This window comes from Pelobates fuscus, chromosome 5 (assembly GCF_036172605.1).
Source record: "Pelobates fuscus isolate aPelFus1 chromosome 5, aPelFus1.pri, whole genome shotgun sequence".
In the NCBI taxonomy this organism is placed as follows: domain Eukaryota; kingdom Metazoa; phylum Chordata; class Amphibia; order Anura; family Pelobatidae; genus Pelobates; species Pelobates fuscus.
In genome coordinates, this window is record NC_086321.1 from 258,734,461 (window position 1) to 258,795,408 (window position 60,948).

Consider the following 60,948-nt stretch of genomic DNA (forward strand, 5'->3'; position numbering starts at 1 on the left):
ACCCTTCTTGGACCTGGTGCTGAAGATTTTGATTGATCCATGTTAACTTGACACCACTCCTAAATGTGTCACCTGAACCACCTCCTGTACTCAAAATCATCATAAAAAAATAAATAAAATAGAAATATACTTCTGTGACACCTCACCTTTCAAACTTCCTCCTACAAAACTGAAACAAAGGAAAATGGTGGACAACTATAAGCCATCAAAATAGATTCCTTTCCATTTTAAGGCTTTTCATATTTGTGCTCTTTCAACTTTTTAGCAGGTGGCTCCCTAATTTGGTACCATTATGTATTTCCCTATTTTGGATACAAAATGATGGAGCTGTTTAGTTCCCTAAGTTGGTGCCCTTATTTTAGATTTTCCTAGTTATGGTATAAAACTAGGGAGCCATATACTCATTTGATATCCTAAAAAGAGCAATTCCACAAAAGGGTTCCAAATTAAGGAGCTATCTTCTAAACAGCACCTCATAGAGATTAATGGGGTCAGAATTTCAGATGTTTCTAAAAATCTTCTGGCAATTTTTTTTTTTGGTCCCTATTGATCATTTCCAGATTTTGTCCAAATCCAAATTTGGAATTTCTGAAACAAAACAAAACCGAACAAAGGTTTTGCCCACACATATGTCTAATATGAAGGAACTTGAAAAGAACAGTTGGTATAAAACTGAGTGATAGATGTCTCAAAATGATGGTTGACCTGTATCATAAGAGGGAGACCTAATTTGAATTAGGTTTAGATGTCATGAAGAGAAGAAAGAGATTGAAAGAATTAAAGGAGAGTTGTTGGCATGACATGACAGGCAGCTTACACCACAAATCAAACCACATAAGGAGGACTTTGGAACAAAATGAGAGCTAACATGAAATAAAGGGTAGCTTGCACGGAGGATTCAGGAATAACAAAGATGCATACTTCAGTAGAAAAGAGAGTATGTATAAATCAAAGTGATGGCATAACAATAGGAGGGAGGTAGTATGAAAGGAGGAGATCAGCTCCCATGTTCTGTCCCTCTAAGTTTTTTATTTTTACAGCGACTATCTGACCCTGATCAATAACAGAAACAATATTATCACAGAAAACCAAGAAATCCAATGGAACAAAGTGAATAGAAAAAACAAACCAAAAACCTTCCATGAAGAAAAGCACATCACATCTATATAGTTATCACACGAACAATGGATGCATCCTTGAACACCTCACTAGAGACCTCTCCATTACCTAGCTCTTGGGGAAACTGCCTTTCCTGAAAGCTCTTTCCCTTTATGTATACAACAGTAGGCAGAATGCACATCCCTGCAGCATGAGCATTCATGTCTAAATCGACACAAAACTGCCCATTGACATTAGGATTCTTTATAAAGACAGCATAACTCCTTCCCCTGTCATGCTGTTGGACCCTGGAAAGAAACTTGACACAGGCCACCTTGGCTTCAAAAGCCAGAGCCATAAATTGGCATCGTTGACATGAAAATGTAAACCAGGGTTGCCCGCCATCTTCTGGCAGAACAGTTGGCCATACTTGAACCAACATTGTGCACCATAGAACGAACTTGTAAGCTCACCATATGAAGTCTAATTATGCAAATAGAGAGACAATGCACTCTGGGAAATGTTCACAAAGAATGGGTGCAAAGATACCCTTTAAGCTAGTTCCCAAAAAGTCCTGGGAATGTTTCATGGCTTCTCTAGCTGAACCTCACCATTGCGTGGCCTATCCATTGTCTCCCTATCTGGGGAAACTGAGGTAAGCACTTGTACAAAAACCTCTTTGCAAATCCTAATTCTAAAACTTGGGAAACATGCATCTCTACTAGGGACAGTTTGCAAGCCAGATGTTCCAACCCCGCTGAGTACCCACTGCCTCAGATGGACAAGCCTCTGATGCTGCCATAACAAAGGTAGAGCATAGAGGTAGCCTGCACAGCCCTGTCAAGCACTTGCACAGCTGAGGAGAAGGGTGAGATAGCATTAGCTGTCTGCAATGCCACCAGTAACAATTGCAACACTGCTATATGTCCCTAGCTACCCACACTTACACACACACCCCTGCCCCACAACTCCTCAACCCTGTGAGTCCCTATTATCACACAAATTAGCAGCCAACAGTGGCCAGACCCCAGCAAGGGGAACCATGGTAGAAGAGAATCTTGGGAAGACATAATGTATAGTGGTTATAGTGTTTAGAGTGCCTCTATAAATGTATAAAGAGTTATCTAAAACAGGAAACCTTTTTTCTGCCAATATATTCAGCACTTATGTGAGTTGAACATTAAAAAGTTGTCCAAGTAGCCAATAGTAGCATTTAAATATTTATTACTAACTATTGGACTTTAAAGTCCAAGTCATTTGTTATGAAATTTTCTTCTAACTTAGGTCTCCATTTGTTATGTTTTAAAATCGAAAATGTAAATGAATCTAAAGTAGAACATTAACTCGTGGTAATATAAACATATCACAAAATGCCTAGTTAGGTTTTTCGTGTCCTACATCATTTCTAACAACCGGTGACCTTTCTTTTGATGAAGAACTTGGCTTGGTCCATTTAAAACATCTGTTCCCACTGCAGGTACATGAGAGAGGACCTTCGTCTCTGTTGGATTTGTTGCACAGCCTGTGAGCCCTTTTCTGTCAGGTCACACAATCCAGGCAACGTATAAAAGAACAAAAAACAAGTGCGCTGTGCAAAAAGGCACTTGTATTTAAATGAACGTATGGCCTGACAACAGCAGGTTCAAATTCTATCACCTTATCTGCGCCACCAGACCAGAGGACTGCTGTGAGGACCACTTCAATCATGTCATCAGCTGCGAGAATGTGGGTGAGGGGTCTGGAGGAGGCATCTGCACAATTCCCATAACTGAGTCACTTTAAAACATGGACAGATGCATCTGTCATATTACACCTTCAACTCACCTGATGTGCTTTGGCTTGACATGTTAAAGCTGTGCACAAGTGAAGCTCTTACATTTTTGTTACATCTATGTAAATATAGATATAACTTTAAAATATAAAGGCCTAGGTTACTTCACAATATTCAATATATTTATTAAGATTGTATGTGTAGTAAAACAAAGGTATTATAAATAGATAAAAAGTATTTTAGTTATGCAAAATTCTAAAATAGGACTATATGACATTATTTTTTCTTTTAGAGGTAATATTCTTTGCACAGAAAAAAACTCAAAATATAGTCATTCAGCTTGCAACTTGAAGTGCTTCAACAGAGTTCCCCCACTTTCTCACTTTATACAAGTGATGATTCTTAGAGAAATTTGTATTTTTATAGTTTCTAGGTGCACTTCCTTACTGATTTTAGCAACAGGTAAAGTGGAAGGTTTAACCCCTAAGTTGCCTCCAGCGCTGGTTTCCACTCCTCCCCTGGAGGCTTCCATATTTTCACTTGCAGGATGCGTGGAGTGCCGCTGGGCAGGGGCCTCACTGATTGGTTGAGAGAGGTCAGTTGACGCTCTCAGCCAATCAGTGACTCCCTATTCACAAAACTGACTTGAGAAAGGTACGTTTCTTTGAAAACCAGTTTTGTGAATGTAGAGTCACTGATTGGCTGTGAGCATCAGCTGACCGCTCTCAGCAAATCAACAGCGCCCCTGCCTGGTGGCACTTTGTGTTTCCTGAATCTGAAAATTCAGAAGCAAGATGCCACCAAGGGGTGGTGGAGACCAGCACTGGAGACAACTTTGGGGTTTAACTGTTCAAGAATGGTTTAACACTATGAGGTAAGACTGCCTCCAGTGTTCTCCTGGCACCAAAACAACTTAATTTAGATTAAGCTGTTTTGGTGCCTGGAAAGTTCCTTTAATTTTAGTGCTTTTCTGTGGAAGCTTAGCAAGAACAAAATGGTGATTCTGTCCATGTGCCCTACGTTCCAATGTTTGCTAGACAGGTATTGGAATGGCTGGTATCGGAACATCAGTACTGATGTTCCTCTTTGAGGCAGAGCATAGTAGCCCCTTTTTAGGGCACTGTGGAGGAAAAACCTATATGGAGTTTTAAACACTCTAGTGTTACAAATAAATATTTTTTTATTTTTAATGCTGAAGCACCGTTTCCCAAATGGCACGCCACAAAATATGATCATAGCACCAGGAACTGTGCCTCGCTCCCCCCTGCCAGCTCTGCAGGACCGGAAGGGAGATCAGAAATCTCCCTCACGGCCTACTAGCACTGTAATTCTGCAGCCAGCAAGGAAGAGAGGACCCGGGGGAGCTCTAACCTGCAACTCCGCCAGGTTCTCCTCTCTCGAGTTTGGAGCGTTGCCGCAGTTACCATGGCAACATTCCAAATCTCGCGAGAGTGAACTCTTGCCTCAGGAGTTGCAGGAGAGTTCACTCTCACCACTTGGACCACCAAGGCTTCTCCACCAGACCACCAGGGTTAAGTACTGTCCCCCCCTCCCAGACAAAGGTAAAAAGGGAGGGGGAATATGAAAATTATTATTTTTAATTTATTTATTTTTTTATAGATTTCTGAATTTGCCCTCCTACCCTCACATACCCATGAAAACCCACCCCATGCACACACACTACCCCCCCAACTATTCTTAAACAGTTTGACTACTTACCCTGGGAGGGCACTATGGCACTATTGACACCATAACTACTACAAAGTGTAGTAGTTATTGTGCTTGGATAGTTTATTTAGATAATTTTTTAACCCTCAGGGATTTATGTGCATGCATATAATTCAATGTAGGGTTCTGAAATTATGGGTGAGTAGTTGGGAAGGTTCTAACCATGCCTGGAAATAAAAATACATGGTTAACTATTTTACTTTTGCAAATGCTTATAAGGTACAGATTTGCTTATTGAGTCATTAAAATATCTAAAGCTGATTTGATCATCCTAAATTTGGAAGATTAGATGCTAAACTCTGAGACATATGTATAGATGTAAAAATATAAATATATATATATATATATATATATATATATATATATACACTTATAAGTGAGGGAAAATATATCTGAAAAGGGGACACTCTGTGCACATATTAAATGTAAGATACAACCTGATATTTTTGAGTTTATTGTATAGGGTGTGAGTGAGACACCTTTCTTTTATGGTAACTGTTTTATACTAAGTGATTTTCATGTTTACTTTATTCACGATATGTACAGATGTAATGTACATATTATTAGAAATGTACAGTATATGTGATTATTAAGAAAATACAGCAGAGGGCAGCATGTGGACATTAAAATGAAAAAGGCACATATGAATGATATTCATAAATTATGACTTACAGGCATCATTTAAACTTTATTCTCATATCATCAATATACATTTTCCAACATCCATCACTACATAATGATAAGCCTGTGGTCCTGCAGCTCCGCTGAATCATACCCACCTCCGCGGTTACATAACTCGGATTGGCTGCAGGGGGACTACCTGGGTTGCCAGGCTGATCCTCCAATATATAATTAATAATATATATTACACTCACAATTAAATTAAGTAGATATTATATTTAAATCATTCTAAATGTATTGTTATATTATTATGTTAACATCAATATATACTTGGAATGAAATTATATATATTTAATTTTAAGTGTAATTTTATATTTATTTACTGTATAAATAGGATTAGATAATAAAAAAAAAATCTGTAAGCTTTGAAGTTGCTGTTTAGTTGATTAATTGTTTTTGACATATAAATATATTTGGGAGTGTAGGCCATCTCCCTGGTTTTGCATCCCTCCATATCCCAGGTCATTCCAGGGCCCTATTTAGCCTTGTACTGCAGAGATCTGCAGATGATTATTATTATTATTATTATTTTATTATTTATATAGCGCCATCACATTCCATAGCGCTGTACAATGGGTGGACTAACAGACATGTAATTGTAAACAGACAACTGGACGTACAGGAACAAAGAGATGGAGGGCCCTGCTCAATGAGCTTACATTCTAGAGCAGTGTTCCCCAACCCCCGGGCCGCGGACCGGTACCGGTCCGTGGATCAAACGGTACCGGGCCGCCCAGGGGTGTGGGGTGTGCGAGCCTGCCGGCTAATGCAGGGCTGGCATTGCCCAAGTGCCAGCCCTGCAATGTGCCTGCGGACCGGAGGGGAGATCAGAGATCTCCCTCCCCGGTCTGCAGGCACATTGCTGGCAGCCGGCAGGGGAGTGAGAGAGGACCCGGAAGCTCTTACCTGCAGCTCCTCCGGGTCCTCCTCTCGCGAGATTTGGAGCGTTGCCGCGGTAACCACGGCAACGCTCCAAATCTCGCGAGAGTGAACTCTAGCCCTGTAACTGGGCTAGAGTTCACCTCACCACCACCGGACCACCAGGGAATCCCCACCGGACCACCAGGGACTAAGAAATGTCCCCCCTCCTCCCAGTAAAGGTAAGAAGGGAGGGGGGACATGAATATATTAATTTTAATTAAATAAATTTAAAAAAAGCCTCCTTACGCCCCATACACACACTGCCCACACACACACACTACACACACTGCCCCACAAACACTGCCCCATACACACTACAAACACTGCCCCATGCACACACTACACACATTGCCCCACAAACACTGCCCCCATGCACACACTACACACACTGCCCCATACACACACTACACACATTGCCCCACAAACACTGCCCCATACACACTACACACATTGCCCCACAAACACTGCCCCATACACACTACACACATTGCCCCACAAACACTGCCCCCATGCACACACTACACACACTGCCCCACAAACACTGCCCCATACACACTACACACATTGCCCCACAAACACTGCCCCCATGCACACACTACACACACTGCCCCACAAACACTGCCCCATACACACACTACACACATTGCCCCATACACACACTACATACACTGCCCCACAAACACTGTCCCCATACACACACTGCCCCACAAACACTGCCCCATACACACACTACACACATTGCCCCATACACACACTACAAACACTGCCCCATACACAGACTGCACACACTGCCCCACAAACACTGCCCCATAAACACACTACACACACTGCCCCATACACACACTGCCCCATACACACACTGCCCCATACACACACTACACACACTGCCCCATACACACACTACACACACTGCCCCACAAACACTGCCCCCATACACACACTGCCCCACAAACATTTCCCCCATACACACACTACACACACTGCCCCACAAACACTGCCCCATAAACACACTACACACATTGCCCCATACACACACTGCCCCATACACACACTGCCCCATACACACACTACACACACTGCCCCATACACACACTACACACACTGCCCCACAAACACTGCCCCCATACACACACTGCACACACTGCCCCACAAACATTTCCCCCATACACACACTACACACACTGCCCCACAAACACTGCCCCCCACACACACACTGCAACTCTCACACACACTGCCACCCTCACATACACACTGCACCGCTCACACACACATACACACAATTTTGAGTCTATGTCTTTATGTGACTGTGTTTGTGATTTTCTGACTATGTATGTGTCTGCGTGTTTTTTTTAATATATGTGACTTTGGTTTTTTTTTGTCTTATTAAATCAAAACAAGCGGGCCACGGAAAAATTATCAAATGTTTACCGGTCCGCGGCGATAAAAAGGTTGGGGAGCACTGTTCTAGAGGATGGAAGTTTTTTTCAAGTTTTCCAAGTCCTCCTTGCCTGTCCTCCCATCACTCTGTTCCCCCCTCCTAATATTCTTACTTCAGTCTTTTCCACCCCCGTGCTTCACATCACTACTATGTGCAGTGGCAATACCCATCTGACATTGGAGGCTTCTTTACAGTTGAGTGGGATATGGAGCGGCATATCAGGAGTGGGAAGTATGGGATTTAAAGGGAAAAAGGAGGTATAGTTTTAAATTGAAGAGTGTCAACACAGGGGAAAGTTGTGTGGTGGGGTGACGCCAGTCGTGGGAAGTGTATGAGAGAGGAGAAAACACATGTGCCCTGTATCTGTTTGTGCATGTGTGCGTGCGCATGGGTGTGTGTATAAACATCAAAATACAGTTGGAATTAAATTATTTTGATATAATACACTAATATATTTAAAATATATAAATATTTGATTCTAAGTGTATTTTGATATTAATATATATATATATATATATATATATATATATATATATATATTCTTTTTTTTTTCTCACCCCTCTTGTGTGATATATATTTTTGTGATTTCATCATTCTGGAGTCCTCTACCAGAGGCCTGGGAGTCCAAGGGTTCTGCATGGTATCTTCGCTGGTCCTAGAACTGCACTCTTCTGGGCAACAATCTCAGATGTTACACCTGGAATCTATTAAAGACCCATCCCCAGCTTGGGGGTCACAGCCCCAAGAGCTCATATCACAACTGGGACTACTACTGCCTTCACTTTCCACCCACATCCTTTCTAGCTCCTCTTTCTATCTTTGGTATGAGTCCATCTTCTCATACTCCTTCTTACTGATGTTATAGTTGCTGGGTATTACCACATTCACCACCAGTGCAGTCTTCTGTTTTTTGTTCACCACCACGTCAGGTTGGTTGACCAGTACTTGCTTGTCTGTCTGGATCTGAAAGTCCCACAGGATTTTAGCCCTGTAATTCTCAACCCTTTGTGATATCTCCTATATGAACATATTCAGTGCAGATATGGTGGTACACAATCACAGCAACTTTGTTGTGCCTCTCAGTGTATGCTGTCCCTGCTAATATCTTGCACATGGCTACTATGTGCTGGTAGACCCCTGCTTCTATTGATCTGGTACTGAGTGTCTGTTCCCGTGCTGCTTGGATTAGTCCCTCAGTGCTGTCATTCAGTCCTGCATTTTCCAACTACTGGTATGTATTTTTAATGTGAGCTACATCCACTACCTGCCAGTAGTACACCCAATGGACAGGTTTGTCTTGCCATGGAACCTCCTCTTTTTCTGCATCCTCCATCTGTTGTTTTCTCATGCATTTTCATAGCAGTTCATCTTTGGATGCCAACGTCATGAAGTAGTTGTGGGTGCTCTGTGTTTCATGCAGAAATGTGGCCTTGACACTCATCAAGCCCTTCCAGCTGTTGTACATCTCTGGGTGCTGGATTTTGGGTGCAATTCTCCATCCACAGTGAGTAGTTTTCAGTTTTGACATCCATGGTGATCAACTCTTCTCTTGGCCAGGTTATTATTCCAGCTGGATACTTGATGGCAGGTAGGGCTTGGATTGTACTAAAACTTCAGGAACTGTCTGACTCTCTGGAGGTACCTGGATGTTGCTATCTTTCTTGCCTCTTCCTCATGGATGCCATGTGTTTGTGGTACCCCCAGGTACTTAAAGCTGCTCTCTACATCTCTTATTTGGCCTTCTGGTACTTGAACTCTTTCTGTCCTGATCATCTTCCCATTTTTTTATTATCTGCACACACTTATCTAGTCTGCATGACATTCTGATGCCCTTGTTGTAAATCCTAGTTAGGTGAATCAGTAATATACTGCCTTGATTATTCTTGTTATGCAACTTGATGTCATTCATATATTTGTTTTTATTCATTTTGTACACCTCCTGATTTTATGAGTGAATAAATTGCCTTGGAAGTATTCATTTGGTCGGAGTTTTTTGGATCATCTCGCTGACCCTGATACCCCATTGGCTACCACTTGAGGAGGGACACTGACCAGTACCCCCCATCTACATCGTGGGGAGGCACCTTTAAAACGCTTTACCAATTTGGAACTTGTGAGTGCATATATACCAGTATATTACTTTGAGTACCAAACAATATTTGCACTATGTTTTATCCTCTATTTTAGGTACAACAGCAGAATCCCTAAAACATCCTATCACTTCTACAATTCTACCATACGGTTATCAGCTGGGAAATAACCTTGGGAAGCTGTGTACCTATAAGTTAAGTTTTTTAATCACTTTTGTTTCACGGGTGATTTTGTTTGAATTTTTATTATTTTTTGTCTGGTGCAGTATTTTTATTTGTTTTTATTCAAGCTGGTACACTAAATGTTATTATACTTTACTACCTACAACACTTGGCCTCTTTACTTCTTGTGAATAAGTTAGTAGATATCCTATCCGCCCTGGAGCATTTGTGGGTTGCTGGAACCTTACAGGAGGGAGCTTCGAGGAGAAAGCAGTGTACCCTGACAAAGGGCTTTTGTGACTGGGAGCTGTAATTGCTTCAGCATTGTTAAAGGGGTGAAGATATCTGCTAGCTCTAGCACAGTTTCTGAATTCTTCAAAACACGTTTTTTGGACATCTGAAAAACAGACGTATAAAAATAATGAAATTTACTTTGAAAAAGAAATTACAGTAATATGCGTATTAATCTTACATAAAACAAAAAAAAAATGCTGCATACCTTAAGAGATGATAAGTATTTAAATAAACCGACATCCAAAGAAAGACTTTTGTTTAGAGTCCCGCTTCCAAAGCTGAAATAAACATGGAAAGCAAGTAAAAGAAAATGTTACATTTGAAAAAAGTTGTAATAACGACTAGTTTGCTAAAATGCATGTCAGATATTAAAGGTTGCCAAGAAAATAAAGGAATTACTATTATGCTATATAAGCAACCATATTGAAAGTAATTGAGATAAGTGGTTTATATGTCATTGCCAGTGGAATACTCTATTTAGCCAGTTACCTTTGCACTGTCCAACACAAACAAATAGTCAACTAACAGGGCTTATTAGGTTACTATGCGCAGCAAAAAAACTTTGGCTTAATGAAGCTGTTTGGTTGTATAGAACATGCAGTCTTCCTACTCAATTCTCTACCATTTAGGAGTTAAATTGTTCAAGCAGCCAAAGCTACACCTCCCCTTGCTGTTACTCACACAGCCTGCATGAAAAAAAAATGATTTGATTTTTAATCAGATGTTAATTTGTTAACGTCTTTTTTATCTTTTGCTCTGTAAATTAAACTTTAATCACAAAGAGGAGGCTCATGCAGAGTGTAGAAGGCTATAAGCAGAGATATAAGAAATTCTAAATTAAACAATATCTGCTGTACAGGATGTATACACATTAGATATCACCTTACAGGAAATGTTTTGAAAGGCTGTGCAAGTCACATGCGGGGAGGTGTGACTAGGGCTGCATAAATAAAGTGATTTAACTCATAAATGGCATTGAATTGAAGAATGACACTACACAGGCATGATCTAGACACCAAAACTGCTTTATTAAGCTAAAGTTGTTTTGGTACCCATAGGGTCCCTTTAATTTCCACACAAACTATGAATAAATGAATCAAACATTCAAAAGAAGCAGACCCAGTAGAAGTCACCCACTCCATTGAGACATAGACACAGTTTATAGGGGGGCCTAGACTTTGTAGACCTTAACCCCTTAAGGACCGCTGACGGTTCAGGACCGCCAGCGGTAAAACGTGCGTTTGGACCGCTGACGGTCCTGAACCGTCATAACGGTTTTGGGCAACTTACCTGATCGCCGTCGGTCCCACGGCGGCGATCAGCTCTCCTCCCGGTCCAGGGGGACTGCCTGTCTGCCCGGGCAGTCCCCCCTCGGCAGATCAGGACCCCACGGCCATGTGATCACTCGATCACATGACCGCAATAGGGGTCTTTGTATCTGCCTGCAGGGGGACTGTCTGTGCTGACAGGCAGTCTCCCTGCAAGTGAAAAATCATAAAATAAAGTGTAAAACAAAAAAATCAGTGTAAAAAAAATTATAATATGTGTATATATATATGATATATATACATGTATTATATCTATATATACCTATATATAATATATGTATATATATCATATATATAATGTCACACTAAGTGTATTTTTATATTTATATATACGTATATTAATATAAAAATACACTTATATTTAAATTACACACGAATATATACAATATATATAATAACTATATATATGGTATATATATATTATTATAAAATACAAATAATATGTTAATAAAAATAAATAACAAAAAATAAAAATAATTTTTAATAATTAAAAAAAAATATATATATATATATTCAATTTTATTCTAACAGTATTTTGATATTGATATATATATATTTATATCAAAATACACTTAGAATGTAATGATATATATATCTATGTATAAATAAATAAATAAAAATAATACGAAATATACATATGTCCACATACAAAATCACATTAATAATTTCATAAATATACACGTAGACGTCAAATATATAAATATGTATATATATTAAAATTCTACGTGCATATTTATGTAATATTTTTACCTAATTAAGTAATTTTAATGATTGCAATTTGAGGGACCTGCCTGCCAACCCAGGCCAAAAGTCCAGATAATTTCATTTGCTAGCACTGTGCTTAACCCTGTAACTTTCTATGACACCCTAAATCCTGTACATGGGGGTACTGTTTTACTCGGGAGACTTCGCTGAACACAAATATTAGTGTTTCAAAACAGTAAAACATATCACAGCGATGATATTGTCAGTGAAAGTGAAGTTTTTTGCATTTTTCACACACAAACAGCTCTTTCACTGAGGATATTATTGCTGTGATATATTTTACTGTTCTGATACACTAATATTTGTGTTCAGCGAAGTCTCCTGAGTATAACAGTACCCCACATGTAGAGGTTTTATAGTGTTTGTGAAAGTTACAGGGTCAAATATAAGGCTTGATTTTACTTTTTTTTTTTTTATTGAAATTTGTCAGATTGGTTAGGTTGCCTTTGAGAGCGTATGGTAGCCAAGGAATGAGAATTAGCCCCATGATGGCATACCATTTACAAAAGAAGACAACCCAAGGTATTGCAAATGGGGTATGTTCAGCCTTTTTTAGTAGCCACTTAGTCACAAACACCGGCCAAAGTTAGCGTTTTTTGCATTTTTAACACACAAACAAATATAAATGCTAACTTTGGCCAGTGTTTGTGACTAGGTGGCTACTAAAAAAGACTGGACATACCCCATTTTGAATACACTGGGTTGTCTACTTTAAAAAATATGTACATGTTAGGTGTGTTTCGAGGATTTATGACAGATAACGGTGTAACAATGTCACTATTGATACATTTAAAATATATATATATTGAAACAGCAATTTCCTACTTGTATTTATAGGCCTATAACTTGCAAAAAAAAGCAATAAAGCATGTAAACACTGGGTGTTTTTAAACTCGGGACAAAATTTTGAATCTATTTAGCAGTTTTTTTCATTAGCTTTTGTAGATAAGTAAAAGATTTTTCAAGTAAAAGTCCAAAAACATGTTTTTTTTTTTTTTTTCACCATATTTCATTATTTTTTTTAAATACAATATATGACATAATATAAATACTGGTATGTAAAGAAAGCCCTTCTTGTCGTGAAAAAAACAATATATAACTTGTATGGGAACCGTAAATGAGAGAGCGGAAAATTACAGCTAAACACAAACACCACAAAAGTGTTAAAACTGCTCTGGTCCTTAACGTACAAACATCGCAAAAACAGGCCGGTCCTGAAGGGGTTAAGGGGAACCTAGTGACCTTGTAGTTTATTGTTCCCTCTACCCTGCTCACTGTATGGAGGATGATGGGTGACATTAGCTATGCTTTTTTTTATTATTATTATCTACCCAACATGCAGTATATTGTTTATTGTTTCTTACATTTGTTTCATTTTTAGGTACTATTGTATATCTGTTTTCACAATTTAAAAAGCTATGCTATTCATAACTATGTGCTACTGTATATTGTAATGCCTATTTACTTTGATTTCTTACTTAGTCAAGTTATCAGATTTAATTCTTGAGTCTTCAGGCTTCTCGGTAATATCAGCAGGGAGAAAAACTTTAGCAGAATGTGACAGCTGTAATACCCTTGGCTGTCCAAAATATCCAATGTAATGCCCATTTGATGCATGCCAAAGCCTAGAAATTATATTAAAATAGTATATGAATTTGCAGAGTTATTATTAAATATTAATAAAGTAAAAGGAGAACTACAATTCTATAAATTTTGGGCAGCAACATATATGTGAAAAGTGACTTACTATCTGAAATTCAAACCTGAAAAACTCCACACAAAAAAAAAATATATATATATATATAAATAGAAGTATAAAAATACACTTGATTTAGTTTAAACAAACTTTATATAAAAAATCTACTCAGGAATCAAATTCCAACAATGAACATAGGTTTAATAACAGCTGGTCTTTCTCTACAACTCAAACAAAATACAGACACTCCTTATTTACCGACCGGGTTCTGATCCTACAACATGGTCGGTAAGTGAGGGGAAAGTTCCCCCGAACATAGATTAGAAGGATTCTCTGTTCTAGTGAGTTTGTCTATGTTCGGGGAAGTTTCCCCAAACAAAGACGAACGCACCAGAGCAGGGAATCCCGATGACGGCTCGCATTGAGCCGTCGTAAAACAGGTAGGTCGCAAAACAAGGACCACCTGTATATCAAAATAAGATAATACAATGTTTAAAAAACCTCTCATAATTCTGACCACAAAGATACTAGTACAAACTTCCCAAAAAGTATCAAGTATAGTGAAGCAGCATGTAGGATCATACTAAAGTAAGAGGTACATAAAAATATATATTGGTAAATCACAGAGATATGAATAAAGTGCTCACACAATAATAAAAAGATGAACCCTATAAAACACTATCCCCAAGCGTATCTGTACGCGGGGGGCTACTCCACGGTATATGTGTCAGTGAACTCAATCCTAATGGCAAAAGGGACCGAAGGGTAGCCTGGTGTCAGGGTGTCAAACTTGTTCCTGTTTGTCGATGGCTCCGCCTGCAGCCACCGACAAACAGTAAGGCTGGCAGAGACACATGGGGTAGTGCAGGGTGAATGCCATAAAACCCAAGGATAATCAGTTTATATAAGACACTACTGATGGATGAGTCTGAACCAAGTCATGAACGAGGATATAATTGCAATATGACAGATAACTTTAAATATCTATAGGTATGTCATTAGTAAAAATTACATGATTTTCCAGGAGCTAGTTAAATTCCAGCAATAGAAAATTCAATAGATAAACTGTAACTAGTTATTAAAAGTAGATAAATATATATAAAAAAAACTTTACAAAGTTCCAAATTGTTCATGTAGAAAGTCTTGTGATGGAAATGAATAAGTCAATTATAAAATGGAAGATTTTATTTCTTCTATTTTATAATTGACTTATTCACACGGTTAGCTTACAAGCCAATCAATCAGAGCACTCATATTGCAAAATGTGGGACATTTTTCCACGCTTTGCCAAAGCTTACTTAGGCAATATAACGGCTATTCCCGCTATCTGAACTATGTTTGCACCACAGAGTGTTTGTGTGCTAGCATGTGTGCCAGTGAGTTTGTGCATATGTGAATCTAGTATAACCATGTAGATATGTATATTTTTTAATGTTTATAATACATACACAAATATAAATATAATATACATACACCTAAAATACACCAAAGAAAATGTTCACTTTTGGAGTATTATTTTACCTCTCAAGATGCCAGGTGCCCCCTCCAAATAAAAATAAAGTTTACTTACCCTTTTTTTCCCAGTAGCAAGTCTTCTCTCTTCTGCTCTGCTTTGCCTCCAGGACACTGTCAGGGACAGTCTCCTAGGGGCAACACAGGCTTCTTCTCTGTCTGAAATTGGGGCATGCGCTGCATCTGCAAAAAAAATTCACCAATCGGGGAAAGGGGAAGGGGGAGGGGAATTAAAGAGACACACAGTCCCATACAGGCTAAGACGCATTTATTTTGGGGAGGAGGGACTTTTTTCACACTTCACAAATACTCATTTCTTAAATACAAGGAAAGTAAACACAACATTACACATTCTGGGAAATGATTGTTCACCTGTAAAAGTAACCTATACTTTGTGTCAATCATTCTTATTCGAAGTATACATTTTGCTAGGGACACTATAGTCACCTGAACAACTTTAGCTTAATGAAGCAGTTGTGGTGTATAGAACCTGCCCCTGCAGCCCCACTGCTCAATCCTCTACCATTTAGGAGTTAAATCCCTTTGTTTATGAACCCTAGTCACACCTCCCTGCATGTGACTTGCACAGCCTTCCATAAACACTTCCTGTAAAGAGAGCCCTATTTAGGCTTTCTTTATTGCAAGTTCTGTTTAATTTTTTGAAGATTTTCTTATCCTCTTCTATGTTAATAGCTTGCTAGACCCTGCAAGAGCCTCCTGTATGTGATTAAAGTTCAATTTAGAGATTGAGATACAATTATTTAAGGTAAATTACATCTGTTTGAAAGTGAAACCAGTTTTTTTTCATGCAGGCTCTGTCAATCATAGCCAGGGGAGGTGTGGCTAGGGCTGCATAAACAGAAACAAAGTGATTTAACTCCTAAATGACAGTGAATTGAGCAGTGAAATTGCAGGGGCATGATCTATACACTAAAACTGCTTTATTTAGCTAAAGTAATTTAGGTGACTATAGTGTTCCTTTAACTACTGTGTCTCCTTCTGAGTAGCAAACACCAGTTACCTAACTGATCCATCAACAGAGGCAGATATAACAACATTTTTGAATTCTTCATAAATCAAACTGACGACCTTTACTGAATGGGCTCTCCAGTATATCAGCTGGTTGTACACCTAGAAAATATATGTAATTATTACTGAAATGTCTATTCTCCAATCTTCTAGATCATTTTACAAATCACCTTTAAAAAACAGCACATTTATAGACTTTCAGGGTTATTCACTAAACACGGATTATGTCCGGATACATTACATCTATTTAAAATGTCCCAAATCCAACCGGAATGGCTAATGCCAATTTCAACCAACCAAATCTGAACAGGTGTATTCAGTATTTAGGTTAAAATCTGTGGTTTTTGCGTCTAAACCTGATACAAATTATAGGATTCTGAATATGTACAAAGCACGGATTATAAACAATATTGTGACTCAATGTCTACAGCAAAATGCACATTCACAAATTATCTTTCTCTTGCTTTTAGGCAATCAAACAATAATTTAAAGTACTATTTGCCTACTGGCAGCTAGGTGACTGCCACATTAAAAAAGTGAAATTAAAAGAGCCTATGACGGTCCATATAAGTCCGCTGGGGGGGGCAAGGGGGGCACTTGTCCCCCCCTCCCCCCCCTTTCCCGGATTTTTCAGCTTGTTCTGCTATTTTTCGTGTGTATGGAGAGAGACAGGGATAGGAAGCTACATCTTATCCCTGCTTCTCTTTGACTCAATCCGCAGGGGAGCAGCACAGAGTTCAGCCAGCAGAGACAGACTACAGATCAGGTAAGTGGGGTGGGGAGAGATAGCATATAGATCAGGGAAGTGAGACGTGGGGGGGGGCAGCCTATAGATCAGCAAAGTGAGGCATGGGGGAGCACCCTATAGATCAGGGAAGTGAGGCATGGGGTGGCAGCCTATAGATCAGGAAAGTGAGGCATGGAGGGGCAGCCTATAGATCAGGGAAGTGAGGCATTGGAGGCAGCCTATAGATCAGGGAAGTGAGGCATGGGGGGGGCAGCCTATAGATTGGAGAAGTGAGGCATGGGGGGCAGCCAATAGATCAGGGAAGTGAGGCATGGGGGAGCAGCCTATAGATCAGGGAAGTGATGCATGGGGGGCAGCCTACAGATCAGGGAAGTGAGACATGGGGAGGCAGCCTACAGATCAGGGAAGTGAGGCATGGGGAGGCAGCCTACAGATCAGGAAAGTGAGGCATGGGGGCAGCCTACAGATCAGGTAAGTGAGGCATGGGGGGCAGCCTACAGATCAGGTAAGTGAGGCATGGGGGAGCAGCCTAGAGATCAGGGAAGTGAGGCATGGGGGGCAGCCTATAGATCAGGGAAGGTAGGCATGGGGTCAGCCTATAGATCAGGGACATTAGGCCTGGGGGCAGCCTATAGATCAGGAAAGTGAGGGATGGGGGGAGGCAGCCTACAGGAAGGGTCAGCAAGGAGCAGGAAGGTAAAGTAAGAGAAGGAGCAGAAAGGAGACGGAACAGAAATGAGCAGGGAGGGACATCAAGGAGCAGAGAGGAGCAGCAAGGAGCTGGAAGGGACAGCAAGGAGCACAAAAGGTAAAGTAGGAGAAGGAGCACAAAGGAACAGAAATGAGCAGGAAGGGGCAGAAAGAGCAGGAAGGGACAGCAAGGAGCTGGAAGGGTCTGCAGAGAGAAGGATGGGTATGCAAAGAGCAGAAAGGGACAGAAGGAGCACAAAGGTAAAGGAGCAGAAAGAAAAGAAGGAGCACAAAGGTAAAATCTGAAAAGGAGCATAAAAGGGTAGCAAGGAGCAGAAAGGGACAGAAAGGAGCACAAAGGTAAAGCAGGAGAATGAGCAGAAAGGGTCTGCAAGGAGCAGAAAGGGATCAGAAAGAGAAAGGAACAGAAGTGCGCAAAATAAGCAGAATGTACCAGAAAGGTAAAGGAGCAGAAGGAGCCAAGAATGAGAGAAGACAGTGTCAGAAGAAAAAGAAGACTGTGTCAAATGAAGGAGAAGAAAAGGAGATTGAAGCAGGAAGGACAAGTGAAGTGAACCCTCCACTTTATTCTGGACACCACATCATAAGACTTTGGTACCTGTGCCTGGCATTGAAACCTTGGACCTTCTCATCTCCCCAGGTAAAAAAAAATATCAGTGTAAATGTGTTCACTTTTATTTAGTGTCAGGAAGCACAGAGTGCCGCTGGGTAGGGGTGTCGCTGATTGGCTAGAGCGATCAGCTGGCACTCTAAGCCAATCAGTAGCTCCCCGTAAAACATTTTTATGAACCGGGAACTAGCAATTGGCTTAGAGCATCAACATACTACTCTAGCCAATCTGCAGCACCCATGCCTGACGTCAATCTGCCGAATACCACAAAGCGACCTGGAAATCTGGAGCTGGAGGAAGCCTTTGGGGTTTAACCATTTGAGAGCGGTTTAACCATTTAAAGAAAAGAGAGCACCCAGGGGCTTCCTGGCATCATAACATTTTCATTTAGATGAAGTTGTTATGGTGACCAGAATGTCCCTTTAATTTGCTTAAAGGAGCACTATAGTGTCAGGAATACAAACATGTATTCCTGACATCATAGTTGTTAAAACGCTATTCACTCTGGCTTTATGTGATAATGACTGCCCCTTCCATTTCATGACACTGTCAAAAAGGGACCAGGTATGGATGTAATTACAATTATGACCCCCCCCCCCCCCCCCCCCTCCAACTGGAAAAATTCCTGCGGACACCCATGCCCATATTACTGTAAACTAGGTTTTTAATCTAATGCCTTAACCTGCCATGTCTTGGGTGGGGACATATCTACTAAACAGTGAGCAGCCGTTGGCCTCATTCTGCATGGAGCCTTCACAGGGCTCATATGAATTTATTTTTGTTGAGGTGTGCTTTTTGTATTTCATCTGTGTGTTTGCAATTTGATTAATTTGTATTTTTTGGACTGAAGAACAGAAGTCATTAGAAGAAGAAATACTATTTCTGAAGGTGTCATTTTACAGGCCCCATGGGTGCGTTTTTAGTTACTATGTGTAACCACTGGCTGGTTAGCAGATATGTCTCCACAAGAAGCATGGCAGATGGGACAATAAAGTTACATCATGGGCTTTTTAAAAAATGTTTATTGTTTTTAATGTGGTGGTTGGCTAGCAAGTGCTGGCTAGAAGCCATATGATTAGCCCTTGCACTACCAAAGATTTTTTGCCAGCAACCTGCAACCACTGTCAGCAGGCAAATAGTTCAGATTTTTTTTTTTAAATCATGGCCCAGGTTTTAACAATCCAAGTCCAAATTCCAGCCATATGTCAGTACAATCCAAGTCCAAATTCCAGCCATATGTCAGCTTTTAATCCAACTGAAATCCAGACCAATTTCTTGCTCATTCGGAGCCTAGTTAGCAAAATCCTGACGTTGTTTCATACTGTAAACAATGTGTGGATTTTGCAGTCCAACTTGCCCCATACAGCAGCGAATAGTTTGACCCATTCAGTACAGGGTCATTGAGATTTTAGTGAATCGCTCTGTTATTTACAAAATGAGAAAGTGAAAATAGTCAGGAAATTAAAGTGAATTTTCCATTCAATACCTGCTGCTTCCAGGTAGCTTTGAACACATGTAACAGTATGCCATCAAATATGATTTTGCCTTCATTCTTTATTATTTTTAATTATCATCTACTATAGGCACAGCTATGGATAATATTAGGTTTGTTTAATTCGTTTTTTACGCTTTCTTTAAAGTATACTTGGTAATTCTGTACAATAAGTAGAGACAATATAAGAGCAGTTGGGGAATAACAATAAAACCAATCAAGGGTTTTGTTACTTAACAGTACCATTATCTAAAATGCTGCAATGGTCCATCCACATTTAGGAAAGGTTGTAGAAAAGTTTGTAATGTGAAGAGAGATAAATGGATAGATAAGAGCTAATATAGTTTGTTGTTGTCATACTAGATATAGGTAATTTTACGTATAAATTAAGTAAGTTCCTGTAATTTATTGAGACACGTTAAATACAGTCATCATCTATCTATAGGCACCATAACAACTACAGCTTAATGAAGTTGTTCTGGTGTCTACTCCCTTCCCTGCATGCTTTTTAAAGGAAACACTGCCTGCCTCTTAGAGAAAACAGCTCTTGGGGCAGTCACTCAGACGGCCATTAGAGTTGCTTCCTGGGTAGTGCATAAATGACATTCAGAGTCTCTACGTTCTGCGTGGAGGCGATGAACGTTCCTTATAGAGATGCATTTCCTATAGGAAAGCATTGGATTGGCTGAGATCATGAAGTTTGATGATCTCTGCCAAAGAGGCGGATCAGGTGAAAGCTGCGACAAGACCAGCACAGCACTGGAAAAAAACACTTTTTAATGGGGGACAATTGGGGCCTAAAAGGCACTATTAGAATTATAGTGTCAGGAATACATGTTTGTATTCCTGACACTATTGTGTTCCTTTTAATAGTATACAGTGTTAATGTCCATTATGTCTTTAAAAGAATAGTGCATCATGGTATAGTTCTGAGCCATAGACACCATATCCTTTTTCACAGTCCCAGTGGCTTTGCATTGTGTTCCCAATGTTTAGAATTCCCCATGTGATAACAGCACAGCGATCCATGTACGATCAGAGGGACTAGGGAGCATAAAGTGGATGTATTCCTTGAGAAGGAAGGGCTGTTCCAGATGAAATATTCAAATACATGTGGGATTTAGATTTCCCATAAGCCTGAACTACATACAAGTGACAGACATTTGAAAGTGCAAAAACATTCGCTCCATAATTCCCCTTCAATTTTTTATTTTTTCCATAATAAAAATACACAAATTAAATTATATAATGTATGTAATAGATTACACGGTCTACTTACTTTGGCATCATGTTTAGAGCTTTCTTCAAAAATGGAAACCTGCCACATAATAACATAACCTTCTGTGTAAGAAAAAAAGGATTTGTTACATTTTGAGGACAATTCAAATTAAATTGTTTCCCTCCCTTCCTAAAGTTTTAATTTTAATGTATGCAGTAATAAAAATAATATCATAATAGTAATTCAGATTTTGAAAAGTAAATAAATGACATCTGTTACAATCAAAACATATAACAAATAATACAATAAAAAACCTCACTGACTACCTAACAGTGACATTGATTCCCAAAATTCTTATTTATTAATTCAGTATGCACAAAGTAATGAGATGATGTTAGGCATGGTAACCCCCACCTAGTGATCAGCAGTTGACCAAATTGGAGTATCAACTGGACAATGTGTTAAATTTAAAAGGCTAAGAATAATCATGATTGGACAAGCAGTGAAACAGCTGGCCTGGAATGATTACAAATCTTGGTGAACTGTATACTCAAAATTGCAAAGATAAATGATAACTGGCTAATGAATCCATACCATCATTGATCTCCCTTTGGCATGAAACATTTACAGTCTTAAACATTCCTGCAATACTCAAACTGCTACATGAGAAAATGCCAAGAAAAGAATGGATGGACAAAGAGAAAGTGTAGGACCCCTGACAAAACTGAGGAAACCGACTGCCTAAAACTATGGGAGAACAACAGTGACACTACACAATAAATAGCTGAGGCATGAGGACTATAGAGCAAAAGGTTATCTGGTCTGAGGACTATAGAGCCTTCCACATTAACGAGCAGTATTACCAGCTGTATTCAAGTAGACGGTCACTTCTCTGTACTTTACACCATTTATATCACCTATATGGGTGTGTAAACCCTTTTCCATATGATGCTACATTTTCTTTGAAAATTATATTAAAGATTTAGCAACGGACATCACAATCCGGTTCAGACAGAGCAAGTTCAAAGATTGCAAAGTAGAGGCGAAATAGGGACATTGTTTTATTTCTCCTTTTGTCCATTTGCATTCTCAATGCTGATTGGACACCAGGTGCAAAGGGCAGATATTATAACCATGACTGACAGGGAACTAAGATAGAGGAACCCAGTTGCTAAATAAGAAGATATAGAATTTTATTATAAATACATATTTGTTAAATATAGGCGATAAAAAACATACTATAAAGAAACCTTTATAAGCATTATTACTATCTACCTGTCCAAGTCTGTTTTTTTGGGTTAACCGCAATTAAAATATGTAAACAGACAAAACAAACAAATATTAAAACTTTTATCAAAGAAAGGAACTTACCGTTATCGCCAGCTAGCATAATGTTCGCTTGTGCATTTGTACAAAGAGTTGTGAGAGGATTTAAAGGATGGTTTGTAACTGGCATAACGTCACTCAGTATGTTTCCCTGAAGGAAAGAAATGTGACTTCTGTGATAATTTTTAATAAACGAGCATATCAAGCTTGTTTAAATAAATTAGCATTACAAACAATTGGCACACTATAGTGATATATAGCGTGTTCGCGTTCGTGGCGGCAGGCGAACATATGCGATGTTCGGTCCGCCCCTATTCGTCATCATTGAGTAAACTTTGACCCTGTACCTCACATTCAGCAGACACATTCCAGCCAATCAGCAGCAGACCCTCCCTTCCAGACCCTCCCACCTCCTGGACAGCATCCATTTAAGATTCATTCGGAAGCTGCATTCATTTTTTTTTTTTTTCGATTTTATTATTTTTTTTTTTATTTTTTTTTTTCAGTGCATGTAAATGTTACAAGCAGATACTCCCCCAGACACTCTGTATTACTGCAGATACTCCCCCGAGACACTCTGTGTTACTGCAGATACTACCTTCAGACTCTCTGTGTTGCTGCAGATAATCACTCCGAGAAACTCTGTGTTACTGCAGATACTCCCTCCAGACACTCTGTGTTACTGCAGATACTCCCTCCAGACACTCTGTGTTACTGCAGATACTCCCCCCAGACACTCTGTGTTACTGCAGATACTCCCACCAGACACTCTGTGTTACTGCAGATACTCCCTCCAGACACTCTGTGTTACTGCAGATACTCCCTCCAGACACTCTGTGTTACTGCAGATACTCCCTCCAGACACTCTGTGTTACTGCAGATACTCCCCCCAGACACTCTGTGTTACTGCAGATACTGACTCCAGACACTCTGTGTTACTGCAGATACTCCCTCCAGACACTCTGTGTTACTGCAGATACTCCCTCCAGACACTCTGTGTTACTGCAGATACTCCCTCCAGACACTCTGTGTTACTGCAGATACTCCCTCCAGACACTCTGTGTTACTGCAGATACTCCCCCCAGACACTCTGTATTGCTGCAGATACTCCCCCCAGACACTCTGTGTTACTGCAGATACTCCCTCCAGACACTCTGTGTTACTGCAGATACTCCCTCCAGACACTCTGTGTTACTGCAGATACTCCCCCCAGACACTCTGTGTTACTGCAGATACTCCCCCCAGACACTCTGTGTTACTGCAGATACTTCCCCCAGACACTCTGTGTTACTGCAGATACTCCCCCCCAGACACTCTGTGTTACTGCAGATACTCCCCCCAGACACTCTGTGTTACTGCAGATACTCCCTCCAGACACTCTGTGTTACTGCAGATACTCCCTCCAGACACTCTGTGTTACTGCAGATACTCCCCCCAGACACTGTGTTACTGCAGATACTCCCTCCAGACACTCTGTGTTACTGCAGATACTCCCTCCAGACACTGTGTTACTGCAGATACTCCCTCCAGACACTCTGTGTTACTGCAGATACTCCCTCCAGACACTCTGTTACTGCAGATACTTCCCCCAGACACTCTGTGTTACTGCAGATACTCCTTCCAGACACTCTGTATTACTGCAGATACTCCCCCCAGGCACTGACACAGAGCAGAATAGGGACTGTTCCCCCTACATAGGGTCACTTGGCAGATATGGATTGACACCTATCCTAAGGATCCCTGATACACACTGACACAGAGCAGAATAGGGACTGTTCCCCCTACATAGGGTCACTTGGCAGATATGGATTGACACCTATCCTAAAAAATCCCTGATACACACTGACACAGAGCAGAATAGGGACTGTTCCCCCCTACATAGGGTCACTTGGCAGATATGGATTGACACCTGTCCTCAGGGACCCTGATACACACTGGGGGGGAGCTACTGTCCTGCCCCCGCCCCCACCCCTGCGTGGTGGGTGGGGGCCATAAAAATAATGAGGGGGGACCTACTGTCCTCCCCCCGGCCCCCACCCCTTCGCGGTGGGTGAGGGCCATAAATCACAATGGGGGGGGACCTACTGTCCTCCCCCTGCCCCCACCCCTGCGCGGTGGGTGGGGGCCATAAAAATAATGAGGGGGGGACCCACTGTCCACCCCCCGGCACCCACCCCTGCGCAGTGGGTGGGGGCCATAAAAATAATGAGGGGGGACCTACTGTCCCCCCCCGGCCCCCACCCCTGAGCGGTGGGTGGGGGCCATAAAAAAACAATAAAGGGGGGACATACTGTCCCCCCAGCCCCCACCCTTGAGTGGTGGGTGGGGGCCCTAAATAAAAATCCCCCCCAATCAAAGGTGACTAGGGGTCCCCAAGCCCCTAGTCACCCACCCCCCCACCACAAAACAAGTTACCCCCTACCTACCCCCCTGACCCCTAAAAAATAGTGAGGGGGGAATAAAATAACTAACCTGTAAAGAAAAATTCAAATCTAACCAATCAGAGTGCTCTGTGTCATTTTACACAGCGTGGGAAAGTTCTTTGGAATTTTCCCACATTGTGTAAAATGACAAATAGCACTCTGATTGGTGGACTTGGAATCTAACCAATCAGAGTGCTCTGTGTCATTTTACACAGCGTGGGAAAGTTCTTTAGAATTTTCCCACGCTGTGTAAAATGACAAAGAGCACTCTGATTGGCTTAAACCGGCCAATCAGAGTGTTCTTAGCCTAATTGCAGGGCGTGGCAAGGCTTTATAAGCCATCCCCCGCCCTGCAGAGCTCAGTCTGTGCGGAGCCCTCCTGTAGCGATACTTACCCTCTCCAGGGGCCGGCCGGGGTCCTCTGTTCTCGCCGCGCGCGGTCCTGCTTCTGCACGAGCCGCGCACGGCTCATCCGACGGCGAAATCAGGAAGGCGGGCAGTGACCGCGAGAAGCGGTCACGTGTCCCGCCTGACTCTAAGAGCGTGACGCGTGTCTCGGCGCGCTCTTAAAGGGACAGTGGGAGCCGAAATTTGAAACGGTCTCCCATTGGCCCCTGTCATGCCACATTCCCCATACACTCACGTTTTGGGGGCGTGGATATGACAGGGGCCAATCAAAGTGAACTCTAGGGTATTTATACTCACCTGTTCCTTAGTACCTTGCCCTATCGTGGTTTCTGTTCAGTTCCCTTTAGTGCTTGTATCGTTCAGTTGGTTTTTTGGTGCTTGACCTTGGCTTTGTTCCTGACTCTGCTTTTTCTTTATCCTTGCTTGTCTAGTCCGCCGGTTTGCTCTCCTGTGTACCAGTCCTTGGCTTGTTCTACTTTACACTGTCTCTCTGTTCCCTTGACCTCGGCTTGTTCTGGACACTGTCTTTTCTTGTACTCGTCTAAGTCCGGCCATTCTAAGGTCCGGTAAGACGTATCTTGTTTTCTTGCCTCTAGACTATCTGGACTATTCTTGCGTGTTGGGGTATATTACCGTGACACCTCCATGGGTGAAGATGGATTTTTTTTTTTTTTTTTTAATTGCGTTGGTTCTTATGGCTTTTTATTTGGCCTTTATTGGGGCTGAAAAAAGAAAATTTTAGAAAAAAGAAGACGTCAAATGGTAAGTTGAATTTTTCTTTACAGGTTACTTATTTTATTCCCCCCCTCCCTATTTTTTAGGGTGAGGGGTTAGGTAGGGGGTAACTTCTTTTGGGGTGGGGGGGGTGGGCGACTGGGGGCTTGGGGACCCCTAGTCACCTTTGATTGGGGGGGGATTTTTATTTAGTGCCCCCACCCACCACTCAGGGGTGGGGGCTGGGTGGGGGCCCTAAAAAAGCAGTCCCTATTCTGCTCTGTGTCTGTGTATCAGGGATCCTTAGGATAGGTGTCAATCCATATCTGCCAAGTGACCCTATGTAGGGGGAACAGTCCCTATTCTGCTCTGTGTCAGTGTGTATCAGGGATCCTTAGGATAGGTGTCAATCCATATCTGCCAAGTGACCCTATGTAGAAACATAGAAACATAGAAACATAGAATGTGACGGCAGATAAGAACCATTCGGCCCATCTAGTCTGCCCAGTTTTATAAATACTTTCATTAGTCCCTGGCCTTATCTTATAGTTAGGATAGCCTTATGCCTATCCCACGCATGCTTTAAACTCCTTTACTGTGTTAACCTCTACCACTTCAGCTGGAAGGCTATTCCATGCATCCACTACCCTCTCAGTAAAGTAATACTTCCTGATATAATTTTTAAACCTTTGTCCCTCTAATTTAAGACTATGTCCTCTTGTTGTGGTAGTTTTTCTTCTTTTAAATATAGTCTCCTCCTTTACTGTGTTGATTCCCTTTATGTATTTAAATGTTTCTATTATATCCCCCCTGTCTCGTCTTTCCTCCAAGCTATACATGTTAAGATCCTTTAACCTTTCCTGGTAAGTTTTATCCTGCAATCCATGAACCAGTTTAGTAGCCCTTCTTTGAACTCTCTCTAAGGTATCAATATCCTTCTGAAGATCGGGTCTCCAGTACTGTGTACAGTACTCCAAGTGAGGTCTCACCAGTGTTCTGTACAATGGCATGAGCACTTCCCTCTTTCTACTGCTAATATCTCTCCCTATACAACCAAGCATTCTGCTAGCATTTCTTGCTGCTCTATTACATTGTCTGCCTACCTTTAAGTCATCAGAAATAATCACCCCTAAATCCCTTTCCTCAGATGTTGAGGTTAGGACTCTATCAAATATTCTGTACTCTACCCTTGGGTTTTTACGTCCAATATGCATTATCTTGCACTTATCCACATTAAATGTCAGTTTCCACAACTCTGACCATTTTTCTAGTTTACCTAAATCATTTTCCATTTGGCTTATCCCTCCTGGAACATCAACCCTGTTACATATCTTAGTATCATCAGCAAAAAGACATACCTTACCATCAAGACCTTCTGCAATATCACTAATAAAAATATTAAAGAGAATGGGTCCAAGTACAGATCCCTGAGGTACCCCACTGGTGACAAGCCCAAGCTTCGAATATACTCCATTGACTACAACCCTCTGTTGCCTGTCACTCAGCCACTGCCTTACCCATTCAACAATATTGCAATCCAAACTCAAAGATTGTAGTTTATTGATAAGCCTTCTATGTGCAACAGTGTCAAAAGCCTTACTGAAATCTAGGTAATGTCTGCTTACCTAGATGCACCACCCTACTGCACCACCCTACTGCACCACCCTTATCTATAATTTTAGTTACCCAATCAAAAAAATCAATAAGATTAGTTTGGCATGATCTCCCTGAAGTAAACCCATGTTGTCTCTGATCTTGAAATCCATGTGTTTTTAGATGTTCAACAATCCTATCCTTTAACATGGTTTCCATCACTTTCCCCACTACTGTAGGGGGAACAGTCCCTATTCTGCTCTGTGTCAGTGTGTATCAGGGATCCTTAGGATAGGTGTCAATCCATATCTGCCAAGTGACCCTATGTAGGGGGAACAGTCCCTCTTCTGCTCTGTGTCAGTGTGTATCAGGGCCTCTGAGGACAGGTGTCAATTCATATGTCAAGGTGTCAATATGTCATATGTCAGGTGTCAATCCATATCCATTGTGATTTAGGAATGTTAGGTGATTTATGCCCTTTATGGATTAAAACCAGACTCTGCATCAACTGTGTAATTTTCCATGGGAGTTTTGCCATTGATCCACCTCCGGCATGCCACAGTCCAGGTGTTAGTCCCCTTGAAACAACTTTTCCATCACTATTGTGGCCAGAAAGAGTCCCTGTGGGTTTTAAAATTCACCTGCCCATTGAAGTCTATGGCGGTTCGCCCGGTTCGCCAGTTCGCGAACGTTTGCCGTTCGCGAACCGAAAACTTTATGTTCGCGACATTACTAGCACACTACAAGGTCGGCAGGCAAAGGGAGGGAAAGGGAGACAGTGACACATGGAGTGAAGGGGGTAACTGAGACACACGGAGGAGAGGGGGGCAGAGACACACAGAGGGAATGGGGGGAGGTAGGAATAAGTTGAGACACATGGAGTGGAGAGAAGGGAGGCATAGACGCTGCAAGAACTGACTGGCAAGAGGGCACCTCCCCTCCTGCTGGTCACCTGGCGATCACCCCTCCCCCTCCCCCCCCCTCCCCCCGGGCAGTTCTTGCAGTCAATATTTTAAGGCAGTACTACTTGCGTTAGCTTAGTGAACCTAATGGAAGTAGGAAGTGAATCTCCTGAGCTGTTTGACGGCAGGATAGACATTCCTATTTTAAAATATAAAAGTGCTAATTTCACAATGAAGCTGGCATTTTTATAAATGGGGATTTTAAAAGGATACTCCACAAACATATAGCAATTCAACAAGCTGAAGTGCTTTATGGGTGTAAAGTGCTCTTTTAAATGGAGATAACTTATACGACTGATTTGTTAATGTCCAAGGCTAACTCAGCAATGAATTCTAAATATCAAATCATGGCTAATCTCAAGAGACTATATTGATATAAATGTGCAGCAGAGCTTCTTTCACCCTTATTTTGCAGTGTCTAAATAAAATGTTATGCAGGAAGAGCCAACGCTACTGGAAGGCAGCACAGGCAGCAGATTGACGCAAAGTCCCAAATCCCTTAAGCCACGACTGGACTAAATAAAATAAAAAAAAGTGAATTTAGTTGTCAGTCTAAATATCAAAACCAGTTAGTTTGCTGGCGTGTTTATGGCGTAGGACCTTGGATTTCTAATCTTATAATGTTGTGAGATAATGAGCTTTGATTTGGAGTTTGTTGCTCAGTCCTCCAAGATGTCAGATAGCGGAGTGGTTGATCTCTCTGGTTCCGAAGATTAATTTTGTACAGTTTGTTTTTGCAGTGTGCATACCTTGCATGAACAACATGAATTGAGCATTTCCCCAGGAGAGATACAACCACAGACCACACATGTTTGGAACACAGCTGTACTAATTGGTGCGGTATGGCCAGGGCCAGATTTTTTATTAGGCAGAGTAGGACGTGTCAAAAAAGAAAAAAAGAGGGAACCCTAGGACAGAAAATCCAGGGTACCCGAGTAGGATATCTCAGTGTGAACTGATGCTGTTAAAAAGCCATAATTTTATTAATACATACTAGACATCAACAAAAAAATGAAAAAATATATATAATCCCAAACTATGGGGAAAAGAATGTTGGCATCTTACTAGGAAGGGACCCCAAATGAAATGGGAAACAAACACGTTTTGTTGCTCATGAACAGCAACGCTGCTAAAGGTAATAACACCTAGGGTAGAAATATCCTGTATTTTGTTCAGGACCCAAAGGGTTAACTACCTTTAGGAACACCTAGGGTAGAAATATCCTGTATTTTGACCAGGACCCAAAGGGTTAACTACCTTTAGAAAATATGTAAGAAACTTAGAATCCCATAAGTCACCCAGCTCAAAGAGTAGCAGGATATAGGTATCTAGGTATATGCAAATAGGCAAATATAAAGAACAAAAGTCTCTTTGCTGCAATTTTCTATATATAGGACAGCTATGCCTTGAGACTGCAAATCCCAGAATAACCCCCTTGCTAGTCCTTGCTCATGCTAAGGTACCTAAGTACAGGTCAATGTCCTTCCTAGTTTACATAGAGAAAGTGCCCTTTGTAACTAAAACTTCCCCATAAATAAAAAACACCCCAAATAAAGTGTAACAAAATAATAAAGTGAAGTGGTTAGAAACCCATCCTATGCCTAACGCGTTTCGGCGCTTAAACTAGCGCCTTTCTCAAAGGCTATCAAGCAGAGTAGGACGTGTCCTGTAGGGTGTGCATTTTTACAATACTTAAAATGTGCCTTTTTGGAGCTTAAGTGAACTGGTGAGGGCAAATACATACCAGCCTAATAGCCTGATAGCAGAGCTGCAGGAGCAGTTATATATGGTGTAAAATGTGGTGTTGTCTCAGTGCCTCCACTGTCTGTCAAGGTTGGACAGCAAGTGAAAGGGATCAATTCTCATCTGCCCACTAACGGCCTCGCACACAGGAAGTGCTTTACAGGAGGAGCAGGGACAGCACTGAGTGACTCACACTGTGTAAAAGCTCCTGCTGCACTGCTATCAATCAGAAGGTGAGGACTTTGCAAATAACTTCCTGTAGTCTTAACAACATCTTTTTCCCTAACCCTAAATTTAACATTTCACAAAACCTAAAGAAATTATTTATTTTCAAAGTCTAAATCTGGAACCAAAATAATTTACCTTAATCCTAGGTTTCAACTTACCTTTAAAGCAAACACACCATGCACCTCAATACAACATTTAACTCCATTTTAACCCTAAAACAAATAATTCTAAAGACATCTTATACCGAAACTATAACCCCTCTCAAGCTTTTAATCCTCTTAACACTAAACACTTTATGTAATCTAACTCTGACATTAATCTCTATATAATTGTACCCACCTTTACCCTGGCCATTTCTAACATGTTTAATCCTGCATGCATTTTAAACTAATTACATTACAAGTAGAAATATGCACATAAATATATATACATGCAGTTGGCAAATTTGAATACATATTTTTCAGATTTTTTTTTTTTTTATGCTTGCAATATCTAGTTAATAAATGCATTAAACTCACTTTATCTCCCTGTATTGATGTATGGTTTTTCTTTGGCTTAGATCTCTGTGCTTACAGGCATCTGACATGTAAATCCAGTCATAGGCATGGCTGCCATCAGTTTTATCAGTTTACAGATCCGATTTAATAAGAAGTAGCGCTCCTCGAGAAAAACTACTTGTCCCATAAATCTTGCTGGATATGGTTTATTAGATAAAAAAATAAACCCCAAATACCAGAATGAGACTCTCCAAATGTGAAATCTCATTCTGGTTAGGGAGGGATCTACCTATAGCTACAGACAGATCCTCTAAACAATGTGTCTGCAGGAATCTTCAAAGGTCACTGGCTTTGCTTTTATTTCAAATTTTTAATTTACATTTATTGCATTATTTTTATATTTATGATGCATTAAAAATATAGGCTATACCATATGCCCAAAATCTTTCCTTAAGCTCTTACCTTTAAATTCCACAAATAAATATGTCCGTCTTCATGACCAGAGGCAATGACTGGAGAGTGAGGCTGACCATCTGCAAAATAATATTTTATCAATTTTTACATCTGGATGATTTGTTATTGTATTCATGTATCCTAATTAATGCCTTCACTGCCAAGAGTTTTAATCTACACTTATATGAGACAAGATAGCAATTTTATGTACAGATTGCTTTTCAAGGATGCACAATACGAAGCGAAGTGTGTGTCTTGCTTGAGTAATTCACTGCTTTAATTTTTAGTTGGTGGGAATCCACAAGTCATGGCACATATAATAAAGTCCTTCGCAACCAGAGGTTGTAAAATACAGATGATGCAACACTTTAGCATTCTCCTTCTTCTCTGGTCCTTTTTCCTACGTATGACCAAGCAGAGGAGAAGTAAAAGCAGAATGAAAACACAACGTGAACTGGGCAGTTGAACATGAGCTAAGGCTCTGGCACCCAAAGAGGGCTTTGGTCTTGTAAATACATTTAAAAAATTCAAAACAATAAAATATAGGAAATGTATACTGGGATAACCAAGAGGTAGCCAACAACCTACCAGTATGATAAGTGCAGGGGAAGTTTGTTCAAACTTAAGCCAACTAGCAAGAATGATGGCTGTAGCATTTTGACTGAAATTGGGTCCAGAATAATAAAATAAATCACTTCCTTAGTCTGGTGACCTCAACATAATACTCGAGGGCACAATCAACATCCACATTATGCAACAGTCTTTTTTTGTCATTCACAGGACAAAGTGGAAACAACAATTTTCTAGTTAAAACTGTACTTTTGAGCTTTTTATAAAGATAAAAGCTTTATGAAATATTTTTCTGACTGTTGGAAATTATTTGAAATTTCAATGCAATCAACAGATATACACGAGACAAAGTAGGTACTACTTTATCTCACGTAACTACCAATATTTGGAAAAAGGTCAGCCATAATTTTGTGATGTTTGATAATAAAAGGCATCGTTTTGCACAATGCACAATATAAATCCCATGGTACCTGATTGCTCATGAAAGTTCATTTGCAGGATCCCATTTTGTACTCTTGCCATGAGCAATGAGCATTTTGTACTTTTGTAATGATGATGACTCCTGGCACATGAATTTGCCAGGAATAAAAGACTCATGACAAGAAGATGGCAATGCTGAGGTGGAACAGCTTAATGTAAATATATTTCCTTAACTCCTTCACCTTACAAACATTCCTCCATGAAAGCGGTCACCTTGTAGGGTATTTGCAAAGAAACACTTAACGTTTAGAGTTTAATTTGACATATATTTATTTTAATGTAAGAAGGTTCCTGTTACTGTTTAGAATCAGGTAACGTTTTTTGTTGTGGTTTTTTTTGTGTTGGTGCAGCTGCTCTGACACCAGTCAAGACTAAGGACAGAGGGCACATGTGCAACAATTACCATGCTTCTCGAGCATTGAATCAAATGTTTCTGTATGACAAGAATTAAAATCAGAAACACCTTTGAACCCTTCAAGGCACCCTTCACTTTTATTCCCATTGCCTTTTTCTTCTACTGCATGATTCTCCTTCCTCTCATAGGTCCCTTTTCCTGAGCCTTCATCATTTTTAATTTTCCCTACTGTTCTGCCTTCTACTGTCTCTTCTCCCTTCCTCACTTCTTTTTATTACCCTCTAAACTTCTGTCCAGAATGCCAAGCTCCCACAAAAGAGAAATCTCCACATCACATTGCACTATTTAACTGTGACTTATGAAAGTGATGCTGACAGTGCTCCCTCTACTCCACCCCACTACTTATCTACCAGGTTCTTGCAACTACTTGTATTACTTGCACCCTACGATGTCCTCATTGTTTCATCTGAAATGTTCAATAAACTATTTGAAACTAATTATGTAAATTTCTAACCTGAAGCCATTGCTGTAATGTTTGCATCTGTCTGTAAACAAAGAAGAAAATCAATTAGTCTTTAGTATTTAATGAGTCGGATATCTGTATCAGTCTTTTCTCAGATGCAGCAAAACTAGGCCTTGTTTTGTTACCATCAGACTTGGAACTCTAACAGGACAGTCTACAGTGTATTCACCCATTGTCGTAAGTGTAAAAAGGTTTTTTTGAAACAGAATTTGTAGCTACCTGTACTGTACCAAAACAGCAACGCAGTTCACAACTTTATCTCTGACTTAACTTTGCCAAGTAACATAAATTGGAACAGGTACACTTACAACAGAGAACATCAAAATGTTTACATATATTACTGGCAGAAAAAAAAATAGATTTTTCTGGACAAATGTTCAACAACACAAAAGAATGTTTATATGAACAAATTAATAGTAATATTTTATTTTAAATTATACATACCTTTATTCTGCTTGTATCTTGTTGTAATACAACAGAAGCATGTACTCTGTAATTAAAACATGGTAGGTACATGTTTCACCAGCTTATACACGTTATGCTCATTTCACTCCACATACAAACTAGGTAGATAGACAGGCAGGCATAGATAAGCAATATGCTAAATGACACTCATGATTTAGTAAATTGTCACATGCTTACCTTGACACAGTCACCACTTTTCTTGGATAGAGGAACAAAATAGTATTTACACTCTGTTTTTGAAAATCGTTCATTGTGGTCTGCATTTTGTCGTTCATAAAACAGCTATGGAATATAAAAATATGTGTCGTTTTTATATAGCAACATTATTTATTGATTTATTTAGTTATTTATTCATAAAATATTTTACCAGGAAGGATACATTGAGATTTCTCTCGTTTTCAAGTATGTGCTGAGTCCACAAAACATTGCATTGATACAACAGGGGTACAATAAAATACAAAAACAATATTAATACACAATATACACAAAATGTTACAGGTAAGAAATATATAATCAACTGTGACAGGTGCATTCTGTTTTGAGATATGTAGAGAGGAATTTCTTAAAGGATTTTAGGCTTTGGGAAGATTCCATAATTGTGGTGCTCTGTAGGAAAAGGAGGATCGAGACGCTTTCTTTTTGTATTGAGGTAGACTAAATAAAGTGCTGGTACTGGATCAGAGGTTATAGGAGGTGGGAACAGCCGGGGAGAGCATTCTTTTCAGGTTGGGTGGGAGCTTCCCAGAAAAACTCCTAAACACAATGCTGGAAAGATGAAGGGTGTGTCTGAATTCCAGTGACAGCCAGTCTAGTTCTTTTAGCATGTCACAATAGTGGGTCATGTAATAACATTGTAGCACAAAGCGGCAGAACAAGTTAAACAATGTATTAAGCTTATTGAGGTGAGTTTGTGGTGCAGGTGCATATACTACATCCCCATAATCAATGATTGGCATAAGCATTTGCTGTACAATCTTTTCCTTTACACTGGCTAATCTAATATTTTTTAATAAAAAAATATCTTTTGTCGTAACCCACTAAAACAGCAATTCTATTAAATTGCTTTAAAAAAAATGTCTTTCTGGAGGTTTGAAAAAGTAAAAAATAAAACTTAAAAGTCACCATCATATGTAGAAATAAAATAAATTAAAACCTACGTAATAGTTGGGCAATAAACAAAAAATCTAGTATTTTATAGAGAAATCGAGCATCTATCAAACTTCTGCACAGCCTATTATGAACTGTAGATTGAGAACTAGCACTTGGTTTCATCACATAACCTTGAAAAAAGTTAAAACTATGCTTAAAGATTTGTTTTTTATCAACTGCAATTCGTTTGATTTGGGCCTATCTGGTGATCATACCAATTCTCCAAGCCGAACATATCCAAATCATATCCAAAATTAATCGTGGATTTGGTAGTGCAATAATTGATTTGTGATCCAACGTTCCCCCCATGGTTCAGAACAAAAGAGATGATTGATGGATAAATAGATGATTAATTAAGAGAAAGCCAGTGAATGCTAATTTTATTCAGAGATAAAGTGAGAAGTGACCAGTAGAGGAAAAAAGGAGGATCAGTAAAAAAAAAATATATATGAACTAGCGAACAACCGGACCACCCATATGAGGAGTGTGCCACTCATTAACCCCTGTCACCTCATTAACACTCCTAAACCGCACGCGTTCTTAGCGGCCGGCTGGGTGGTCGCCTTTCGACATGCGAACACGTGGCAGTGGCCATCTTTAACCGCGAACACAAAAAGCGGTGTTTGATCGTTTGGCCGTTGAACATCCCTTCCATCGACGTTCGGCTAAACGGATGGGAATTGAAGGATGTTCAATGGGAGCAAGCTCCCGAACAAGAGACATAGACTAAACCTATCCACAAACTTGTATGTTCGGTACTATTGACTATATTGGGTATTCCCGAAAGAGACCGACGCACAGCCTGAATTTATGGAACTCTTTGGGCAGGAGCCTTGTGTTCGGTCATTTAAAATATAACTTCCATGGAAATTCCGAACCCCTGAACCGATCTGGGTGATTTTTGGATATGTTGGTTACCCAGATCAGGGCTATCAGGGGATGTAACTTTTGTGGGGTTTCCATGGGTTTTAGGGGTACTTTTGGGGTACTGCTGAAATGTGTGTTTTTGTGTCTGGAGATAATTAAGTTAGTACAGTTCCTGATCCAATTATCTCCCAGGCACAGGGGAGGGGTTGTCTCATTTTGTATAGGAGTGTCCTTGACCTGTGAGCCAATGTAATTGCATGAATGTTTTTACTGTAGTCTACTCTCAGGTCCAGGGGTGAGTGCCCCTTGCATGGGAATTGTCATAAAAGGTTGTGTGTGGCTCCATTAATACCAGTTGTCCCACAGCATAGAGCCTCGACGTATGTTTGTGGGAGAAAGCTATACCAGTTGTCTCCCTTCTGCTTGGAGTGCTTAATCACTAGCTCTTGTAAGAGCTGTTCCTGCTCTGCTTTTCAGAACCCCTCCCACTAGGGGGGAAAAGAACATCTCTGGCGGCAGAACCACTCTGCATATATACATATAGTTTGGGGTTGTTGTTTTTTTGCACTGCCCCTCCTCTTTTTGCCTCTATTATTACTTTTTCTCATTTGATCTGGGAACCAAATGGTAGGAAAATGCTCCTATCAGTTACCTTTAAAATATATACATACTATTTATATAGTCTATATATTTTGCAGTACCTTAACAGACACAGTTTCTTGCATTTTTGGTTTGCGGAATTCGTTTTTCCACGTCGAACCACCATATGACTAAAATTCAGTCGTCTCAAAAATGTGTTAGTTGTACCCAAATGTATTTGCCATGCACAAGTATAGTTAAAACTAAACAAAGATCTGATTATTCAATCTTAATGAGACCTTACGGAACTCGTAAAGCACGTCAGCTTACTGAAGGGAAATAGTGTGTAGATATATATAGTAGATGCAGAGAGAGAGAGAAAGTGTGTGTGTGTGTGTGTGTGTGTGTGTGTGTGTGTGTGTGTGTGTGTGTGTGTAAAATGTAATTAGAACATGTCAGACAACATTTTCAGTGCAAAGTATATTCAATATTTCAACGAATAATTATCGGCTTCTGATAAGTCCTTAACAGAGTATACAGTGAGGGAAAAAAGTATTTGATACCCTGCTTATTTTGAATGTTTGCCCACTGACAAAGAAATGATCAGTCTATAATTTTAATGGTAGGTGTATTTTAACAGTGAGAGACAGAATAACAAAAAAAAACAAGAAAAACGCATTTCAAAAAAGTTATAAATTGATTTGCATGTCAATGAGTGAAATAAGTATTTGACCCCTTCGACTTAGTACTTGGTGGCAAAACCCTTGTTGGCAATCACAGAGGTCAGACATTTCTAGTCGTTGCCCACTAGGTTTGCACACATCTCATGAGCTATTTTGTCCCACTCCTCTTTGCAGATCCTCTCCAAGTCATTAAGGTATCAACTGAAATATTGTAACTCACAAGCCTGGAGTCATACCCTCATATGACTCAGGTGGTATACGCCTCTGGACCATTCAAGGATGTCCCAATCCTTTTTCTCTCCTTGGGGACTAGGCGGTTCCTTTAAGGGTGCTTGGTGCTTTGTGCTTTCCCTTTAAATATGCTGCTAATAGAGATGCAAAATCCCAAAGGAATTCCAGAAAAAGGTGCTTTATTGTAGGTAAAAATTCAAATATAAAATCAAATATATATATATATATAAAATAAAAGATTAAAAGATAAGTTCCAGATATTAGTCTGGTTTGACTCAATAGTCTACAACAGTGTCCAAAACGCGTTTCGCCTTACAAAAGGCTTCCTCAGTTGGCTGTTATGTGGATCTTTTCCTCTCTTTCCTGTTTAAATATCCTCCACTGATCGGATTTTGTGCGCCTTTTTTTCACTTCCGGGTTCCGGGTTCCATCTTGTGGAACACAACGTGCGTTCCACCGTGCGTATCTATTTCCGCGTTCTTCATCTCGGTGGAACGCACGTGCGTTCCGGCGCTTAATTCAATGCGCATCCGCTTCAATATTCCTCACTGCGGTGGAACGCACGTGCGTTCCAGCGTTTCGCTCTATGTGTGTTCCTCTTTGTTAACTTCTTCTGGTGGAACGCACATGCGTTCCACCTCTTGGAACAACAAACTTTATTAGGGGCATGGTTTAAAACATGCAAGAATCTCATTTTTCTCATTTCAAATATATTATGTCAATCAGCCAAACAGCATATTGGCTTAATTCTTTCAATGAATGATTCATACAAAGTTTAACAGATAAATAGTGTCCCATGAGCACATATATAGATGAATATAAAAAATAACATAATGGTGACAATTTATAGATGTCTTTAAAAGGTATATAAAATGTCTTTAAAATGGAGGAAAAAATGTAATCAGTAAGAAATTTTATCCATGACTAAACAACGCCAGATCAGGATTTGGGAACCTCCAGGCAAAAGACAGAGATCGGTAACAAAAGAAAGAGAAGCAGAAAAAGAAGAAGAGAGACATACGGAGAAGAGAGGAAAGAGATAAATTCAGAAGGAATCTTCAACCTAACGGGGAATGAGTTACCCGTAGGGGAAGTGGCAATTTTACAAAAAGGTTTGAAATTCGCACCTACCTCTGATCTAAATAAGTTTGATTTTTTTATAGATATTAATAAGTTTATTAGGAATCTGAGCCTAAAGAAATTTTTCTATAACAAAGAAGAGAAACTGAATGATGAAGCACCATCAGAGTATATACACACAGAGCTTAAATTAAAATCAGATTTTTTCCCAAAGCATCTCATCTCAGATGAAATAAAAGCTTTTGAAATTATGGTAATGAAAGAAATAAAGAAAATTAAACCATTAAATAGATACCAGCAAAATATGTCAATTAAGGAGAAAAGAGTAATAAAAAAAAATTAAAACAGAACCAAGAAATTGTAATTAAACCGGCGGACAAAGGAGGGGGTATAGTGGTCATGCCGAATGACAAGTATTTACAAGAAGCGGAACGAATCCTTTCAGATCCAGGCACGTATAAGAAATTAGAGAATAATCCGATAGAGAACATAAAGAAAAAATTTGATGATTACATTGAAAAAGGTTTAGAAAAGGGTATTCTAACTATTAAAGAAGCCAAATACTTGTCAACCCCGCATCCAAAGACACCAGTATATTATCATCTCCCAAAAATACACAAAAACAAGGAAAACCCACCGGGGAGACCCATCATATCTGGGATAGATTCTATCTCAGCTAAGGTGTCAGAGTACCTCGACCATTTGCTACAGCCTCTCGTGATAAAGAATCCAGCGTATCTGAAGGATACCATTCACATACTACAATTAATGGATGAGATGACCTGGAAAGAAGGGAATTTTTTGGTCACGTGTGACATGACCTCACTTTATACTATTATACCGCACGAAAAAGGCCTTGAAGCAGTACAGTACTTTTTAAACAAACACAATTTTAAGGAGGAACAAATCTTATATATTTTAGAAGGTATTTACCTGATCTTAACAAATAACTTTTTCTGGTTCAATGAAACCTTTTACCTACAGGTTAGGGGAACGGCGATGGGCACCAAGTTCGCCCCCAGTTACGCAAACTTGTTCAAGGCCTATTGGGAGGAGCAGTTTGTGTATCAGGGACACCCACGGGGGGCGGACTTGGTGTGCTACCGCCGTTTCATAGACGATATATTTTTTATTTGGACAGGTACGAATACAGATTTGAATGATTTTATCTTGTACTTAAACAACAATCAGTGGAACATCGTTTTAACAGCACAGATTAGCCAGGACACAATTAATTTTTTAGATTTAGAGATCAACATTAAAGATAATAGGATTATAACACAAAACCATTTCAAAGAAGTTGATGCGAATGGGTACATTGACAAAAAAAGTTGTCATTATGCCCCCTGGTTAACAAATGCCCCCAAGGGCCAGTTCTTGAGGATTACTGCACTAACGATCATGATTATATAACACAAGCAAATATAATCAAAACACAATTCATACAAAAAGGATATGAGGAAGGAAAACTCCAGACCGCACTAGAAGAAGTCCTAAGAATCCCTAGAAGAAACACCTTGAATTATAAGGATAAAGAAAAAAATAGAAAATGGAACGGTAACAACGTCCCATTCATATGTAGTTTTAATGGAAATAATAGAAAAATAAACAACATTATTACCAAACACTGGCATATCCTAAAAGACGATCCGATTTTAAAAAAATATTTTATCAGATAAACCCAAAATAATTTATAGAGGGGCCAAGAACCTAAAAAGCACTTTAGTACAGAGTTGCAATAAAAAGAGAACACCCGTAAATAATACTTTTTTAAACATGAATAAAGGGTTCTATGGCTGTGGACAATGCCTAGCATGCAGAAACACCAAAAGCAAGAAAAGACACATCACAGACATGGAACCTATCATTAACCAAAAATTTCAGATAAGAGACCACTTAACCTGCTACTCAAAGGGAGTAATTTACATATTAAAATGCCCATGCAACCTTGTGTATGTAGGCCGAACTATTCAAAATTTGAACACCAGAGTGGCAGAACACACAAGGAATATAAAAAATGGGGTAGAGACACATAGTGTCTCAAGACATTTTAAAAGAGTCCATAATTCAAACCCAGACGGAATGTTTTTTAGCGCAATCAAATTGGTGAGGAAAGATTGGAGAGGGGGAGACTACACCAAAAAAATAGGAAGGGAAGAAATGAAATTCATTTACGATTTTAATACTATGGTCCCACATGGATTGAATAATGACTTTGAATTATGCCATTTTATGAGTTAATAGTCCCTTTTTATAGTGTTAAATGCTTTTTAGTCATGGATAAAATTTCTTACTGATTACATTTTTTCCTCCATTTTTAAGACATTTTATATACCTTTTAAAGACATCTATAAATTGTCACCATTATGTTATTTTTTATATTCATCTATATATGTGCTCATGGGACACTATTTATCTGTTAAACTTTGTATGAATCATTCATTGAAAGAATTAAGCCAATATGCTGTTTGGCTGATTGACATAATATATTTGAAATGAGAAAAATGAGATTCTTGCATGTTTTAAACCATGCCCCTAATAAAGTTTGTTGTTCCAAGAGGTGGAACGCATGTGCGTTCCACCAGAAGAAGTTAACAAAGAGGAACACACATAGAGCGAAACGCTGGAACGCACGTGCGTTCCACCGCAGTGAGGAATATTGAAGCGGATGCGCATTGAATTAAGCGCCGGAACGCACGTGCGTTCCACCGAGATGAAGAACGCGGAAATAGATACGCACGGTGGAACGCACGTTGCGTTCCACAAGATGGAACCCGGAACCCGGAAGTGAAAAAAAGGCGCACAAAATGCGATCAGTGGAGGATATTTAAACAGGAAAGAGAGGAAAAGATCCACATAACAGCCAACTGAGGAAGCCTTTTGTAAGGCGAAACGCGTTTTGGACACTGTTGTAGACTATTGAGTCAAACCAGACTAATATCTGGAACTTATCTTTTAATCTTTTATTTTATATATATATATATATATATTTGATTTTATATTTGAATTTTTACCTACAATAAAGCACCTTTTTCTGGAATTCCTTTGGGATTTTGCATCTCTATTAGCAGCATATTTAAAGGGAAAGCACAAAGCACCAAGCACCCTTAAAGGAACCACCTAGTCCCCAAGGAGAGAAAAAGGATTGGGACATCCTTGAATGGTCCAGAGGCGTATACCACCTGAGTCATATGAGGGTATGACTCCAGGCTTGTGAGTTACAATATTTCAGCTTATACACTTTTAATGCTCATTTACAGTGTTGCACTATTGTCTGTATAATTTTGTCTTACAGAATACTGACTGTATCATATTCCTAGAAGCTCCACCTTTTATATGTATGTATATTATATGTTTTGAAGTGGTGTAGGGGTTACCACTTATTAGGTGTTTGAGCACAATCTTCCAATTAGTGCACAGAATCGGTTTTATTCATTAAGGTATCAAGGCTGATGTTTGGCAACTAGAACTTCCAGCTCCCTCCACAGATTTTCTATGGGATTAAGGTCTGGAGACTGGACCTTAATGTGCTTCTTCTTGAGCCACTCCTTTGTTGCCTTGGCTGTGTGTTTTGGGTCATTGTCATGCTGGAATACTGGAATTGACTATATTGGGTATTCCCGAAATCCATGACCCATTTTCAATGCCCTGTCTGAGCGAAGAAGATTCTCACCCAAGATTTGATGGTACATGGCCCCGTCCATCGTCCCTTTGATACCGTGCAGTTGTCCTGTCATTTAGATGTTCATTGGCAAACTTCAGACAGGCCTGTACATGTGCTTTCTTGAGGAGGGGGACCTTGCAGGCTCTGCAGGTTTTCAATCCTTTCTCGGCGTAGTGTGCTACCAATTGTTTTCTTGGTTACTATGGTCCCAGCTACCTTGAGATCTCTAACAAGATCATCCCATGTAGTTCTGGGCTGATTCCTCACCATTCTCATGATCATTGAAACTCCACAAGGTGAGATATTGCATGGAGCACCAGACCGAGGGAGACTGACAGTTATTTTGTGTTTCTTCCATTTGTGAATAATCACAAACTGTTGTCACCTTCTCACCAAGCTGCTTGGCGATGGTCTTGTAGCCCATTCCAGCCTTGTGTAGGTCTACAATCTTGTCCCTGACGTCTTTGCACAGCTCTTTGGTCTTGGCCATGGTGAAGAGTTTGGAATCTGATTGATTGCTTCTGTGAACAGGTGTCTTTTATACAGGTAACAAGCTGAGATTAGGAGCACTCCCTTTAAGACAGTGCTTCTAATCTCAGCTCGTTACCTGTATAAAAGACACCAAGGTGCCAGAAATCCTGCTGATTGATAGGGGATCAAAAACGTATTTCACTCATTGACATGCAAATCAATTTATAACTTTTTTGACATGCGTTTTTCTGGATTTTTTTTTTTTTCTATTATTCTGTCTCTCACTGTTAAAATACACCTACCATTAAAATGATAGACTGGTCATTTCTTTGTCAGTGGGCAAATGTTCAAAATCAGCAGGGGATCAAATACTTTTTTCACTCACTGTACTTAATTAATCCAAAACAAATGACTTATCTTGATGATCAGATCAATTTTAATTGGGGCCCTAGTCTTGTTCCAATGCATGTTTGAATTTTCATGATAGAAGCAAAAGCTGTCATGTATATAAAAAATGCTTTGTTCTGAAACGTTGTCCAAAAGTGGGGCAATCCCCATGGAAACCAGTGGAACCAGCAGATACATTGCATTGGTGACTCCATCCCTTTTCCATGTTTGCATGTTTGCCCCACTGATCAGAACAGAAGACTCTTTTTATACATAACCCAATAATATAGACACACACAAACAGAGACACATATATCTGTTATATATTATTATTTTCATAGACTAAACTCATGATATTTTAAAGGAACACTATAGTTCAGGAACACACACATGCATTCCTGACCCTATAGTGTTAAAAACACTACCTACTCCCGATATATAAAATATAGTAAACTCTTCCCTTTATTCCAGTTGGTACTGGCTCTGTCCCTGATCTGCCTTCTTGCCTGACATAATCAGAAGGAAAGCCTTGGATTGGCTGAGATTGTTAATTCTGATGCTCTCAGCTAAGGAGGTGGACCGGGGGCAGAGTCAAACGCCACCCTGGCCAATCATCATAGAGATGCACTGAATGCCAGTGCTGCAGTGCTGAGGAGTGGCCACTGGAGGTGTCCCTAGGAATCTAAAATTAAAGCTGTGAAATACTGTTCACTGGAAGAGATATTGTTTGAATTTCAGGACATACATATGCTGGACAGCTCCTTCTTCAAAGTTATATAGGTTTATTGGTCCATTTTCACTTCCAGTTGCAAGAAGAAGACTTTTTTCAATTGCTAGCGCATCACAGCACGTCAGTGTATTTCTGAAAGGCGCTTTCTAAACATATTAAAAAAAAGCACGGTTTATTATTGTTTTGCATATGTGCATAAGATTATTATTGCATATTGCACAGTTAAAATCAACTATGTAAAATGCATCTGGTATACTAGAATTATTGTGATAAAGGAGCAAAAACCATAATACATAGAAATATACTAAATGTGTACACTAATTATGTGTAATAAAATCAGAAATATACATTTGCCTCCATCAGCACAGGATCTCAACCATGTAACTCGGATAAAATGAGGTTGGGGAAGAGACCAGAGGCTATAGAACAAGAGGAACACTTTAGGAAAATGTAGTTTACTAAGTAATGAATGCACACTATTGTCATGGATGCAACATGTACATTAGGCCAATAAAGGGTAACCAGTGTGCACTCTATCAGTAGAGAAGGTATCCTGAAGAATCCCAAAGAAGATAAGTCAAGGGCATGGATTGGCTAAAGTCATGCTCCCTCTTTATGATTTATTCTTTCAAACCATCACATGTATTTGTATAAAACAATGGGCTAAATGTATCCCCACTGACATGACCTAGCCCAACATATCTAGGTTTATTTTAAACAGTTTATATGGAGGATGAATAAACATATGTTCACTTGTCTGAATGTATGCTATGCTGTTACTATACAAACTGTTAAAGGGTTTATTTAAATATGCATATCTCTACAGGGAGTGCAGAATTATTAGGCAAGTTGTATTTTTGAGGATTAATTTTATTATTGAACAACAACCATGTTCTCAATGAACCCAAAAAACTCATTAATATCAAAGCTGAATATTTTTGGAATAATTTTTAGTTTGTTTTTAGTTTTAGCTATTTTAGGGGGATATCTGTGTGTGCAGGTGACTATTACTGTGCATAATTATTAGGCAACTTAACAAAAAACAAATATATACCCATTTCAATTATTTATTTTTACCAGTGAAACCAATATAACATCTCAACATTCACAAATATACATTTCTTACATTCAAAAACATAACAAAAACAAATCAGTGACCAATATAGCCACCTTTCTTTGCAAGGACACTCAAAAGCCTGCCATCCATGGATTCTGTCAGTGTTTTGATCTGTTCACCATCAACATTGCGTGCAGCAGCAACCACAGCCTCCCAGACACTGTTCAGAGAGGTGTACTGTTTTCCCTCCTTGTAAATCTCACATTTGATGATGGACCACAGGTTCTCAATGGGGTTCAGATCAGGTGAACAAGGAGGCCGTGTCATTAGATTTTCTTCTTTTATACCCTTTCTTGCCAGCCACGCTGTGGAGTACTTGGACGCGTGTGATGGAGCATTGTCCTGCATGAAAATCATGTTTTTCTTGAAGGATGCAGACTTCTTCCTGTACCACTGCTTGAAGAAGGTGTCTTCCAGAAACTGGCAGTAGGACTGGGAGTTGAGCTTGACTCCATCCTCAACCCGAAAAGGCCCCACAAGCTCATCTTTGATGATACCAGCCCAAACCAGTACTCCACCTCCACCTTGCTGGCGTCTAAGTCGGACTGGAGCTCTCTGCCCTTTACCAATCCAGCCACGGGCCCATCCATCTGGCCCATCAAGACTCACTCTCATTTCATCAGTCCATAAAACCTTAGAAAAATCAGTCTTGAGATATTTCTTGGCCCAGTCTTGACGTTTCAGCTTGTGTGTCTTGTTCAGTGGTGGTCGTCTTTCAGCCTTTCTTACCTTGGCCATGTCTCTGAGTATTGCACACCTTGTGCTTTTGGGCACTCCAGTGATGTTGCAGCTCTGAAATATGGCCAAACTGGTGGCAAGTGGCAGTTATTTTGCGCCTTGGTTTCTCCACACGCTTCTTGCAACCCTGTTGACTATTTTGAATGAAACGCTTGATTGTTCGATGATCACGCTTCAGAAGCTTTGCAATTTTAAGAGTGCTGCATCCCTCTGCAAGATATCTCACTATTTTTGACTTTTCTGAGCCTGTCAAGTCCTTCTTTTGACCCATTTTGCCAAAGGAAAGGAAGTTGCCTAATAATTATGCACACCTGATATAGGGTGTTGATGTCATTAGACCACACCCCTTCTCATTACAGAGATGCACATCACCTAATATGCTTAATTGGTAGTAGGCTTTCGAGCCTATACAGCTTGGAGTAAGACAACATGCATAAAGAGGATGATGTGGTCAAAATACTCATTTGCCTAATAATTCTGCACTCCCTGTATATATTTACTATACTAGATTTTATATTTGCTCACTTAATATGTAAGCCTTTTAAGAGAGTTTCCCAGACATCAAATCTTTTTTAAGTGTGATTTCAAATAATTTCAATCAATTAACAAATTACTTAATGACAGCAAATACTAAATACATGTATGGTTGTTTGTTCTTACAAATCTAAAATTACACTGCATGGCGAAAAACTATGTGTATACTACTTTTTATTAATGGATTTGAATACATACAAAATTACAGTAGATTGAGTGCAGTGCAGAGTGCAGTATTCTGCTATTGCAGGGTGGCCATGTGGTAAGCCGTACCAACTGCACAACCATATACAATCGCATGTACTATGTAAAAATAATCTTGCTTTATTGACAAAACTCATAAATGAATTTACAGCTATGTACATCTGCCTCTGGAAAAAAGATCAGTACAACTGATTTCACCCACAACTCAAAATTAGTTTTTATGGTGATCAACAGTACAAGAACCTAAGACCACAAGCATTGACTAGAGTGATATAAAGATCACTCCAACTGGACTCTAGAGCAGGGGAAATGTGTTCTCTAGAGTGTTAGGTCATGCGTCACCATCCTGCAGCCCAAGAAGTGACAGTGAGATTTGTGGATGCCATAGTAATGCTACTCGCTGACCTCTTGATCTTAACAATAGAATTTGTTGGATGAGGAACATTAGTCAACGTGAATTTTCATAGATAGGGCTAGAACCTTAGCTCCAGCAAAATAATGTCTTAATTATATAGCATTAAACAACATTCAAAATAGTTTGGTGATTCCAGCATTATGGCAGCCATAGTGAGGAATACATTTGATGTTTATAGCAATGCATTTTAGCAAAATTTGAAGTTCATACAAAAATTATTTGTCAAGATCAGTGTGGAGGAAATTGATTAGACTACAGAGTGCATTATCCTGAGCACCATCAAACATGTTGGATATGAATTGAAATATTGAGTGCAAATACGAATTAGTCACCGCAAAAATAGTACCCGACATATTATCGGTCATGTAACTGAAGAAAGGTAACTTGGTTGAGAGCGTCAAAGCAGCAAAGATGTTACCAACTTCATGTTAATCTCTTTCATTTTAGAATAAGAGGTTCAATGAGCAGGTGTTCACACACAAGATCATAAAATATTCAGCGCAATTAAAAACAAGTTTGAAAGAATATGTTGAAACAACAAAAATCAAATTAAGTGTTCTCTGTCATAATTCACATTATGTGCTCCGGGCTCCCGCGAGGAGATGGCCGAGGAACTCACATTACCGTCCCCTCTGGGGGGACTTTAAGGATCCCTCCGGGGGATGGGCATGCAATCTAATGCCCCATGGCGAGATGCTATTACAAGATTGAAGACGCACCTAGCCACACACCACATGGGCAGAGATTCTCATCCCCTGACTATTCCCCTCCCGCCCTTTCCAGACCCCTTATCCCCTCCCCCTTTATTCTTTTTCTTTTTCTCACCCTATGACTATCCTCCCCTTCTCCTACATCACCTTCATTTCCTATGTCCTTAGTTACTTCTGTCTCTATTATACTCTTGATCCTTCTATCCTCTCTGACTAACACTAACATTACGACCCGATCTTCTCATGAGACGTCATGCCTGTCGAGATGAAACTTGACCTCTGAGAAAGTCATGAGGGCTGGAATGGCAGAAATTTAATATCACCACACTCACTGTAGGGTCGAGGGTGTCGATAATATGCTGCTGTTTACGCTTATAAACAACACAAAATCTAAGCTCGACTGTTGAAGTCGTTCTATAAGTGGTTGGTAGGATAGTTTCGGTTTTATCTTATCTTTTATCTAAATACCCTGGCGGATTACCACCGATGTAAAGGCTACTACAAATGTTGTGTATTGCTTTATTGACTTCACTGCTGTTGATTGCTGTTTTGATTATTCACATATTTTTGTTTCCTGTTAATACGAAACTGTTATTATATGGATGTAAATTGATACGTTCTTTTACCTGTGTTAAACATGTTGGTGTCCTGCCTTGAAATAAATAAAGAATTTAAAAAAAAAATAATTCACATTATGGTGTTTGGCTTTTGTTAAATATTGAAATATGTTCTTGGGTTAATAAATTGACATATGCACTTTATTTATCTTTAATCAGTATATATAGCTAAGTAGATAAGATGCTTTTCTTACCTGTTCACTATATTCATTAGATTTTAGAAGAACCACTGGTTTGATTCTTGGAAATTTTTTGGATTTTCCAATAGGCTGTAGTGTAGGATTAGGTGTTCTCCCCAACGGATCAGACTCTACAGTAAACTCCATAATCACATTGAGAAACTTATCATCTTTTCCAGACTAGGAAACAAAATGTATTATTGCAAAATAATGTTTTAATTCACATAGTCAAGACAGAGTCTAGGCTCCATAACAACTATATACCTCTGCAGTGGCTTTGGTGCCCGTAGGCTGTAGGGGCTGACTTTGTTTCTGAGTCAAACTGTTGCACTTTGACTAAAACCAGAAGTTCCTGAGGGAGCCTGCAGCCCACTTCCACATTAGCAATATCAGTTTAATCCATATTTTAACTTCACACATTGGCTGGGCTGCACAGCTTAAATGGTTAGTCAACAAACGACATTAACATATGCGTGAAATTGAAACTGCTAAAGTAGTGCAACATTTCTTGGATCCTCTGGGAACTACTCTCAAATAATTTGATCAAGAACTGAGGGACAAGGCACAAAGCTTAATAGCACCATAAGCCAATGTAAGGTTGATCACACTGATTAAAAAAGCACACAGAATTAGAACCCACACTGAAACTCCCTCTACTATTGAGTGGCAGCAATGGCTATAGCAAATATCAAGCAAAACAAACAAAAATTTTACACATGCACTAACCTAAATCACTATACATTTTAAATAACATAGGTTTACTGTACCACTGCAATGGCTATTACAGTCTAAACTCAGCTGTGAATTTTAAGGCTCCAATGATGACAATTTTCCTTACTTTCACTTAAAAAGGAAACATCTCTAATGAGATCAGAAGAGGAATACTCTAGTTGTAGCGGACACTGGGTAACCGGGCTGGTTACCTCTGCTATTAATGACTGAAGAGACCCATATCCCCCCAGTAACCGGACGACACACAGTTCCAGGGGTACAACAACAACTTTATTAGCCACACTTGGCTTCATACTTTTCCCCATGCAAGCGGTGGATCACACATAAAGACAATGTCCCCTCCCAGGGTCCTCCCCCTTCCAGGGGTCGTATAACAGATCCAGAACCCCAGTCCCTTTGTCCCCTGTTTCTGCCACTCAGTGTCCCTTCACATGGTCCTCTCCTCCCAGGGGTCTCATGACAGAAACGGCCCTCCAGTCCCTTTGTCCCCTGTTCCCGCCACCCATCCTCAGGGCTTCCCATCTCTGGTGACAAGAGGTCTTCATCCCATGAGCCTCTGTACCTGGGAGCCCCAGCGCAGGAAAGCATCCCCCCTCTTTGGCTCTCAGCTACAGAAAGCCCGCCAAACCGCCATCATTCCCAAAGAGTGTCCCCACCAATCTTAGGGACCCCCAGGATGGTAACTGCCACGAACTTCCTCCGTTCTCAAGGTCCCTGAGTAAAACCAGGCAAGAGAAGCATCTCTATTTGGGATACAAATGCTCCCCCTGGCCGGTGCTTGTCTGTACGAACGGCGACCACCCAGGGAAGCACTCATTAATTACTTCCCTTGCAGTTTCACACTTATGTTGCGAGTTGCCAACGTTGTAATTGATTGGTGCGAACATTCCACGGGGCACTAGGGAATGCTCCCCCTGGATAGCTTTCGTCTAATGAACGGGCTGCCTGCGCCGAGGCTTCCCTTGTGGTTTGCGGTTTTGATACCCCGTTATGAGGTGCGAATGTTCAAAAACAACATTCTAAATTAGGTTTCGAGGTGGTCCCAGTTTGGGAGGGGAATGGATTCCCTTTGTGGCGGCCCTCCCGAACGGGGAGCAGGCAGTTTAGATGAACACACAGAGTAAACTACAGGAACATGATAGGGAAAATATACGGAAGGAAGGGAGAACCCCTGCCCCCAAGACAGTACACACACAACAGGGAAATCAGGGAAATTAACAGTTCAGCGGCAGTCCCGCTACACTCTACAATACTATAGTAGAAATGAATTAACCCTATAAGGGTAGACAAAAGTAAACAAAAGCGCACAGAATAAAGCCTTTTAATTAAAACATCACAATACTAACTGCATCAACTTAATCTTAAAGGTCCGTCTGTGTCTGATTTTGAACTGAATTGAAAAGGTAAGTAGGGTTCACTCCTGATTTTGAATTGAATACAATAAGAGCAGACAAAAAAGAGTGGTCAAAATATTTGAAAAGATTAAATTTAAGATTTAAAGAAAAATATTAAGCTCATTTGAGTAGGGCCTTCTTCACCTCTTGTATCTGTCAATATTTTGTATGACAATCACATATTGTTAAATATCCATATTCTATAATTGTAAAGTGCTGTGGATTATGTTGGATAATAATAATAGTAAGATAGTGTTTATGTAGTATAATCTGTTTTAAAAGACTAAGAAAAAAGAAAATAAATCAAAACACAATATCCATGTAATTCACAGACATTTCATACAATCTTCCATAAGAAAAATCCCAATCAAAGTAAAACTAACTTGGAGAGTATTTAGTGTCCATTACTCGCCACTGGGCTCCTGTTGGCATGATTTAAGCCAATGTTATTCTAGGAGACTGTGTCACTGGCACAAGGATTGGGGAATAAGAAGTATCATGTAACAGGGTAAACAGAGAACTATACAGTATATCAATGCCCAGGCCCGGGGGTAAAGTAGCAGCATGTATTCTAGCTGTTTTATGGACAATGCAGAATGGCCAAAGACAACTACAGATCTAGTTTGAGCACTATCGTGGATGGATCCATTCAACAAAATCACATACAATAACTACTGAATGTGTAGTGGACCTTGGACTATGATGTTGTGCCAAGCAGCATTCGTGTTCAAAGCACAATCCTCAAAACCATTATGCCTGCACTAGTAATGGGAGAAACAAACTTTGGAGGGTTGAATGCACACTATTTATCAGCAACACGGTGTCAGGTGGTAAATGTAGCAGAGTTTTCATTTAACAGTATTCTTATTCAGCAATAGGACTTAGTTGTATCGATTTATGCGGTAAAGGTATGTCCAATGAGTCAGCTGAACCCAGAGTGTAAACTATAGCCTCTTGGTGTTCTGCGCTCTTGTTTAAGCTGTTAACTTGTTAACAATGGCATTATTTAGTGTTGTATGTGCTGATAATCAGTGATGTCCCGAACTGTTCGCCAGGAACCGTTCGCCATCACTACTGATAATTGTATATATATATATATATATATATTATATATATATATATAATATATATATATATTAATATAGATATACTGATCAGCCACAGCATTAAAACCATCTGCCTTATATCGCAGGTCACGCTTATGCTACCAAAACAGCTCTAATGAGTCAAGGTATAGACTCCACAAGACCTCTGAACATGTCCTGTGGTCTCTGACACCAAGACAGGTCCTTTAAGTTCTGCAAGTTGTGAGGTGGGGACACGATAGATTGGATTTGTTTTTCCAGCACATCCCACAGTTGCTCAAACAGATTGAGATCAGTGGAATTTGGAGGCCAAGGCAACACCTTGAACTCTTTGTCATGTTCCTCAAACCATTCCTGAACACATTTTGCCATGTGGTAGGGTGCATTCTCCAGCTGAAAGAGGCCACTGCAATCAGGGGACACCATTGCTATGAAGAGGTGCATGCGGTCTGCAGCAATCGCTAGGTAGTACATTTCCAAGTAACATCCACACGAATGCCAGGACCCAAGGTTTCCCAGCAGAACATTGCCAGAAGCATAACACTACCTCTGCTGGCGTGCCTTCTTCCAATTGTGCATCCTGCCTTCTCTTCCCCAAGTAAACAATGATCTGACACGTTTCTATCATGGACAGCATTACGTTTTTCAGTAATCTGAGCTACAATATGTGTATGAAGGGACCAGACGGTCTAGCCTTCACTCCCCACATTCATCAATGAGCCTTGGGACACCAGTTCTTATTATTTCATTCCTTTCACAACTACTAACTACTGCATACTGGAAATACCCTACCAGTCATATAGCCATTGGTATTTTGCCATTGTCAGAGTCACTCAGATCTTTTTGCTAGCCTATTTTTCCAACTTCCAACACATGAAATTAAATAACTGACTGTTCACTTGCTGCCCAATATATCCCACCCCTTGACAGGTGCCATTGTAATGATATAATCAATGTTATTCACTTCAACTGTCAGTGGTTTAAATGTTGTGACTGATCGGTGTCTGTATATATTTATTTGTATGTAAATACCTGTAGAATTTTGATGGTCCCCTTGAGGTTCACAGCAACAATCATTTGTGTATTTTCATGATCTCTATGAAAGCATACATGAATAATGCTTTGTTTCTCATCTTTATTGCCTTTCACTGGAGTCATCGCTTTAAGCTCCCGGCCACTTCCAAAATCCCATGTTTGCAAGGACCCTAAATAAGAAAATAAGATTAACCACTAGTTCACTGCTAATACTATCACTGAATTTTCATGAGAAACTGATAATTATTTAGATATGTGGTATGTAGGAAAAGGGTCAAAACTCAGCCCAACCACAACAAAACATTTTCACAAGCAGGATGAGCTTTCCACTAATATGGTGATCATGATTTTTTATTCTATACAGGTAATGGAGAGTTCTGAGATTATTTGTTCATTTTTAAGGGGTTAAATTCAGTTCCCTTGTTTGAAATAAATGTTATGCAGCATACTCAAGTACATTTCTAAAGATACTGTTTCATTCTGTCCTTATTCTAGTGAAAGATGGAAAGACATATAGACAAAAATAGATTGTGCATGTTAAAGGCATCCATTCAAATAGTGCTGGTATTAACTGAGAGTGTCCAATTCTGCTTGCTGAACTGCTTGCTGAACTGCTGAACTGCTTTATGGGTGAGGAGTATCCTAGTTTAACCTGACTTTATAAAAAAAAATATTATTTAAATGCAAAATTGGCACTCTTATAAATGAACTATGGAACAAACCCCTGGCTGTCAATCAAACAGCCAGGGAGGTTTGCAGCCTCCTTCCATTAGCTACCCTGAGCACGCCTGCCTTCTCCCAAACAGATCTCAGACCAGCACCTTCAGGACTCAGACCAGACATGCATGCACGCGCACGCGCAATGGTGTGCGTGTGTGCATGTGGGCATCAATTAAGAGGCTTCTCAATGAGAAACCTCTGATTGATTATTTCCCTGTGAAGACACTGAAAATCTCTTCCTAGAACAAAAGGGAAGGGCTTGCTAAGGCGGCAGTTCATAAGATCTTTTAAGATGTACCCCCAATGAAAACATGGATGAAACATTAATTAAAATAAAAAAATTTGCCCATTAAGGCAGTGAAGTGTTCCTTTAAAATGCAAAATGTGTTTACAGTTATACAATGGTGGTAATAATGGTGTGTAAATACCAATAGAGGGAAACAAAAAGGCCACCAAGCAGGTAATTGTTGTAGAACTGACTAGAAAAACAAAGGAAGATACTCTTTAATGTTCTGTTACAATGTTGCGAATGAGCTGGTATTATCATTGAAAGAAAAGTGAAGTTAGCATACCATCATAAGCTCCAGTTACAAAGTAAAATCCATTAGAATCAATAGCTGCAGCAGTCACTTCTGTTGTTGATCCATGGACATTTGTTATTTGATATATACATGAACCTTTCTTAAAATCCCATACCTGCCATTAAATATCACACAGACATTATTATAAGGAATGAAAACATTGCTTAAAGTTAAAACTACTTTCAAAAGATAATCAGAACAGCAAACCAATAAAACAAAGAGCCATATATGAAAACCAGTAAAAAGATACATTTTTCAATTCCATTCAAGTCTCCATCCAACAGCCATTTTGATATATGTCTTCAACTACTGATCATTGTTCATGAAACATGATCACAGGCTTTCCAAATGTCCACTTTAATCAGGTAAGCCACTATTTTAGGGTCCTGTCTCACCTTCCAGATTTTGTTACCTGGTGTATATCTTGGAACAACAAGGAGCTGTGGCCATCATTAGATACTCTTGTGTGGTGGGTTCTAGGACCATGCAAAGCGCACTTCATATGTGCTCTCTGCACAGTCTTCTGTGTTGAGCAAAGAAACACTGAAAGAGCTGGGAGAGGTAGGAGGAGCAGCAGGATAGAGCAATATCTCATAAACCAAAATGATGGAGAACGAGAAGAAGCTGTTGATGATCAACAGTGTAAAAAGCAGCGGAAAGGTCAAGGAGAATTAGGATAGAATAAAAACCACAAGATTTTGCGGTGAGTATATCATTGGATATTTTGGTAAGAGTCGTTTCCACAGAGAAATGAGTGTGGAAACAAGACTAAAGCAGGTCAAGCAGAGAGTTGGATTCGAGGATGTCTGTCTCGTGTACATGACTTTTTTAAGGATCTTTGACACAAAAGGCAGTAGCGAGATAATGCGGTAGTTGGACTGGGAGTTAGGGTCGATGTTGGGCTTTCTTAGAATTGGGGTTACAGTTGCATGTTTGAAGGGTGATGGAAATATGAGGAGAGGGAGAGATTGAAAATTTTAGTGAGAGGCAAGGCTAGAGAAGGAGACAGAGTACGGATGAGATGTGAGGGAATAGGATCAAGTGAGCAGAGCAGAAACCTCTTCCGATATAGCAGGTGCGAATGAACATAGAACAGCAGAGGAAGTTAGGATGGGTCATCTCGGTATCTAATGGCAGTCAGGCTACCTCTGGCGAGCACATGGAGGGCTGTGCGGCCCCCCAAAGAAATGCCACCCCACACCATTATTGACCCACTGCCAAACCGGTCATGCTGGAGGATGTTGCAAGCAGCAGAATGTTCTCCACGGCGTCTACAGACACTGTCACGTCTGTCACATGTGCTCAGTGTGAACCTGCTTTCATCTGTGAAGAGCACAGGGCGCCAGTGGCGAATTTGCCAATATTGGTGCAAATGCCAAACGTCCTGCACGGTGTTGGGCTGTAAGCACAACCCCCACCTGTGGACATCGGGCCCTCATACGACCCTCATGGAGTCTGTTTCTGACCGTTTGAGCAGACACATGCACATTTGTGGCCTGCTGGAGGTCATTTTGCAGGGCTCTGGCAGTGCTCCTCCTGTTCTTCCTTGCACAAAGGCGCAGGTAGTGGTCCTGCTGCTCCGACGGCCTCCTCCACGTCTCCTGATGTACTGGCCTGTCTCCTGGTAGCGCCTCCATGCTCTGGACACTACGCTGACAGACACAGCAAACCTTCTTGCCACAGCTCGCATTGATGTGCCATCCTGGATGAGCTTCACTTCCTGAGCGGGTTGTAGACTCTGTCTCATGCTACCACTAGTGAAAGCACCGCCAGCATTCAAAAGTGACCAAAACATCAGCCAGGAATCATAGGAACTCTGAAGTGGTCTGTGGTCACCACCTGCAGAACAACTCCTTTATTGGGTGTGTCTTGCTAATTGCCTATAATTTCCACCTGTTGTCTATTCCATTTGCACAACAGCATGTGAAATTGATTGTCACTTAGTGTTGCTTCCTAAGTGGACAGTTTGATTTCACATAAGTGTGATTGACTTGGAGTTACATTGTGTTGTTTAAGTGTTCCCTTTATTTTTTTTGAGCAGTGTATATATCTCATATATATATATATATATATATATATATATATATATATATATATATATATATATATATATATATTTATATATATATATATATATATATATATAATTATTATTATTATTATTATTATTATTTATTTATTAACTTTATTTTTAAACTTTTTTTGTTACTTTTTTCACCAGCAGGGGGACTGCCTGTCAGTTCAGGCAGTCCCCCTGCAGGCAACACTATGGACGCCTATTGCGGCAATGTGATTGCTCTTTCAGAGTGATCACATGGCCCATGGGGTCCTATTTTGCATAGGGGGGACTATCTGGGCTGTCAGACAGTCCCCCCCAGTGGAGAAGAAGACCGATCGCCCGCGGGGGAACGGTGGCAATTGGGTGAGCGAACGGGAATAGAGGGAGAGGGAGAGGGAGGTAAGAGGAGGTTAGTTTTTATTTTTATTTTTTATTTTTATTTTATTAATTCACTGCGTGCCTCGACCCCTCAAGGCACTCAGCACAAGCAGAGTGATGGCTTCCGATGTTTTGCCTCACTGCTGGGCTCCACGCGGAGCAACCCGTAAGTGATCGCTCCAGAGGAGCGATTACCCGGCAGCCTGGCAGTGAAGAGGGGTATTGCAGGATGCCTCGACATCGAGGCATCACAGCAATACCATCAGAGCGGCTGGAAATGATACCGGATATGATCGAGGTCACTAAGAGGTTAAAGGGGCACCCCAGACACCGAAACAACTTCATTTAAATGCCCTCTTGCCTTCAGGGATTAAAACATTATTGACAGTAAGAGCAGAAAAAACACTCTGGTACTCCGCAGTAGTGACCATAATAGTATGAAAAAAAAGTTAGCCTTCAGTAATTATAAAAAAAGTGAGGAAGACAGAATGATCTATAAGATTAGGCAGAAAGAGGCTAAGCAAGTTATAAGAGCTTCCAAATCACACACAGAAGAGAAAATAGCACAGTCAGTAAAAACGGGAGATGAAACATTTTTAGATACATAAATGAGAAAAGAAAAGTAAAACAAGGATTAGTTAGATTAAAAACAAAACGGTCGCACGTGGTAGAGGCTCCTGCGGGGACCGGCTTTTTAAGCTGCATCCAGTGGCTCACGGGCTTCCTCTGAGCCTGGAACGAACTAACGTCTGGGGGCTTTCTGGCACCATCACAACTTTCTGGGCTACCTAATGTTAATTCTGTGCAAAAATGATGCCTGGCATCAGCACACACTACATGCTTGTGACAGACATAAGCAGCTTCTACCATTGCAGGCAGAGCTGTGAGAGCATCTACAAGTGGAATCTTGCATGTCCCCTCCCTCCTGTGATCCCTCACAGCCCTTTCCACCTCCCTACATTTATCTTTTTTTTTTTTTAAGCAAATCTGTCCTCTCCAGATCTCTCGCAGGCTCTCTTGACTCACATTTGACTGCCTCTCTGCTATTTCTAACATGATTGCTGCTCATTATCTTAAACTTAACCTGTCTATAACAGAGCTTTCCATCTTACCTCCCTCAAGTGTTGCTATTCTCATGTCTGTTTCCCTCCAGGTGAATGACACTCCCCTCAGCTCTACCTCGCAGGCTTCTCTTTGCCTCCAACCTCTCCGTCACCCCTCATGTCCAATCAATTGCCAAATCCTGCAGCTTCCATCTGCAACTGCTCCTATCCGATGCTGGACATGCTAAAGATGCTGGTCCATTCCCCTTTCCCACCCAATTGTCCATCTAATACTCCCTCCATTTTTCGGTTCAGAGCATTAGCTTTCACACTTCCCTTTTTGCAAGAGATCTCCTCTGTGAGAGGCTGTTAAATAGCAGATGGGAAATGGGAAATAATCTCTTCTGGTCCATCCTCGCACACAGACACTGGAGGAGCTGTGACAGAACTCAGTTTACACCGTCTGTAACTGTTTATGTAGCTCTGTTATTAAGGCTGACTTGACTATTAAGGACATTGGTCAAAGCTCCTGGTGCCTATCTCTCCCCAAGGAGAGGCTCAAAAAGGCATGTTATAAATGCTGAAAACAGGCACCTCCTACAAGGCATGCACACTTTACTTATACAAACTTGCATCCACACACATGCACACACTACACACATGCACACACTCCCTGCCCTCTCACACACGCACTCCACATATATACTCCTGCATTTACACTCATACACAGACACTCCACATATACAATCATGCATTCACACACAAACATACACTCCAACCACAAATACAGTATTATATTCACAGTGGAGGGTGTGGCATTTAGAGCTGTGAAGCTCTGGTATGCACTTAAACACAAAGCATACATTACAGGGCCACCCAAGGTGCACACACACATTTTATTTTCAGATGAGTGGTTTTGTTTTTTTCTGGGGGGGGGGGGGGTTGAAAAAAATCTCTTCCAGTACCCCTACCGAGACTTGACTCTGGATCCGATTCAAACTCTAAATCCAACCTTAAACCCTTACAGTAATTCAGCGTATTATATAAATATGTATTTATAAACTTCACACTTGCCATCCACCCTACAGCATTAAAACCACCTGCATTAAGGTGGCATTATCACAAATTATTGGGATTAATTGGAGATGCTATTTCTCTATGGGTATTCCATAGGACTCAGGGCTAACAATGAAATTGGGCCAAAATTAGACCTGGGACTTTTAAGGACCTCACTCTGGGCTTCAGAATCTACCAGCCCCTTAGAACTGCCCCTGGCTTCAATCATGTTAATCTAGAACAGACAATAAAAATTATTGTTGAAAACTAATATATTTTAAAAAAATGAGTTGTGCAAAAAAAAGCTTGATTCATTGGTTTATCCAGAGACGTAATGCAGTTAAAAGACTTACCTTTATGACTGACTCAGAACAAATACTGAGTAATTGTTGAAAAATCTGATTATAAACCAAGACAATTATTGGTCTTTCATGTGTACAAGGAACCTGTTGTGTATCTTGAATCAGCTGAGTAAGAGTCCAGACATCTACAACAGATGAACCTGCAAAGCAAATAGTCATAAAAATGAATATTTGTCATACTAACAAGACATTAAACACATTGTCCACTACCAAGGAAGTCCCATACCTATTGTACAGCACTAGGGAATTTGTTAGTGCTGTATACATAATAATAATAGTAACAACTATCTGTAGTGGGGATTAACTTTGGTTCAACTCCTTCTGCATTTGTCTCTCTTCCCTTCTACCCAACAGTGTCTCATGGCTCTAGATGTCTTAGTTCTATATCTATATTCCATGTTGATTTCAAGCTGTTTCCAAAACACTTCTGCAGCCGTCTCTACTCTTCCTAATACCCTTTCACTTCCCATTTCTGTCTTTACATATTTTATAGTATCTTCCCACATCACTTAACATCCTTTATTTAACCCCTTAAGGACCAAACTTCTGGAATAAAAGGGAATCATGACATGTCACACATGTCATGTGTCCTTAAGGGGTTAATATACCCCTCATCTATCCCTCTCTCTAATCTAGTCTTACCCTTAGCCTCAGAGACTGTTTCTCTCTTTCTTCACCCAACTGTTTCCATTCTTGTCATTTAACAAACTTTATTTTTTCCACAGATTCTCTTCTGATTCCCACCATCAATCTCCCCAATTCTCTACTCTTTTGTTTCCTAGTATATTCCTCTTCTCCCTGGTTTCACCTTCTTTTCCCCTAGATTCTCTTTTATATCCATCTCACCCGAGCTCTCAGGTTCCCTAAACTTCAGCCACATCAGTGCCCTACCAGGACCGGTTTGACATGTGGGCTAATGGAGCTGAAGCTCTGGACCCATGCCTATAGAACAGGTCCATAGGAGCGAAGGTGAAACAGAGGTCAGAGAGATTTTTGCAATTTTTTGAATGAAATATGATTTTCTCTAGTATGGCCATGCTTTTAATTCTATGTTCCTTTATCTTTTAGTACATAATGTGATTTAATGGGCAACAACACTGTTGATTATCAACAACTTCTTCTCACCTTCCGTAATCTTGGTCTACAAGACTCTGCTCTTTTCTGATTCTCCACCTACCCCCCTTTGTAAACTCATCAGCTCTTTTGGTTTTTAATATCACTTCTATGTGCATGACATGCAAATCTGTGTCTTCTTCTGATCTTTCACTGTCTCTCTTGACTAACGTCTAACTGCCTCTCTGCTATTTCTAACAGGATGGCTGCTCATTTTCTTATACTTAACTTATCCAAAACAGAGCTCTTCATCTTACCTCCCTCAAGTTTTGCTACTTCCATGTCTTTCCCCCTTAAGGTCAATGGCTCTACAATCTACCTCGCAGGATCGCTGTCTAGGAGTTCTCTTTGACTTCAACCTCTCCTTCATACCCTCATGTCCAGTCACTAGCCAAATCCTGTAGTTTACATCTCAAAAACAAAGCTCACATCCGCTTTTATATAACGTGGGATGCGGTGAATGCAGGTATCATCTCTTGCCTTGGCTACTGCAATCTGCTACTCAGTGGTCTTACATGTTCCGAGCTGGCCCTGTTACAGTCTATAATGAATGTGGCTTTACTTACTTACAAATCTCTACGTAATGTTGCTCAAACCTACCTATCCTCACTAATACACAAGTATGTCCCGTCCAGGCCCCTATGCACTGCAGAAGATCTGCATCTATTCTTTGTTTGTACTCACACCTCTGACACTCACCTTCAAAACTTTTCTAGGACTCTGTCATTCCTACAGAACTCCTTTCCCTTTAGACTCTCACTAAGTCTTAGTTCCTTCAAAAGATCATTAAAAACGAACTTCTTCCCCCAAGACTAACAATGGAGGCTGCTCTCATACACCACACCGAGCAACCCATATCCAACTACAAAAAATCCATTATGAGACACATGCTGGATGCAGCAAAATCCCAAATTCCACTGTACTGGAAAAAAACGGACACACCCACGAAGGAACAATGGAAATGCAAAGTGGAAGACATATGGATGGCAGTAAACAGAATAG

The 60,948-nt window shown here is 40.1% G+C and overlaps 1 protein-coding gene and 1 long non-coding RNA gene across 2 annotated transcripts; both read right to left on the reverse strand.

The window, feature by feature from the left end:
• Positions 1–9,988: 9,988 nt before the first annotated feature.
• On the reverse strand, positions 9,989–13,831 carry LOC134612798 (uncharacterized). Its single transcript, XR_010090955.1, has 3 exons — positions 13,755–13,831; positions 10,389–10,461; positions 9,989–10,286 (listed from the first exon to the last, which is right to left on the reverse strand). It is a non-coding gene; the product is annotated as an uncharacterized LOC134612798 (long non-coding RNA).
• An 8,523-nt stretch (positions 13,832–22,354) lies between these two features.
• LOC134612195 (WD repeat-containing protein 64-like) lies at positions 22,355–60,228 on the reverse strand. The gene is made up of 12 exons (XM_063456546.1): positions 60,204–60,228; positions 58,825–58,973; positions 58,649–58,706; positions 52,632–52,804; positions 48,404–48,568; positions 43,890–44,020; positions 34,211–34,315; positions 34,013–34,058; positions 33,560–33,590; positions 31,650–31,720; positions 22,665–22,770; positions 22,355–22,464 (listed from the first exon to the last, which is right to left on the reverse strand). The coding sequence occupies exons 1-12, from the start codon at positions 60,226–60,228 to the stop codon at positions 22,355–22,357; spliced, it is 1,170 nt and encodes a 389-aa protein (XP_063312616.1).
• Positions 60,229–60,948: the final 720 nt, after the last annotated feature.

Coding starts and splice junctions, on each gene's coding strand:
- LOC134612195 (XM_063456546.1), bottom strand. CDS start 60,228: ATGGAAGTAGCAAAACTTGAGGGAG. Junction 58,707..58,824: donor GTTCTGAGTCAGTCATAAAG/GTAAGTCTTTTA, acceptor TGTCTGTTCTAG/ATTAACATGATTGAAGCCAG. Junction 34,059..34,210: donor AAAGTGGTGACTGTGTCAAG/GTAAGCATGTGA, acceptor TTTTAATTACAG/AGTACATGCTTCTGTTGTAT.